Source organism: Pyrgilauda ruficollis, unplaced genomic scaffold, assembly GCF_017590135.1.
Source record: "Pyrgilauda ruficollis isolate IOZ18807 unplaced genomic scaffold, ASM1759013v1 scaffold93, whole genome shotgun sequence".
In the NCBI taxonomy this organism is placed as follows: Eukaryota; Metazoa; Chordata; class Aves; order Passeriformes; family Passeridae; genus Pyrgilauda; species Pyrgilauda ruficollis.
The window spans coordinates 2,436,898-2,501,918 of NW_024531377.1; the positions used below are offsets into that span (position 1 = coordinate 2,436,898).

Consider the following 65,021-nt stretch of genomic DNA (forward strand, 5'->3'; position numbering starts at 1 on the left):
TGAGCAAGATTGTCCTGAGAACAGGTCACCACCACCGAGAGCGGTGCAGTGTCAAACAGGGATGCTCCAGGCCCTGCGAGTTCTGCCTGGTGCACAATGGCAGGATGCACTGTATGAAAGCAGGGCCCCTCTTGGAATTCTGGATACTGAGAATTTTACATTTTCTGTACAGACAGACTCCGACTCCCAGGAGAGCACTTGCATTTGACCTGAGGCCGTGGAACAAGCTTCCAAAATTGATTGATAGCACTGGGATTACAGGCGTGTAGTTGGTTAGAAGTGTGTAATATCACAGGGTGGAAAACTTAGAGTTTGGGGTTTCAGAATATAGTAATAAATATGAAGCAAGATGGAGGTTTTAGGGTGGAGGCAGGTTGTTCTTCTTTACCTTCTTCTTCATGGATTTGGGTGGTATTTTGTAATTGGACAGAAAAGTCCGCAGTGCGGACTTTGAGGGAAGTTATTGGGTTAAAAGTGAAAATAATTTAGGTGTCATCTTAATTGGATCATTTAGCCTTAAAAGACCTTGTAACAAGAGCTAGTTAGCCATTCTGTGCCTTGCTAATGAAAGACTGCAGAAGTCACTGCTGTGAGACTGTAACATTGATAAGAAATAATAAACACCTGAGTCTGAACACGAACTATCATCTCAAGTGTCTTCAATCCCGACCTCGACAGAGGTAGAAAAAAGAAACCAAAAACCAGCAGGCCCCCTGCCTGGCCTGGCACTGCCGTGCTCAGGTGGGGAACCTTCCCTTGCCCCCCATCAGTCTCACAGCCACCTGCTGTGCCTGCAGCGGCTCTGCCATGCTCCCCTGCTCCTTCTCCAGCTGCTTCAGCTCCTCCTTCCCAGCCCAGGAGATCATTCACTTCCACCCGCAGCCATTCCCATCTTTGTTCTCAATACCTTCCCTTGAAGGCACTTCTCTGCATAGATTACCCCGCACTTTCTTGTTTCAGTCCCTTTCCTTGGTAAACTTTTCAACTTGACTTAGAGAGGCATAGTTCTCCTTAGAGACAGCTCAGTGCAAACACGCTCTGTTTGCTGCCCTCTCCTGCCAGCTCCCGGCTCGCTCCCTGCTTCCTCTCTCTTACCCCCACTGCTGGTCACTCCTCACACAGCTCTTCTATTCCCAGCACATCCCTTCTTCCGACCTTTTCCCCTTGGACTTTTGTTGCTGGGAAAGGAAGTGCAAGTTATTCTCAATTAAACCAAAAAGGCCATCACAGTGCAAAGTAATACTAGATTGTACCCACTCACAACCAGAAATACCGAATCACACTGGGATTTGGGATGGCAAAGCAGAATGTTGAGCCAATGCTTTTATTTTTATTAGTGAGGCTTCAGCAGGGAGCATGAGCACCGCTTACAACATGTTATGCTTGTTATTGTAAAAAATTACTGGTTGCTTTTGCTAAGGAAAGAATAGTCCTATAAAATAGCACATACAAGGCATTGCAAATACTAGGAAGCTGTCCCAAAATAAATGTTTTCATGTTTTTACTTATATTCTAGCAATTTCCCATCTCATTCTTTCATGTCCCTGAATCATGTTGTTCGCTGATATTTTTAAACATTGCACAATGTTTAAGCTCTTTAAGGGAACCATACTTTTGCTAGATAGCTCCTTTCCATTTGCAGGTGCTCACTGAAGGATAGCACACCACTGAAGTGAAAATGGATGTTAACTCTGTTTCCCAGTGCTTCCCAGAATAGCTGATTGCTTTGCTACAGACACCGCAGCATAGGACAAGTGGCACGGTTATTTTATTCTTTAATCCCATTCTTTGAATGCTGCTTCATAAACCTCTTGCCTCATTCCCATATTTCCCCACAGAGGTCTCACTGTTTCCCTAGTAACAGAACAGACTTTGAAATTTGTGAAAGTCTTAAACAGTTGTCGCTACATTATATTCAAATACGACAGAGAGACCAGAAGGAGCACTCAACAGGAAAAACCACGGCATTCTTTGGGTTAGTACTGCTAGGAAATAAGGCAGAAAAGGGTCTGCCATAAATCATTGTGAGAACCCCCCAGAGTGCTGCATCCAGCTCTGGGACCCCCAACACAAGAGAGACACGGACCTGCTGGAGCGAGTTCAGAGTGTGGCCACGGAGATGCTCAGAGGGCTGGAGCAGCTCTCCTGTCAGGACAGGCAGAGAGAGCCGGGGCTGTTCCCCCTGGAGAGGAGAAAGGCTCGAGGGAGACCTTACAGCACCTAAAGGGGGCCACAAAAAGCTGTGACAAGAGCAATTAGTGCTAGGACAAGGAAGAATGGCTTTAAATTGAAAGAGGGCAGGTTTGGATTAGATGTAAGGAAGAAATTCTTTACTGGGAGGGTGGTGAGGCACTGGCACAGGTTGCCCAGAGAAGCTGTGGATGCCCCATCCCTGGAAGTGTTCATGGCTCGCTGGGACATTGCACAACCTGGTGTAGGGAAAACTGTCTCTGTGCATGGCAGGGGGATTGGAACTGGATGATCTTCAAGGTCCCTTCCACCCCAAAAGTTCTATGATAAATGTAATGTAGTGCATCGCTGAGCTTTCTGCTACCAGCTTTATCTGAGTGATATTCCCCACTCACAGACGAGAACTGTTCTTTCTTATGAGCTGCTATACCTGATGATCAAGATCAACCAGTTAATTATAGTAAATTCAAAACTAGCTTGATACATTTCTACTAAGGGCACAAGAAACTGCTGGTTTGAAATACAACTTTATTTTTTTAATCAATATGCAATCTACAAAATGTTATTACAAGATTATCAGCATGATCTCTTTGCACTTATACTGACAAAAGACCCAAATAAAATTATAGTTTCCATTAGGAGTAACAGCACTGCTTCAGAGTTATCAAAATTATTGCTAAGAACTACTAACTGCAGCAGTTAGTTACTGTGTTAAGTAACAAAAAGACAAATAAATGGAAAATATAAGTGTGGATACCAACACCGCAGCAAAGAAGTCTGCCAGGTAAAATAAACACAACCAAATGTAACATGTGAAAATGTGTTCAGATGTAAAATACTTTTGGACAATTAATACAGAATCTGGAGGAAAACAAAGCAAGGAGCATAAGGATGACAGTGGCTTGGTATCAAGCTCAATGGAGTGCATCATCATCCTAATTTCTTGAGAGTTTCTACCCAGGGGCAACAGAACCATTGTCCCCAATCTCTGCAAAGCTACAGCTGTGGCATCCAGTAACACCTCTTTTTGTATACTTTGTGCTCTCTTCTGGTTGGAATAAGTGAGCATTGTAGGTTTCTTACTTACTGACATAAAAATTCATCTACAGACCATTACCTCCATTCCTTTTTTCTTCTTTTTTTTGCCTCTTCTTTTTTTTTTTTTTGCCTCTCTTTTATTCTTAGAGACTTTGATGCAGATCCCATTTTATCAGTTAAAAGACTTCCACTGACTTCAATGGGTGTTTGAATCCAAAATTACATCAAGTACCATTTACCTGGAGTAATACAATTAGTACGAGAAAGATGAATGCAAAGATAAAGTTTGTCGTTTTCAGCAAATATGACACTTTGTAAGTAAGGCAACTATAAAAATAGTTGTTCTCATTGATTTCTGTTTTAAATATAAAATCTCCCAAACCCTGCTGGTCCTTTTGTGAAGGAAACACAGATAACATCTAAACACTGCCCTGAAGTAAATGTTAGTGAAATGTCAGCATCTTAAGTGACCCAGGCAGTTGGAAGCATTTCAGCGACTGCGGGCGCTCGCTGCGGGAAGCAGAGATCAGACACGTGTGAAACCTGGTTCCTCACATGATGCCAATACCTCATGGGTTATTTAAAGCTCCAGTCCTTCTGCTAGCTGGACACTGCTTATGCATCACAACAGCTTATAGCAACTGTTCCTCATCTCCATTCCCCTTCCCAAAATTACAATTAGATTACTTGTAGCCGAGATTTCTAAAGAATTCAGAGCCCGTATGTTTATTCAGTATCAGCTGCTGATACTAACAGTAGTAAGGCTAATTTTAAGAAAAATGCAGCTAACATTCATGGAAAATGTTATCAATGAGTTTTAAAGTTAATATTTGGTCAGTAAGTTATGGTAAACACAACACAGAAGAAAGGAGAAGCCTGGTTATTTCTGGTGTGGCATGTTGCAATATAATGGGAAGTTAGAATTTGATGGCGGGGAAAAAAGTCAGACAACCCAAATTTTCTTTCATTAAACTGCAGCCTATTTTTAAATATTCTGACATCGAGGCATATGAACATCAGTGTGAGACTGAACAGGGCAATTATTCAATCTTAGGCTTCACTAATTGTCAAGTTTAAACTGAAAGCCATGTATTAAACAGAGTAACTTTCTTTCAGTGTAGCAGTATTTCTGTGGAGTTAATTCCCTGTTATCCTGATCCAATTCTGATTAAAGTTAATCATGAGTCTTGCAAGCCTCAAATAAAAATCCAGAGGTTTGCAACACAGATAAAGCTGTAGCTTGACCTTTTTATGTTATTGAGTTCGGTAAGTCTGAATGACCATTTGCACCATAACACCTTAATACAACTGGAGTTAATACAACTCTCTAGCAGGAATGGTGACTTGTAAGGTGGTCATTCATTATTTATGCCACTCACTGCAAACAGTAGCTTGTATCTTGAAGGGTCAACACTGCACAGGCTCCTTAAACACATCCTGAGACAGAGCAGACACCTGAGAGCACAACAGCAGCCACAGCTTCTGCAGGACCTGTAACACCACCAGGTACCCAGTGCCCAGGAGGTGAGTGCTGTGAATGGAGATCCTAAGACGAAAGAGAGATGGAATGGAGATATTGAGGTTCCTCCTTCGTAAAAACAGAAAAATAGGGAGCAGCTGGGCGAGACAGGCTTTGGAGAGCAACCACTGTTAATAGGTTTACTTAGTTAGCTGTTTAATGCCAATCAAAACAAGTCCACCCCAGGCAAAGGTAACTGCAGGTTATTGCAATGCATATTTTGCTTCCTCTACCTCACTGAGCAAAGAGGTTAATAAATATTGTAGTCGTAGTACAACCATGGACTTCAGCAAACTGCAGAGCTTGCCATGTCGCCAAGTATAAACACTTTGCCCTGGTGGCAACGCTGTGCCCCTTAGTTCAGCTGGGAATAATATAAACCAAAATTAAATATTAATAAAACACCAAACATGACTTGAAGGTGCTAATGGCTTCTCAAGTCAAAACACAGACAGAGGAGGCAACAGCTGAGACATATTTGGATCACTACTATAGTCCAACGCTTGCTTAGATTTATAACAATATAATCTGCTAATAAAAAGGGATATATAGAGAAGCCCAAATACCATAATAGTCTGTTTGGGGCTTTGGCAATGCAATACCCATAAAAATCCTGCCCTCAGGACTTACTATAGAATCTATTACCATTTCATTCTCAGCTTCTGGATGGGGGGAAAAGTTTATTGTGATGAACTAGGTTCATATTATGGTCTTCTATTTCTTCAGACTGGTAATTTTCTCTGTGTATATCCCACATATTTCTACTTTTGGGGAATACCATTTATCTGTATTTTTACACAGTGTTCATATAAACAGTTACAAACTGTACAAAATATAAAGTGAGACAGTGCATTCCTATATTTTTGTTCTCCACTAATTTTAGTTTGAAGTAAGGCTAATTTTAAGAAAACTGCAGCCAAAAAAAAAAAAAAAGGTATCATGAGCATTTTTTAAATTTATCATGTTGTTTCAGAACTGGAATTACAGCTTGCAAAAAATGGCAAAGGGGATAATGGTTGAAGGGAAGTATTAGAACCTTTCCCTAAAGGCCAATTGTTTGTTGAAAACACAATTAACACATTGACATTAGTGATTAGTAGCTCAGGCTGCCTGATGAAGCATCACAGCTTCATGTCTCTTGTGACAGTCCATTCCTGCATTACTTCCTCACGGAAAATGCCTTTAGAGCCTGGAGCATGAAAACGTCTCCCTTTCCATGCATGTCTTAAAAGTTAGTCAAAGCCACAGCTCCTGCAGTTTCCATACCAACATCTGGAACTTGCATCCTAAAGGAGTCACAGAGCGAACAGCAGCCACCAGTCTTTTCTCCAGCTCGTGGGAGGAAGCCTCCTCTGGTGTAAATTCTCCAAGCCTCATCAGATGAATGGCCCTGGACTGATTTACACTCACTGAGAATCCACCCCTTCTCTCACTTGCTGCAGCAGTGAAAAGGAACTGTCTAATGCTGGCACAGAGACTTCAATCACATCTGCCATATGGGGTTTTTTGCCCAAGAGATTACTTTGAGTGAACCTAAAAAGTGCTGAGGAGAGAACAGCTGCAGCCACAGAAGAATAAAGAGTATTATTGCAGAGAACCCTTTTTCCCAATGAAATCACCCAATTTCCAACTCATTAATGAAGGCTCTTGTTGAGAATATTATTTGGACTTGTTCTACTCACATACATCAAGGGGAGCCAAAACATGAGGGACTTGAGTTTTCAAACAGCACTAAAAAATGTAATTGGTCCTTCTGGACCTTACACAGGTGCTGATAGATCATAAGCACTCTGGAAGTTTTTATTACTAAATATTACATGTCCAAGTGACAGGAACCTTTTGAGTAGTGCCATTAGGTTTCAGTAAGGAGTATGAGATCATTCCCCAGTCACAGATACACAACAGGAAAACAATACATTAGAATCAGTCAGTGAAGTGCTCACATCCTGCTGCTCTGACAAGGAGACCTTACTCATACCAGGACTCCCATGACAGGAAGTTTACTTGAATGCAGGCCAGTCCAATCAGTACTGATTTGCAGACTCAAACCCATAAGCACTAAAAAAAAATTCAATGACAGTGTTTACCCTAATCTAGGTCACTGCGCTTCTTCTAACAATAGAATTTCCTATGTAAATTGATCCCTACTAATATCCTATGACGGTGCCTCCTGTCCTCTTTCATTGCATTAGGCAGTTGCCAGCCTTATCTGGGTCTTCTCCATCAAGCCTAATCCACTTCTTTTCAATTTCAACCTGCAGGTAGAAAATAAAAAACAGCAGGCAGAATTAGCAAATAATTGGACACGGAAAGTGTGAATTGCAGCAACAGCATGAAAAAGAGCTTTGACACAAAATCAAAATATTTCCAGACCCAACAGATTTCAAAAACAGTACTCCCAAAAATAGCTCAAATGAGGGAAAAAAAAAAAAAAGCTGCATTCACAGTCCAAGTTTTCAGTCTCATCTTTGATCAGACAATGAATTATTATTTAATGATTCTTTTGCTCAAAGTCATTATCAAAAGTACGTGCAAGATATGTTTCGAATACAAAGCACATTTGCTTTTCAAATACTGTATGGGGGAGCAGGGAGGGAGAAGAGGAAGAAAACATGGAAAGCATAGCTCTGAGAATACCTGGCAATTGTAAAAAGCTTTCTGAACCACGTGTTTCTGGGGCTGCAGGTCGCTCTCTATGCCCAGGGACTTCACTTCTGTTCCTGAGGCACAGGTGTCATGAACAACAAACTGGACAGTAGCAAATGGGTACCAGTCAGAGGGTATCTCCTGGTCTGATCCCAGTTCCAGTTTGTAAGACAGGCTGTGTGGATGATCCAAACCTTGGGAAAAAATAGAAAACCACCACACCATTAGTGAATTATCTATTCTTTGTTTAGGTTCGTCTCCTAGCAAGAGAGCAGAGCTTTACCTTTTATAAACACAGAGCTGTTGTTTGATACAAGGTTATTCTATCTATAATCTTTTGCTATTTGGGCATAAGGTGGCCCCTTGTCCATTTTCTGTCTGCTTCAGCACACTAGTCACAGTCATTGCAATTTTACAAATTAATTTGCACAAGATTTACCAGATCCTTGCAGCTTCTCATTGAGAGGATATTACAAATGTAGAGCTTTGTTGCTAAATTCAAACTATTTGATGGAATATCAGTTTTCCCTTAAAAATGCATTTCTTACTCTGACAGAAAAATGAAAACTGGAAGGTCCCAGTGTAGTCAAGGCAGAGATGCTGCCCTGTGTCCAATAACCCCCTTTCCAGAGCTCTGTGCTGTAGAAATTTTACTGCAGTACTTATTTCAAGTACTACAGCCATCTAGTGTACCATCATTTATTACACTGTGTCCACAGCAGGAAGATAAAGGTGCAGCTCAGAGTGCTGCTCAAAAAAGATACCCTCAAAAAAGGATAAAGGCTACCTGGAGTCCCTGTCTAGTCTGGAAAAGAACATACCCCATTTCTTCAAAAAAAAAAAAAACAACAAAAAAAGTACTGCTAAAATAACTGTGATGTTATAAAGCAGAGTCATTAGGGATTTGTGCAGCATATTCTGAATTACTTTAATCATCCTAGGGATGATCCTAAGGATCACTTGTTTCAGCATTTCTTACATGTGGCAATGATAAGGGCAAGCCCTTCTCCTGGCACACAGGAACACAGGGTGAAAGCTTGCTTCCCAAAGCAACTGGAGTCAGCAGACTGACTGTGTGTGTGAAAGCAGAATCATACAATTTAATACAATGAAAAGAATCCTCTCCAAATTCTTTAGGGCAAAACGTAGCAATTCTGCATTTCTCCTTCTCTCCAGGATTTTAATCATCAGCATAGACAACTAACTGTGCTTTGGCTGCAGGCAGGGAAAAAAAAATAAAAAGAAGAAGAGAAAGGATTGCCTGTATTTTGTCAAAGGCAAGCCTGGCAGTGTATATTTGGTTTTCATCCATTACACTGAATGGAATCTCGAAGTTCAGGAAAAAATGTCCCATTCTTTATGCACTGATTTCCTCCAGTGACAGGAATCAATTCCGTATCAAAATGAAGGAAACACTGAAGATGGAGTTAACATTAACTGAGCTTTATCCATCCCCTGGGGAAAATATGCTAACATTCCACATCCACAGGCCCACAGGCATTTTGTAAGGCAAAAATAAATAAAAAAGCTGCATCTCCATTGCTCCTAGGAGCCTTGGGCTGGGTGCCTGTCTGTGCTGCAGGTTTGCCCTGTAACATTACACAGACCTCTGGGCACACCTCAGGACAGGGTCCTGCAAGGCACTGGAGCACAAATATTCCCAGTTTGCAAGCAGTGCCATGCCAGGGGCATGCAGCATATGGCTGAAGTCTGAGGACAATAACACAAAACACAGAGACAAGTAAAACTGTAACATCAGGGACTTTATTATGGAAATAGAGGAGGGAACAAAGTCAGAAATAAGGATTACAGCCACGTGCCAATGTCTTCAGAATGAAACTGGAGCACAGAACAAGTGTGAGGAGGAGATGGTGTTTCATCACTCATGTACCCAGGGACAGGCAGATCTCTGCACCTCTGTGATGTCAGCCTTGTCCATGATCTGCTGCTGGTCACCTCTTGCTGTGTCCAAGGTAATTTCTGCTGCACGAACACTCTCTTGGTCCTCAGTCCCTCTTCCAGACTGTCTGGATATGGTGGAATGAGCCTCTGTTAACATGGACCTCTCCATCCTTGAGTCCTCCACCATCCCAGCAACAGGACACCACGAGGAACATCCTGTTCCAGAGCCACACTGCAAGATGTCATCCCATCTGAACTGTGCTCTTTTTGGCTCCCAGGACCTGCTCCCCTTTCCCATGGTGGGGCCAGGATGCAGCTTGGCAACACACTTACTTGACCTGCTCTTTGTGCTGTTTCCTGGGTTGGGCTGCACAGTGCCAGCCACAAGTGAAGCATCCTGGGGAGGACAGCAAGAATTGCAGCACCAAGATGGCATGGCATGTCTTTGCCAGGGAAAAGGCCAATCCCTCTGGGGCTGTGGTTAATCAAGGATCTGAGGAAAAAGGGTTTGCTGCTTGTAGTTAATTTGTGGTAGAAGGTAACCAGCATACATCCAAGGGCTTTTGGAGATCAAATTCAGAATCTTCTTGAGTTTTTTGGGGGAGACGCCTATGAAGGAACAAATAGCAATAGGAATTGTCTAACAAATTATTGTCTTCTGAAAAATTTAATCCAGAAAAAAAATCACTGCTTGGAATTTTCCTGGGCAGATATCGGATGGTAAATGTTGGATATCAGATGTCCACTTGAGTCCAGGCACAGATGAGCCATACCTCTTGGGTTGTTGCTGTAGGTTTTCCTGTTAGACATGGCATAGTTGTGATTCAGGGCCATCCAAAGAAACATCTGGGTTTATATTCCAGCGGACTGACAGCCATGAGGTGGTCTTGGTGTTGGGATGCAGTGAATTCTGGGGTGCTTCCTTTTCCTTAGATGGTAACCTGAAAAGCCAGAGACGACAGGTTTGGGATTTGGATAAGGATAATGCCTTGGGTCCTCTGGAGCAGATTCCATTGGACCTTTTTGCCTATTCCTAAAACACAGGGTTCCCCCAGCCCATCTGTCCCTTGTACCAACACCAATGTCAAAGGGAAGTACTCACCTCTTCACTTGTGGAGAAGTTCTGCCACTGCTGGGCTGTGCTAGGAGCGTAGAGCAACTTCTTGCCATCAGCTGTCAGACAACAAAGTGACTGACAAAGCATTTTGGAAGACTCTGAACATCCCCCCAGTTTTCACCTAAAACTGAGAAGTTCTTTTCATCTCTGCTCCATGAAACCACTGCTTCCCAGGCCTCGTGTTACACTGGAGTTAGAAGAAGAAAGAGAGGCTATGTGTTGAAGATCCTTTTGCAAAAGAAGCTGTAATGCTGAAAAAGCCAGGTGTTGGCCAGAAGGAGAGAACACATGGTGCTGTAGAAAGACAGGTAGGTTGGAGCAGGCACAGTGTGCTAAGGTGACATATTCAGAGCCCTGAGATATTCAAGATGACATATTCAAGCCCAGCTATCCAAAATGTGGCCCATCAGGCACTGTCAACACATGACCACCTGGACTGATGAAATCAAACCACTCCTGAGAGGCAACCAGAAAAATCTGGGGAGATTACTGAGCTTTTACTATCTAACTTATGAGACAGAAACCCTGCAATTTAGATGTCTATGCAACTTGTTAAGACTTCTGTGAATTGAGAAATTTTAGTCTGCCCTAATCTGAAAATCTGGCTCTTGTTTCCTAAAAGTATTCCAAACTCTTGCTCTGTCTCCAAGGAATACCAATGAAAAAGCCAAAACAAACAAACAAAACATCAGTAAAACTATGAAACCAAATTCCAAATATAATTTAGAATTCAAAAAGCATTTCAAAAGCAATTAATAATCTAACTTTGCATTTATTAACACAGTTTGGCCTTTTTTTACCTGTATAAGTAGCATTCAAGCAAGCTTGATCTGAGAAAGGCTCATGAAACAAAGCAATTTAAGCCAAAATAATGTACTGGTTATCTTAGTCATGTAATAATTCTAGTTTTGCCAAAATAGGTCCAGTTCTCTTACTTTGAACATGAAAACATAAACAATTACTAAGAACAGATTTACATACATTAGGGTTGTTAGAAGTTAGTAACTCCTGCAGCTATGTCTAAATGGGTACATTTCTCCAGCCTGCTGGGAGAAGTGCATAGGGAATAGAGGAGTGGGACAGTAGCACCACCAAGCACCAGCTCACTGTGGTGCCAGTGCCAGAAGGAGGTGGCTGGGCAGGGATGGAGCCCACCTGACAAAGCCATGGCTTTGAGTTTCACCTTGGCAGTTTAGAGAATAAGAAAAGCAGCACCTGGTGGTTCCTGGGAACCACATCACCTCCCACAGCAGAGTCCGTGCACAGGTGCTGTAACAAGGCTGCCAGCAGCCACAATCTCCTCAAGCTCCAGTTTGCTGTCTTGTTTAGTCACTGCTTCCTCAGTGGCTCCATGATGCAGAATGAAATAAAAAATAATCAGCTGAAGAACTGTTGCTTTACACAACAGCTCAAGGATGGAGGTGTCCTAGCAGGAAAAATCACAGGGCTCAAATTTACACAGTGAGTGATTAAAGCACAGTGCTTTGCAGTTTAGTCTCTCCCTTGCTCCCTGGGAACTCCCTGGGAAGCAGCTGACACAGCTTCTCCACTGCAAAGTCTGGCCCCAGTACTGTGCTAAAATCATAACATGTTCCGCAGTTCCTTACACTAAGCCCCAGTTTCACAAACAGAGACTCAATTTGCAGAAATTTCACTGGATCAGCCCTTCAGAGCTTTTTGCCTTTCTTTTATTTTTTTAAAAATAATGCTAAAATTCTGACTCCAAATACAGTATCTATATATATGAATAGGCACAGGCAGCTTTTAAAAGTCTGGTGTTTCTTGCAGCTCCTACTGACTTTACTTTGCCAGCACTTTTCCAAGAAAACACTTCAGCAGAATCCAGTAGATATTAACATATTTCAATGTCTATAAATGGAGCCACAATATAACTGTAAGCAACCTTTCATTTTCCCTTCCTTTTTTTTTTAATTTTAAGAAGACTTGGACAAAGGCTTTTTGAAAGCAAAATCCTCAGCGTATTTTTCTGCCTGCAGTAAACACATTATGAAAGTTTACATATTTCTATTAGTTTGACTGTCTCCAGACTCTTGGCACGCCTTGGGACAACTCTATTTTTAAACTCTTAACTGTGTACAGAGCACTTGATGTAGAGGTTTAAAATTTGACTGGGCAGTATTACTACCAAAATGTTTTTTTCAAACGCACGAACATTTAACAGAGACAAATGATTCTGCAGATCTCAGCTAGAGGAATTATTCAAATGTCAGAAGTTTAAGCTACTGGTAGAAAATAATGTAGAGCTGTAGAATGCCTAAAAAAAAACCCCAGTTCTTCCTTTCCAATAACTTAAATCTGGAGTTAATTGTGCACATCAAATCTTCAGGTGAAAGAACTGCAGGAAATTCATAAGAGTTAGAATCTTCTTTAAAACTGCCTAAACTGCTGACTTGATTTTGCAAAAGCAAACCTACATTAAATAGCAAAGAATACTAAAAGCTACCCAAACAGTCCTGCAAGCCTTGGGAAAACCCAGGGGTCATAGCAACATGGTGCAAATCTCTGAAACCTGGAGCACAGGAGAGGGGTTTTAAAGACCTGAAGAATCTTCTTCTGCCTTCTCATTCTCCCACATCTCTCCACCACTCCTCTGCCCTCCCTGTCCACTTTTCAGTCTCCCCAGCCCATGCCCTTCACTTCCCTCTCTCTGTCATTGCTCTTCCCCCACCATTAGTCCTGGCTTAGTAGTAGAATGCCTGAACCTGGGACTTAAGAAGGTAAAATCTTTTCTGGACATTTTAAAGAGGCAGTTAGCCCAGACAGGTAATACAAGACTAGGACAATCCATATGTTAGTAACATACACTTACCCCCTTTTTCAAAAGTACAGATTTTACAGATATTTTACATTAAATGCTTTAACAGGTGCCCTTGTCTTACACAGATCCCCAAAGCCTCAGGTACACATAATGCAAAGGATCAAGCAAAGGAGCAAATGCCTTCACTCTACAGAACTTGAAGCCAGATACTGTATTCCTCAAGAATTTTTATGCCTTTAAAAAAGTACTATATGTCTTTAGAAAGATACTGGTCATATGACTAAAAATTGGAATTTTAAACCCAAGTATTTATATTTTTCTTCTTCAAAAAGTCATATTTTCGGCTTTAAAGTAAAGTAAATTAACTACTTCCACGTGTGCAATTAAAAACGCAGCTGTTTGCACTGTTACAAGTTTTCAGTGAGGTACCACCACCAGAAAGAAATGGAAATAAAGTGGGAGGAATTTTTTGTCAGTGAAGTTATTGCCATGAATGTACAATCTCAATGCAGAAACCCATGAAAGAGGTAATAGAAACCAGCCTTTGCAAAAGCACAGCACTTCCTACAGCAAATTCAACCACAGCACCTTCTAGTTCTGTATCATACCTACCATTTCTTAAATGATGCTCAAAAGCCAAGACCCAGCAGTGACAATACCACATTTTCGATTAGCTGTGTGATATTTGGTTAATAAATCATTTTACCAATTTCTGCTTCCCATCCCACCCATTGCCCAGCTGGTACACAGGAAGCATAAACCCTTCCCTCAGCCTTACCACTACAGACTTGAGGATTACACAGAATGATCAGCTCTGCTTCCACGATACCACACACTTGAAGTGACTGACAGTACACCTGCCTCCATCAAATTAATTATGAAAACATGTTTAAAGAAATTTATAAGTCTGTATTCTTTTCTTCCTGAAAGATTATTCTCGCTTCTACCAACAGCATCCCACAGATAAAAACCCAAACCACGACAGCTGATGGAGGTACGCAAGCACAAACCCAGTGAAGACACACACCCAAGCCCATAGCACAAATTATTTACTTGAATTTTTATCTGGAAGCCTGTCAATCTTCCACACCACGGCCCTGTAGGCACTCTCGTATTTTGCTGTTCCAACTGAGACTTGGATGACAGGATCAGATTCAACTTCATGCAGAGCCCCAAGGCATGCTCTCCTATTCATTTTCGCTTTTAGGGACTTCTGCCTTTGGAGGTTCATAGTCCAAAGTGCTTTGATCCACTGTGTGGGAACGGGAAAGCGTATCATAACATTTTCACAGTATTTCACAGAGGGTAAACGTGTCGGGATCTGAGCAGTTGAGGACATGTTTATGAAAGCCTGAAGTTCAATGTATGCCCCCTGAACTACCACTGCAGCCTTCACAGAAAAGGGAAGGTCTTGCCCATTGTAGCGTGTCCTGAAACGCATCAGTTCCAGCCTGCAGGCGTCCAGGGGTGTAAACTTAATAATCCGTGACTGCTCAAATTCCTGTGCTTTGACACAGTTATGGAAATGGCAGTCGAGAATATCGATCCACTTCTTCTCCTGCTCCTTCTCAAAGTAACGCTCGTCCCTCTTCTGGAGCTCCAGGTCGTTCAGGGTTAGAAAACACTCAGCACCGCTGTTCACAAAACACAGGCAGTAAATGTGTGTGATGACCGCACTTTCTACGAGTTTTCCTTCTGCCTTAGTGACTTTCCCCCAAAAGTTATCCACTATTTCCAGAGTCATTTCTTGCTCTTCATAATTCCTCTTTTGTCTGGAAACAGTAGGAAGTTTCATGAGCTCCTCCTCGACCGTCACGAGGAAATCGGTGAAGTCGTTATAGTCGGTGGTGCCCAGCTTCAACATCTGCTCCACCTCTGGCTCATGGATCACCTCTGCTTTGGGGTGGTACCTCCTCTTCTCCATGTAAGACACGCACTCGATTTTCACAGTGTGGATTTTTCCTGAGACATTGTAGCTCTCCAGTTTGGGTTCGGACAGCTTGCACTGCGGTTGCAGCTGGAATTCCTTGAAAGGTTTCTCCAGGCCCTTTTCATAATACATCTGCAACACCCCTCCAGCCAGGACGCTCAGGTAAATGGGGCCCCACTGCCGAGACGACATCATGTTCTTCTTCTCAGGAATCCTCAGCATGAATGGCCACCCATCTGATTTCTGGCTCCTGAAAAGGCTGCGTGGGATGGTGGGGGAGAGCTTGTGCCACGCGTGGGTGCTGGAGATGGGTGGGTTTTCCACAGCCCCACAGCTGTCAGCTTGTAGGTGTTCAAGCCTCTCACAGATGTAACTGAAGGAGCCCTGGTTAAGGCTTTTCTGATCATGACATGTTTCTTTGTCTCTAGGATGACACCCACTCCTGTCAAGCACTTTGTCCTTCCTGTGCATGCTAGCATTAGCTGGTGACATGCTGAGGGAGCACCCTTCCTTCCAAAAAGGACTGGAAAAAGCACAGTCACTGTGGAAGTATGGGAATTGTCCTGGAGCCAGCTCCTTGCAGCTTTCTGGTGGGTTAGGACTTCCTTCATCTGCTGATTTGGAGACCAAAGTCTTACCTGGATGGTCATTAGGTGAGGGGCTCAAAGGAAGGCTGCTTGGTTTCTGCAAGGCTAGGGATGAGCAAATCCCAGGGGATGGACAAGGGTTAACATTTGATGGCCATTCAGGGATGGGGTAAAGCATGTGAATCCCAGACTTTGAAATGCAGGGGTTTCCCGGGTAGTCTCTGGTAGGTGTAGTAAGTGGAGAGTTGCTGGGGGGTCCAGGACTTAGGTAGAAATCAACTACAGGAGATGAGAGCGGAGTGCTGCCTGTAGAGGACGACCTACTTGAAGACTCATGAACACTGCACAGGTTGAGCTTAAGGCCATTCGGTTTGGTGCTACTCTGATTGTCAACCAGTTTCTGAGGTGACTGGAAGAGAGGCTCATCATCAAAGGTGACCCAGTTTGCTGGATTTGGGGAACACATCTTGTAGGAAAACTTGAGGCACTTGCACAATGCATCACCCGCAAGCCATCTATGAAGAAACAACAAACATGATTCAAATCAAACTCAAATCACACAAAGCTCAAATTTGCAAGCAGTTCACAAATCCAGTCTATTTTGTTTTACACGTATAATCTGAGAAAGCTGTGTAGAAACTGATAAACTGCTCATGAATCCCCACTGCTCTCCCAGGCTAGGAATTGAAGGGAATTCTAAGCTCTACGAGCTGTTCAGAGCATCTGATGTACAGAGCCTCTCAATCAGAGAGAGCAGAATGCCCCACAGCAGTACAGGACTGCTTGAATAATACTTTCAGCTTCATTATATACAACATAATACTATGCAGCTTATGCATAATTTCAAATATGGACAGAGATTTTTCCATACCGGGCATCTGCTCTGGGTAAGGTTTCCCCTCCTTCCCAGCATTTTACTAAGAATGGTGTAGCTGTTTCCAAAAATAGAGTCAGGAGGGAGAGAAGGGATTATTTTTTTGATGAAAAGCTGTAGCAACTCAGTGCTGATGGCAAAGGTACACATGCTGCTGTCATCAGGGAAAAAACCTGGATGCCTGCCAGACCTGGGCAGGAATCCCTTTACATCGGCTCCTTCAACCCAGGCTTACACTCTTGGAAACTGGACATGTTATAAGGAAGCATTGGAAAGGCATTAAACTTTTAAACAAGAAATTAGCCCTAAGGATGAGCAGTACATTCCTGCTGAGGAGCAGACTGCAAGACTCCACCGCAGACAAAACGCTGATGAAACACAAGTCAAGGCCAAGTAACAACACTCACATCTGCCAAGCACTGAATTGGCTGGTGGCCTGGAAAAAAGGACAGGTCTTTAAACCAATTAATAAACTACACTTCATCAAACAAAATGTCTTTGGTAAAGGGCTCAGCTGGGTGTCCTCTGAGCAGGACTGCAACCAGTAAATCATTAATCTTGCCTTCGCGGTTCTAAATTGTGCGCTGAAATTTAAATGCTCGTTGCATCCTCATGCAGGGCATGTTGTCCCCAAAGTTCTTCCTCCCCACTGCTCCTGCCTGATGAGGGAGCAAGCAAAAAATTGCCAATGCCTGAGGAGGAATGGAGTACAATGAAACACCAGGGGGGCACATATAAACATCGCTCATTTGATAGAAAGTTACTCTTGTTCTGTCAGAACACATCCGCGTTTGCCTGAAAGCACAAGGAAGGCGGAGCTCGCGCAGACAAAAACCACCTGCATGTGCATTACTCTGTTAATTAAGGTCAGCTAATGATCACTTAGGGCTATTGCCCTTCATGCACAGAGAGCCACAGTCGGGCTGTTTAATTGCACGGCACTACAGAATCACATAACCATAAAAGCCATTCTTTATCTGTAACACATAGAGAACAGTGCACTTCTAGACATGCTACAGTTCAGCCAAGTGAAACTTGTGCTACAAGTCTTTATTTTTATCATTTCTCCATTATTTCTGGGGCAGTTTGTAGCCAGTAAGAAAGTGCCATAAATCTGCTTACTCTGAGGCTGACCAACAGGGAGCTCTCAACAGAGGGGGACTCTGCTCCTTCATTAGTTTTTGAACTCTCGACCTTTTTGTTCAGAAAAATATTTGCACTATGCTAGTTATTTTATAAGCACTCTAATCACCGCTTACAGAAAGAGAGAGAGAAAAGGACCAAACAAATACAAATTACTGTCATAGCTCAGACACACACATACCAGTGTATCCTTCGCCCACACAATCACTTCATCATAAAGCACAGCAATGGAAAGAAAAATCACAGCTATTTGCTCTCTGACTTGGTCATCATTTTTTCCTCCCATATCACACCCTTCTCCTCCTCTCCCTCTGGTTGCCACCATGGCTCTTTCAGCATTAATTATTTCTAGAGCTGAAGTTTCAAAGTTTTCAGCCCTTTTCTCAAAGCCTCATTTGTTAAGAGCAGCTAACGTGATGTTGACTCGGGATGTGGCTTTTTCCTGGAACAGTTGGGACACTGGGCAGCCTGGCGGACAAGAGAACATAAGGAAACAGCCTCAAAGGCTGCCATTAAAAACTCCTCTGGCATTTACAAGAGATAAGGGATGGCCAGAGAGAGGAAAAAAAACACAATGTGGATGGGAGAGAAGCCTTTCTGTGCAGAGGGGCTCTGGGGATGCTGCCACAACCCTCCAGTGTGACCACAGCCACGCTCAAGGGGCAAATCACACAACACTGAGATGCACCAATGGAAAAGAAATCATAAAATCAGGTGTTCACAATAAAGAACACATTTGCAGAGTATTTCCCTTTCTTGTTAGAAATGGAATTTTTCAGTGTCCTTTATTATTCCCAGATGTTCGGGGGGGTTTCCTCCGGGGTCTGTTACTACTCCCATTTTAAAATGTGACATTTCAGATTATTTGGCAGGGGTTTTTTTTCCCATTACAAAACAAAAAGATGTTTGAACTCCACCTGCCAAACATTTAACTTCAGTCAGTAAGTGTCAATGAAGAAAACCACTTTCCCAGATGGAAAAAAGTGGAAAAAAACCACTTTCCTCTGCAGTCACAATGCCCTCAGTGTACCTGTCAGAGGCTGCAGCTTTCACATCTTGTTGCTGTTGCAGTTACGTGGGAGTTTTTTAAAAGAAAAAAAGATGCTGATGATAATAAAAAACACAAATGCAACAAGTGTTGAAATAGATAGTGGTTCTCCTACTGTTGCTCACTGATCCCCAGAAACGACTACTAGGAATGGAGGAAAAAAGCCCAAATGGATTTTTACAAGCTGATTGGATAATGTCATGCTAATAAAAGGAAATGCAACTCTTGTGTGTTAAGGATAGCACGACTCATTTAGTATTTAAAAAAAAAAATAAAATCAGTCTTATGCTGCTTTACATCACTTGTTCTCTGATTCTTTTACATCTGCACAAAGCAATAAAGTAATGCTTTCAATTTCTATTTTGTCCTAAACCAAGCTCCAAATTCCTTCCTATGAACTGGGACATTTTTCCTTGAAATCAAAATAAAATTCAGGCTTCAGGATAGATGTATTTTGCCTCCAAAAAGCAAAGGTCCCCCATGGGACCCACATAAATGTAACCCAAATGCTTTGGGTTAAAGGAAAATGATACAAGATACCATTGATCACACATGTTATGTGGCCTGTGACATTTAAATTACAAGCACATGTGGTATCTTTTTCAGATAGGAGGCAGGAAATACCATTTTTAGAATATTGAAACTGCCAGTAAAAAAAAAGCTGGCTGAAGTAACAGTTGATCCTAGGTGCATTAATTGCAGTGAACCCAAAATCTGCAATTCATTTCAATTCGTCCTCTTCTGCCTGAAAACAATCTTCCCATTTATCAGATTAACACACTCCCTCAGCATTTAATGAGCAGTCATTGCAGCTTAATTTCTTCATTTTAATACCTTGAGGACGGAAAGAAGAGAAACCCTATCCTATTATTGAGAGATTTCATAGGCTGTAGCTATCACTGGGTCCTTTGTTGCTTCAGAAATCCCAGATCAAATCTGCAGCAAAAACACGGCTCAACTTCCAAGCCTTGCTGGGGGATATCATTACCTCTTCCTACACTGAGCACTGATAATAACTCCCTACTCACTCTAAGGTGCATCCCAAGGCTTTGGCACTTTTAATCCAGAGGCACCTGGGTCCTCAGCGAGCTGAGGCTGCTGACGTGCCACCAGCAATGTCCCCACCACGCTGTGACAGCACGGCCTTCTGTCACCCCTTCACAGCAGCAGCACCGAACCTGCACAGGGCACGACTGGACCCCCTGCACATCTCCCTCTCAGGGGTCTTCCCTAAAATTTAGCACCAATTAAAACCCTCAAGCACGTCCCCTTATGTTCAAACATAAAGGTCCTCTTTTAAAATATTGGAGGAGCATGGGGTCAGCTAAAGAGGAAGGTCAAGGAAACACCTCCCTTCTGCAAAGCATAAAGCAAGTAAAGGCAGTGTTTCACAGACAGCACTCACACTCCCAACACACAGAAAAGCATAATTTTATAAATACATTCCTTATTGCCTCTCTAGCTCCAGAGGCCATTGCAGCTCCAGAGCTGTTAAGCTACACATCCTGTAAACAAATTCCCTTTGTAACACCCAAGCACGTACCTTATGTGTGCCACTTGTTCAGCTGGGTAAACACCAGCCTCGTTACTTGCTCCAAGCTCAAAAAAACCCCCCAGATTCATCTACATACAGTGTGACAAAAGAGTTAAATAATCCCTTCTAAATAAACTGGGCTCTTCACATGAGCTGCTCTGTTTGTAGACAGTGCCTGGCCATTTTTATTTCCACCCTTCCAGAAAAACTCTGGACCCCATACACTACTACAAGCCAATTTTATTTCCAGGAGCAAGGTTGTCTGTTGCATACAGGCCATATAGAAATTTAATGCAAAGCTCTGCAGCCTGTGCATGCTGTGGTGAAGCTGTCCCACAACCACACCATGAGTTGTTGCTGTTCTTTCTACAAACACCCAGACAATTCTTCAAGCATTTTGCCACAAAGTGCAATAGTCTCGCAGGGAAGTACAAATTCTCTGCAGTTTAAGCAATAAAGCACATATGGTATATAAAACGTTCTAAATGTTTCTAAGCCCTTGTGATATCCAAGTAAAACATGGCAGATTTATCTCTGTGTTTTACAGCCATATTCTTTGTGTCACTGTTTTGGTTATTACTTAACTCTGCAAAAAAAAAAATAAAAAAACCCACAAAAAAAAAAACTTGAAGCACAACTTCTGCATAAAGTACTGCTTGATTTATGATGATTTGCCTCAAATTTTACTTTGATACTACATGTGGCTGCACTTCTATTTAACTCTGTTTTTTCTATCCTAGATACACATAAAAAAAAATGTATCCAGTCTATAGGTCTGAAATAAACATAAACAAAAGCCACAACTGATGGGAAATAGGAATTTTTTGGCATTTTCTTATATTTGGGATATGGATTAAGCCTCCCACTGCATTACTCATTTTAGAAAATAAGGAACTGGTGTAATAGTCAAAAATACACTGACTTCAAAGTGCAGTGTGACCTTTTATTTACATTGCTCACTCTCTGGGGCATAGGCACAGCTGGGAGAAGTTCAGAGCTTGCAGCTAATCTGTTTAATTTGGAATTCCTTACTCTTGGCCCCGAGAGCTGGAGGAATTAAAGCTTTCAGCTTTTGACAGTGTGCACGTCCCCAGAGCAAAGGCAGGCCCAGCTCTTGCACTCACCTCTCGCTGTTGCCTGAAGGCACAAGCTTGGGAAAATCGACATTTTTAAGGGTATCAACACAACCCATCCCAATTCCCAAGCAGAGACAACACTCACTTTCTTTGAGAGAGAAAAGGGTTGGGCAGAGGCTCTCTAGTGAGGATGATGTCACAGGGTTTGGGGTGCAGGGGACTCCCCACCACGCGGTCAGGGACGATGGTGACAGCACTGCCGGTCCCTGCACACCCGGAGAGCATCCGGGATGAAGCAGCCAGGGAGGGATCTCACAGGCACTGCACGATGGAGGCCTGAGGAAATTCCAACTGCTCTGCCTCTTCAAGCTTTAAAAGGCTGTGAGCTGATATGAGATTCACACCAGAGGGAAAACCTATGGGATGCTCCCAAATGGAGAATGAAAGAAAAGCAGCCAGTCACATCTCTGGTAACCGTTCAAGCCTGCTCAGCTGTGCCTGAAGTGGATCCTCCCCAAAGCAGCTCTCCTTGCTGACAAGAGGAGGAGGTTGGATGGTGAGGATCTTCCACTGGATATGAAAATTTAGCACAGCTACCCACAACAATTCCCACCTTTGCCGCGGATAATCGCTCAAACCTCAGCTGTTAGGCACTGTCAAAAAACTCCTTTTCATGTGCAGATCCATTCTGGGAGTCCTTCCCTAACACTCAGATGTGAAGTCATTCCAAAGCTGCCTCGAAAAGACAACAAAACCTCATGCATGACTGGTCTTGTGTGTAACACCATCAGCTCCAACCACCCTTCCCACACAGGAGCCGTGATTCCCACACCCTCCCTCGCCCCGCTCCAGCAGTCACATCACCACGGGTGAGTCACATCAGCTTTGTCCTTCCCTGTTTTCTTAGTGGGGAACAGGAATCAAGGCAGAAAAGCCTAGAGACATTTTACTGGAAGTGTCTGTATGACTTTATGGTGACAAACCAAAGGTATTTCCTCAAGAGATCGAGAGATTTTTACAAATCACGGCGCCTGGGATCTGCACCCTCATTCCTCTCAAGGAGTTTTTTGCAGAGCTTGTTATCAGGAACATAACTTTCAGAATGAGATAACATAAGCAAAATAGAATAAACTAAAAACAATAATTAAAAAGTATTTTAAAAAAAGGAAACTAAAATAGAGACCCAATGTAAGAGCCATCGGGAGAGATACTGGAATGCAGACCTGGAGCTGCAAAGAGCAGCAGAGCTCCTCGTACCCCGCAGGCCGCCTCTCTCACCTGAGGGGAGCTGCAAGGTTTCTTTCAGCAGGTCCTGCCCTACCTGCTGTGGCTCAGCCCATGTGCAGACACCTCACAGAACACACCAGCCAGTGAATATAACAGCGTGGAGAAAGAAGTCAGGCAAAAATCAGCCTCCAGCTACGAAACATCCAAGGCTCACAGGCTTGCAACAAGCACTTTCTAACATAAAAAACAGTTTTCCCAAGCCACAGCTACATGTAACTATTTTGTTTCAGGGAAATGAAATAACATCTTACATCACACCACAAACTGCATAATTCTGGTACATAAAGAAGAGCCACGGGTACACTTAGAACCTGTTTGTTTTTCCTTTTAATGTAACCAAAGTGATAAAAACCACATTTGTGTCTGGCATATCTGTAAGAATAGCAAACAGCAGTACTCCACACGAGTCTGAGCATCTTTCTTGAGTACATCAGTTCTAACTTCTCAGTCAGCTCATGCAGATGACACCCAGCACATCTGCTTGTGCAGATGACACCCAGAGTTCCATCCCAGCATTTTCCTGTTTTCTGGGCAGGTTCCCCAGCTCAGGAGGTGACAGACTGTCCCAGGTGTCACTAACACAGGTCTAGTGGCCCGTGGTTCTGTGCATCTTTGGGCTCCAGGCTGGGAACAGAGAAGGCAGGACAGGGTGAGCCTCTGCTCATGCCCCGTTTGCTGGCAAATGGGATGGCCAGGAAAACCCTCAGGAAGACACAGTCTGCTATCAAAGACAGTGGGAACAGTTTTACTAGCTCAAATTAGAACTGGATTAAATCCTGAGAACCACAAAATGGTTCTCTGTCTTTCAGTGAACGTCTTTAACAGAAAAATCTTGTTTTTCATAGAAGAAATAACAAAAAGCCTGATGAAATCAATATTAACTACTCAGAGTTTTTATTCTCTTCCTTTCTGGATACCACAGTGCCTTCTAAAACACATCACTTGTGTGCAAGAGGTGACTGCAAGATGTGATGCAAGACATGATTGCATCTTCTCAAAGCAAAGCAGTTACACATAGCAGCGTATTGTGAAAACTCCTTTGTTTGGTTTTTTTTTTTTATGTTAGAAAGTGCTCACTGCAAACCTGTGACCCTTAAAAAGTTTTTTAGCTGGAGGTTGGCTTTTGATCTGTGCTGTTGCACCTAATTTCTTCCCATTATCTGCAGAGACAAGATAAGTAAATGATATTTAATTCACTGTGCTCCTGTCACGTGTACAACACACCTCCCACAGGGCCCACTCACATTTAGCTCCCTGGGATAGTCCTGCTTCATCCTCTGAATCACACTCCTCTTCAGCATCACCACAGTGATGGCACAGCTTACACTCCATAGGCACATTTTGGTGAGCCAAGGGAGAGCAGGGATTCATGTAAACTGTTTATTGACACCAGATGCCATTTTACTGTACAGAAGATTTGTTGGGTTCTTTTAATAATAATAAAAAAAAAGCTCTGGCATAGAAGAGACAGGAAAATAAATCTATTTTTATTTGCAGTACTTTTGCAGGTCACTAAGTTAATGGAATGTTACTGCATCTACTGAAGCAATTTTTTTAACTGTGTTTAGGAAACATGTTATTATTAGGAAAGCACGCACATCCCACAGAAGTGCTCTGGTCTCAGCAGCTCTGCACAGGGCTCTGGCAAGTACTTCAACATCCCAAACCTCTCCCTCTCTTCTCCCCCTGGGCAGAAGAGAGTTATAATGGACTAAGAAGCAGCAGAAATGTAGTTATGGGTGGCTGTCCCACTTCTGTAACAGCAACAATCTCTTTTGTTGTTTTTTTTTGTTTTTTTTTTTAGGATTACCCGCCTCCTTGGAAAAAAAAAAAAAAAAAAAAAAAAAAGCGCCTGAGTACTTTGGCACACAGATCACATATCAAAATATTAAACTGGCTGTGGACAGAAAGAAGTTTAAGTCTGGTCCTCTGCTAGTGTTTGCAGTGTCCAAGGGAAAGGAGGGATGAAATGCCACAAAGAATACACAGCACAGAAGAACACTTCAAAACTCTTGCCACTAATCTCAGAGTGAGTAATAAAAGGTAGGGAAGCTGACAGAAGTACTGTATTTAGGAAAATCACTGAACAGCATAATAGCCCCCTTTTTTTTTTTACTTTAGTTTTAGTTCTGAGTCAGTTTTTGTATCTGCCCTTAAAACTGCCTCATGCTTTAGTGCCCAACAAACACATGGCAATACCTTCCTGGGGTATAACCCATGACATAAGATTTGCAGGGGTCTTCTAAACATGAAAGGTACTGTCTGACAGCTGTCAGGAACATTTTCTGACAGAACAGCTCTCACCTGATCTGTGGGATACTCCCCTTCTCCCTGCTTTAAGGCCTTACAGGAATGCTAGCACTAAGGAGAAGATGTACTGATTAAATCCTTGTTTATTTGGATACAAGTACTGTTAATAGCAACTGGTGACAGTCGTGTCAGAAAGTGAAAATCATAACACAGACACCAAAAAAAGCCTCATTTGGGTTCCTCTCCAAAAGCCTTTTAAGACAGACACGTGGGCAGCCTGCTTTTCTGAAGCAGAAGACGTCAGCTTATATTTATACCAATCAAAACCAGAAGAAAAGGAGTGGTGGACTAGAGGGATCTTGTTTACCCAAACACAAAGTCAAACACTGTCCAGGGCAGTGCATCTCTGTTTTCATGCTGGACTTAATGTCCACACACAGATAACTTATAAACCTACATTAACTTGCTGTTCAGAGATCATCAACAAGCTGGGCCATGAAGTTTACAAACCCCAATAACTTTTGAAGTGATGGAAAATAACACTTACTGCATATTCATGAGGGAGAAGGAAAACATTCAAAGCCGAGCATGAAGCAAGCACTTGATACCTGCCTTGGGGCAGGTTTTCCCAGAGGTGTAATTTACAACTCCAGCATCAGGTAAATACAGTCCCTGGCCACACTCCCTGTTGTACAAATTGCTCTTAAGCTCAGCCACAGCTGGTTACAGAGCACAGTGCTCAGTTCTCCACTCACACACAGAGGCAGGGAGGCAGCTAATCTTTCCTCGCTGCATTTTCTCCCATTGCACAAATCAGACAACTTAAAGTGTTCTCTTCAGCTACTGCTTTTTCTTCTTTCATAGCTACAGAAGAGCCTCAGTCCCCAGACAGGGCAAAGCGAGTTAACACCGACATGAACAGTTCGTGTTTAAAAGCCTCAGGCTCCAAAACTTTTGTTCCCTCCTCCCCAGTCAGTCATTACCACTCTCCCAAAAAAAAAGCTAAGTCCTGTTTGCAGAGGAATCAGTCAGGGTTTCTCCACCTCACAGAAAAAACACTGGAGAAGCATAGAATTGTGTAACTTTCACTTGGGTCCGGAGAACAGCTTAGTCAGCAGTTTTCTCAGCACACTTGTTTCCCAAAAATATCAGAAAAGCTACACCTTAAAAAAAAAAAAAAAAAAAAAAAAACCTTACTGCAAAGCTTCCCTTCGGTGACCACTTATCTAAAGCCAGGAAGGGGATATTTTCTACTTTTTTTTTTCTCATTAACACTATCCTGGAAACTCCATCCGCGGGGTCTGCACTAGGGGGATGTACGGTCACTGCAATTCAAACATCCCAGCCCCGAGCAGCACATCCTCTGCATCCGCTCCGGGGCTTTTCCCAAAGCCCTGCGCCCCGGCTGGATTTATGGGAGAGATTTCTGCAGCCACGCTTTCAAACACCGTGACCCTGCGTGCATACTTTAAACATCATCAGCCGAACCACTAAGAAAACATGAGAAAGGCTCCAGGAATTCAATTCACTTCGAGTATTAAAGAAAAACACTCCTCGCTTGCCCCAGTCTCCTCCCTAACAGGGCAGAAGTCATGGGAATGCGATCCCTTAGGATGCCCGGCACCCGAAGCCTCCCGATTTCCGCCGTGATTCAAAGCCCCGGGGCAAAATCATCCCCTTTTCACCACTTCTACTTGAAAAGAAGAGGAAAGGAAGAGGGGAAAAGGGAAGGAAAGGGAAGGAAAGGAAGGGAAGGGAAGGAAAATGGAGGAAAAAAGAAATTTAAAAAGAAAAAGGAGCGAAATATTTTTGTTAAATGCATCATGTTCTTACACCAAAACAAAAGAGCCCCATCCGCCGGCCCGTTCCAAGGCAGAACTTCGTGGCTGCGCCTCAACCACCGGGAAAATTCCACTTCGGACGGAGTCCCCCCCGTGTCCCGCTCCTCCGGCCCGGCTGCCCCGGGGCAGAGCCGCTCCTTACCCGCTCCTTGCCCGCTCCGTGCCCGCTCCGGTCCCGCCAGGCCCGCCCGCCGCCGGGAGCGCAGCAGCGGCCGCGCCGGGCCGGGGGCGGCGGCCAGGACAGGCCCCGCCCGGCGCATCCCGCCGGAGCATCCCCCGGGAAAGGCAGGGCATCCCCCGGCCAGCCAGCGCCGGCAAAGCTGCTCCGGGGACAGGAGATCCTCCGAGGCTCGGGAAATGTCTGAATAAGCAACAGGGCTGTGCAGTTGTGTTGTTGCCGTGAAAGTCCCTCTCAGCCATTCCTCTCTGTGTGCACACAGCAGAGGCGCACAAAGGCTGCTCCCGAAGGGCCAGGGCACACGGATAGAATGAGGAGGATGAAGAAGGGGAAACCACCTACAAAACCCTCCAGAGCATTCCCAGGGACATGGAGCAGAGCTGTCAGGGACTGCAGACACCCAGATTACCCATCTGAAAGGCTTTCAAGCAGTAGGGACAGCTCACTTAGAGCAGCGAGCTCCAGTTTCTTGTGTCATCCGCCCAAAATTCTTTGTGAAGCATTATACATCCATTTCAGCTCCACTGCTTTCCAGTGGTTGAAATTTCCCTTGTATTTTAATAAGGAAGGAACCTCTTTCTGCAGACTGGTTTCTTTTATCCCATTTATCTTCTTTGTAAAGTTTTCTTGTTTTCTGTGAAAATGAAGCAATCCTACCTCTTTGTTTTATGCATGGGAAGCACTATTCAGGCTCTGTCTACATTTGCAATAGAAGTGTTCCGTACAATTTTCCCTACAAATAAATTCTTCTGTAAGCTTAAAACCACTACACAAATTGCACGAGGATGAATGTTGGCCATTCGTGGCTTTAAAAGTTCTGCACTTGCTTTCTTAATTTCTTTACAGTGCCAAATTTAGTGCAGAATTTTTTCACCATTAACTTAGCATTGCATTAACTTTCAAGCCAGTGAATTGTTACATTCTTCTCTCCTTGAAGGCCTTTTCTGAGCACTGCCAGACTGAGGTCTCCAGGCTGAGGACAGGGCTAGGCAGCTCCACCTGCCTCCCTCATCCCAGCACGGCAGCCCTGGAAGTACCAGAACCTCATCCCAGCCTCTTCCCTCGGGAATTCCGTCCCTGTAAGTCTTCTGCCCTTGAAATCCAGGCCTGGTGTCAAAATTGTATTTCCATAAAAACTGTATTTTACATAAACAATTCAGTCTTCTGCCTTCTCCCAGGACACACTCAGCCTCTTAGCAGAGGGAGCCAGTGGATCAATACCTCCTGTTCTGCCAAAATTCCAGGAAACTGGAAATAATTTCTAACATTTTCTACGTACTCCAAAATGAGTCCTTCAAACTCTCATGTACTCCTGCACAACATTCAATTAAGCCTTTTTTCCTGTTTAGCTTCCACATTAGCTCTTCCTAATGGTTTTCAGGTGGGAAGAGTATTAATTTCTCATATCTCCTTATCAAAGCATACATATCTAAAAATAGATCAGATTTTCCTTTGCTGAGGCAAGTGTATATATTTTCAAGACAGATCTGTTCTTCTCCAGTAAATTCTGCTATCATTTTCTCTTCCAAAATAATTCAGTGCAATATAAACTCAAGCATCAAAGGAAAAAAAACCCTGATACTGAGATTTAAAGTTCCTTAAAATAATTTGACTGTGACGAATAGTATATGCAGAACAAATTACAACTATTAAAAGTTATTTCTACTGTAAATACAATTTGAAGAGCATTTCACATAAAGATACAGTACTATATGTTGCTAGAGGCAGTTATAAAATTCATTCAACATTTTACAATGCTAACAAATTCCATTTACATTGCTGATTATATTTAAATTGATTTTAACATGATTTGTAGTGTATTGCCTGTTTATAAAATGTTTACTGTCTACGACTATTTTATCAAAAGTGAAACCTGTCAGTTCATATCTGGCTAGAACCAAATATTTGTAAACAGAGATAGAAAACCACTTGTTTCTAGACATTTTAACTCTTTCCTCACTGCTTTGCTTTTATTTTAGCAAGAAATTTCTGCAAAATCTAAGATGTATTTTGTTTTGAACAGTCAAATTCTCCTCAGGTTAAATGAATCCACCTTTCACTGAATACAATTGCTATTAAAAACTTACAAGTTTAGTATATTCACTATTTAAATTATGTATATTTATTACATAAAAATTGGTTATAGAAATTTAGCATATTGATGTCATTTTTGTGAGAAATTGGCTTCAAATATTCCTGACCTCATGGGCTAGATCAATTATCTAAGAGAAACTTGTTCTTGCCTGTTTGGACTAAAAATAAACCAGTCTTTCCAGACTTCAGAAGCAACTTTTGGTCATGTTGATTGTCCCCTCTCCAGGTTCATACTTTCTGTCCAGCCCTGCACATGACAATTTGAAAGTCACTAAGTACCAAGCACAGAAGAGGAGCAGCAGTTCCAGGATTACAGCTGTTCCCTGTGCCAAGGGCTGCAGTTAATGCAACTGCACTGAAAATCTCAGTTCAGACCTTTTCAATCTCGTAACTTCATTAAAATTATCTTTCTTGGATACAGCGTTCTGCGTTCGCTATTCAAACCCAAACTGAAGACTTTTAAATCCAAGAGAGAAGAAAGTTGAAGCTTTAAGGGAGAGCAGGCAAGGATGAGGGGCAGAAAGGGGAGTGTGTGGCAGTGTAAGGTGTTCTCACGCTCATTTCAGAAGCAAAGAACTTGATACAGACAGAGCCTGCAGCGAGCTACATGCCACCATTGACTAGATGCCAAGAAAATTAGTGAAAGAATCCCTAGTGCCTAAAATAACTAGAAACGACCTGGACTCCTAAGCTTTGTGGGTTTAACTCTTCTCAGGACAAAGCTGTGTTGCTTAGGGGAGACTGTAACTACAGCTTTAACACCAGGCCTAGGGTTCAAAGGCTTCTGCATTACTTAAGACATCATCAGCTTAGAAAGTTTTGGACTCACAGGATTAATCAGTGCCAAAACAGATGAATTGTGCTTTCTACTGCTATCTCTGCAATTTCCATGTAAGAGGTTTACAACCAGAATTCTTTTAGGACTCTTAGTGGGGTGTCTTGCCCTGCAAATTAAGCCCAAGGAGAATCACAGACTTGGTGGTTTTTTTTGCAGCTCAGCATTGCAGCAATTCGAGTATTTGCCTCTGTAAGGAGCTGGGTGACTCCGAATGAGCAGTGATGTCTCAAGCTGCCTGCACAGCCAGCAGAGGCAGACAATGAGAGCTGCCCCAGGCCAGTTTCCATGAGCTGCAGCTCACAGCCCGGCCCTGCCCCACAAAGGTCCCCCAAAGCTCTTCTCTGACCCCTCTGTAACCACGCTGGCAGCGCTGCAGGCACAACTGCACTTAAAGTTTTTAACTCTGTGATTAAAACAAATATTCAGGAATTTGGGCAAAAATGCCCTCTCTAAACAAACGTGGATTGAATTCACAGATGAGCAATCCTGCAGATAGTGACAGAGGCAGAAAAGGCAGAGTAAGACACAACAAGCATTCTTAGAGCAGCATCCGGCCTTCGTGGGAGGAAGTAATCAGACCTCTGGCAGCAATTACAAATTTTTTACTGCACTAAGCTTTGTTTTTATTATGACCCTACTGTTGCTAAGATAGTGCTCTCAAATTACCTTACATACAGACTGTATTAAACAACAGGTTTGCCCAATTTACAGGGCCAGATGGTTCTCCAAAGTTTAATCTATCATTGGATTTACACTATTAAAAAAACCCACAGCCTTGACATTGCTCAGCCAAGCCAGTAAATAACTTCTCCCTTCTCCTGATAGGCACTATGTGGATACAAAGTTTATTTCCTTTCCTGTTTGCAGCTGATGCCTTGCACATCGGAGTAAATCTGGTTTTTGGAGCGTAGGAAGCACTGTTGAACAGTGAAGTCAGCACCCAGGAAACATGCTGGGCCAAAAAACTTCACACCAAAACTTCATCTGCCAGCAAGGGAAGGGAGGACAGGTAGAGCAGCAGGATTACAAATACACATTAGAAATTAAGCTGGCTTGGGAAAAAAAGGAAAATAACCATATAAAAATAACCATATAAAATAACCTGGCCAAAGGTAGGAAAACAAACTGCTCCAGCCTGGATATTTCACATGCATCGAGAAGATCTGGCACATTTCATATGCCATGAAATGTTGAACTGGTTCAGAATGAAGCTGAAGGGAATAACAAGAGACAGGACAAACACCACCAACTTACAACCAACACTTCAGCTGATTGCTGTTTAAATCAGAGATGTAGCAACTCAAAATAATCATTGCTCAAACAGCAATGAGATGCACCCTTGCACAGTTTATGACACCAGCCTAAGATTCTGTTTTAGAAGTTAAGCCTTCAGGCAGGGAAACCTCTGACCTCCAGGAGCTTAAGGCCTTGTAAAACAGACAATGGCTTTGGTGCTTCTCGGGCATTTCAAACTGATGAAGCAGTGGTTCTTAAGAGAGGGCAATCTTGAGGTTAAATTAATCCCTGATTACAGCAAGTATTTATTTTCAACACCAAGAATAGTTATTGGGATGTGCTTTCAGAAATCTAGAACAGCTGAACATTTTGAAAGCCTTGAACATGTTAGTATAGCTTTAAACAAAGCTCAAAGATTTTTTGAAAATCCAATTAAAACCATTAAAATATGGTTTTTCCGAATTAGCCACTTAAGCCTGAGAATGAGAGATTACTCATGAGGCACTCAACATTATGGAGAAATTAAGTACTCAAAAAATGCTTTAAAACTTGTGTGTCATAGTGAACTGTCCTTAAAAAAAGATAACTGATATTCAGGCTTTTCTTTAATCCTGGTTTTACACTGTATTGTGCTGAAGGGTTTTACACTTTACAAAACTTTCTCACTGGTTTCCCCAATTAACCGCCTTGAAGGCATTCACACTGCACATTTCTGAAGATTAATTCTATTAGTAAAATTTCCTTGCCCAGACTTTGCACATTCCATGATACTCTGTATTTGCCATTGCAAATAAAGTAGTTGCAAATTTTTTTTCTGGAAAACTTTGCCTCAAAGACCAGTTTTTGGCTGCAATGTTGAAACAAGTCTTCAGCTTTTTAATAGCAAAGCCTTGTGCAGTAGCTATTTTGGTATTTAACAGCATTTGAGATATTGAGGAAGATTGAGCATCACCTGGTTAGCAGATAATAAGCACAAGGAGTTGGTATTTCCACTTGATCCAGTTTCTAATGCCACTGAGTTCAGTGTAATATCCTGTGGCCCCTTACAACACTACTACAGCAGTACCCAAAACACTGGTTTAAGTTTCTTTTGCCAGATTTTACTTTTGGGTATTGATAGTTTACAGCTGTCTAGAACTTACTCAAAACATTTCCTTGGAAAACTGAAGGCAGCTTAAGGATCAGAACTGTCTCTTCTTGAGCATGGTTATTGCTTGGTGAGGGGGACACCCAAATACATTCCCAAACAACACTGCAAAGAAAAAATGCTGATAAACTGACATTGGAATTGTACCTAAGTGCCTGTACATGAATTCCAGCTTGGATATTGGGGTATATACTCTGAGCAAGCATTTGATTTTTTAATGCAAATTGTAAACACTATTTTTATTCAGCCATGGAAAAAATGGCCTAAGCAAAATCTTTCTCTAAAGGCAGCAACCTATGAAAAATACTATCTGCAAAAGTAGTGTCAGTTCAGTCATTTGATTCAGAGAATTAAAATAACTGTATTAGTACCTTAAGTGCAAGATGAAAGTTCCCAGAAAAGGCAGCTTCAAAAGAATTGGAAGAAAGCAATTAGCTTCCCAAACCTAAATGAAACAGTTGAAGCTGTATCTGCTTCCATAAACTGGCTGGAGAGAAAGCCAACATTTCCCAACCCTCATTAGCACCAGCACATAGCTCTTAATTCAACATCAATAAGAAACCCTGCAGGCTCTCCCCATCTCCTCTCCCCTTCACAACCACTTCCATTTTGCATTCCTGAAAGGAAAAACTATCAGAACAAAAAGAAGCACTGAGAGCACCTAGACTGGTGGAACCATCCCACCAGCAACAGCTGGAACACCCCACCACAAGGTCACACTCTGCAGCCTGGGCACTGCCAGAAGGAAGGGAAAAGTCAAGCTGGTTTCATGTGGTTGATTTTATTATTACATACTGATAATACATTTCAGCACATCTGATATCAGAGTAAACCCCTGTGGGACAAATAAGTGCCATAATGGAAATTATGGAACAGAAGACTGGTGTAAAAAGTATGGAGCAGCACAGCATCTGATTAAAAAAAAAAAACCAACAAAAAAATCCCCAAATAAACAACCAATCAAAATTCAACCCAACAAACCCCACCCCCAAGAACAAATCAGTGCTGTGAAAACTTGTGATATTAAACTTCACTTGAAAAAAAAATTAAAAAACCAAAATTTAGGAGCGGCCTAAAGTTCACAAACTTCTGAAAACACAGGAAAAGCATGTGCATCCCCCAGTGAATCCATCACAACTCAATTCCATGAAGACCTTTTGCAAATTCAGTGCTTAAATCTTCTACACATTTCATATTCTTCTTTACTGTAAGAGAGCACAGTAAGCTGATCTATTCTACACACACTGTTTCACTCTTTTAGGGCAAATGACAATCACAGTTTCCTCTAGCCTTAAACAGCTATTTCAAACAATATATATTTACATACATGTGTAAACAAAAGGTTACAGAAATGGCTTAAAGCAATTTCACTGAAGTAACCCAATTCAGCCATTTGTGCTCCTTACCTCAAAATCCAAAGTGCCAAATACAAGCAGGAAAGGTTTCCACTGTTGCAGTCTAACAATGATCCCATGTATTTGGTGAATTTGTAAAAATCATTTCAAGCCACAGTTCCAATTAATTCTAGAGGGTTGAGAACAGGAGTAGTACATTTACAGTAACTGCACAGCTTGCATGGCCAAAAAAAGTCTCCAAACTCATTTTTAAACTGTTATTAACAAGTAATGGAATGTCCATGTGCTGACCATTAAACGCAGAACTCAAAAATAGACACCTACTGCACTGATCCAAATCTGTTAATGCAGAAACATATTTGAAAATATACAAAATCTGAAGTTGTTACATGAAATCAAAACCTGGTTTTAAAAAGTGCACAGTAAAAACTGAAGGTAATTACTATATAAATTATCCACAGAGTGTGTATTTCCTCGTTTAGAGCCAACATTAAGTTGTTTTATCTGTTACAAGTTCTAAATATTTTTAAGCCATTTACAGTACCAATTCAGTTTTTACTAGACCCAAAACCAGCCTCAGCTTCCTGGAACAAACAGGAACTGGATAAAGAATGGTCACTATCTGCATCCTGTGCAGCAGCAGCTTCCCAAGACTCAGCTGTAAACTATCGATTTTTGTTCTTTTTAGAATTCCCCTGCAACAAGAAACAAGTAAAGAGAACGTTATCATTCAGGTAAGGAAATCCAGACAGGTAACATACAAAATCTGATGTCTAATAATTTATGCCTACAGCAAACAAGGTACAGTCAGACTAAAAATAAACACTCCATGGGCTTCTAAGTTTGACAGATTGTAACCATTTGCTCTGAAAATGCTTCTATTTCTATAACCACAACAGAGGTAAGTACCAGATATCTCAAATAAGCACAGTACCAGATACCTCAAATAAGCACAATAATACCTTACTACCACTGAAACCTGTGAAAGACACTTGAGGGACATCTCCAATACATTCTATTGTATTAATACCACTAATATTTTAAGGGCAGTGAAGGCAAGTGAAATCATAATACACCTTCATGTGCTACTCCAAACAACTTCTTATAGAATAATTGTATCAAAATAAAAACCAATTCCTCACCATATTGGATTTTTTTTTCCAAAATGAATTTTATTTTAATTCAGGTTGTACAGATTATTCCTAGTTCAGAACAGAGTTTGTTCCTCAGCTAGCCAACTCACCTTTGACCTTCAGTAATTCCAAAAGGAAATGTGGAGCTTAAAATAATGTTTTGTGCAATAGTTACTTGCTGGCAATTCTCAGTCTTCCTATTTCCTGAAGATAACATTTGTTTTGAATCTAACCAACAACTCTCTCCAAGTGTTAAGGCCTTTAACTGCTTCATTTGGATTCCAGCTGAATCCCCTTCTACATTTGGTAACTTGTGAAAACCTGTGTGGCTTCTGTTGTGAGATTCTGAGGTCCTTACACAGAGAGTACCAATTCAAGTCTTAGAAGTGTGGCAAGTGAGACATTCCAGAAAACATTTTATAGAAACATTAAGTGCTATGGTCAGTATGCAGCCAAGAGCTTCCTTTTGGAAACACAATGGTTTTTACACCACAAAGTAATTTTAAAGAATACAATGCCAAGTTAAAACACTCAGAAATCTGAAGAAAAGCAGGAGGAAGAGTTTACTCTAAAAAATAAAAATCATTATCGTGTGTTTTTTAATCAGAACATGGTTTTAAAATTATTTTTACTTTTTTAATCCTTCAGTGACACTTGCTTTCATGCATCCCAGAAATAAGGAGAATAATGATAACTTGTTTCACAGTCGGTCAAACAAAGGACAAAGGCCTTCACAACATCTGTTCCTCCCTAGAACCATCAGAAAAGGATATACCATGGTTTAATCACTGGCTGCTCAAAAAAGCAGACTTCTGTATTTTTCATCATTAGGTAAGTAAGAAAATCTGTTTCTGACAAGTGGGTAGACTCCTTGCCTGGTAAAGAATTTAAGTGTGCATTTCAAGCTCACAGAAGAAAAGTGACAACTTTTTCATTCCTACACAAGGGACAGATGAGCCAGAATACGGAAATAAAAGAGACCAGCTGCCAAGGACAGAGTATGCTGCAACCAAAAGGAGTGCAGAAGGGACACTCCTACCCAGAACTACATCATAACCACACAGTCTCAACAGCTGGATTTACAAATAGCTCCATTTTCACCACATTTACACCAAAAAAATAGTGTGATCTACCATCAGAGGGTACACTTCGAGAACCTGATGTGAAGCAGTGACATGAAGAGCTTGTTCTTTCCCACATGTATGCTTAGCAAGAATTTTTTTCTTCACTGAAACTTGAAGGAGCAAGTTTGGAGTTTTCTTTTCAACTGGCTTGGAGCAAGAATTACAGCTTGTGAGCTGGTTTGTCCAAGGGCAGAGCTTCAGGAACACCAAATGTAACCCTGCCACCCCCAGCTGCAGCCAGGGCCCCGTGCCAGCACTGCCAGCTCACCTTACTGGTCATCTTTAGTGTATCAATCTCTTCCCTTTGCTTTGTCAAGGTTTCATTCATGCTGCACAGGTGGTCACTCATCATGCTTAACTGGTCCTCGTAGCTCCTCTTTGTCGTCATCAATTCGTCCTAAGGGAAAAATTAAACAACCAGAGGCCGTGGCTCAGTATTAGTGATAGCTGGCAAAGCAGCACACTTCCACCTCCAATTAGTAAGCTCCACGTTTGATGCTGAGTGGGTGCAATTCAGCTAAAAAAATCCTGTTTTATGAAAGGAAGTCAGCAGCTACTTTTCTTTTACCTGAAGTCCCATGCATGGCTTGTTCCTTTTATTTTTGTGTTGTTTCCTTTAGATTTCCCCCCCACTTTTTATGGCTTACATAAAAGAGTAACAGCTAAGTTTTCCACCACTGCTTCCAGCCAGGAAACAAGTAAAGTTTATGGGGTTAAAGCATGGCCTGCACAAGAACACATAAGGCATCCAAAGCTGAAGGAACCACCACTCCATGTGCAGCTAGAAAGAGCTATGATCTCTCTTTACAGAGACACGAGGGGATAGTGTGCATGACTAGAACACAGCAATGAAGGGATAAACACACTTTAGGAAGGACAGAAATCATGCTCTGTGTGAAGAAGTTGCTTGAAGACTAATAAATCTCATCAGCATGTGAACAACAGGGTGATATGACAGGCATCTGCTGCAAGCAGATAAAAATCTCCCACCCACAGAACCTGATCCTCATTAGGGATTTTAACTACTCTCACATGTCCTGGGAAAGGCAGCAAGGTGGAAGACAAGCAACTAAAGGAGCTGTCTTGAGTGTGGCATAGAACTTCTTGATACTAGTGATCAGTGGGACCAAGAGATGCTCTCTGCTGGACCTGTTACTCACAAATAAGGAAAAGCTGGTCAGGGATGGGAAAGCCAAAGGCAGCCTTGGCTGCAGCTACCATGAGTTAGCGGCATTCAGGATCCTGAGGGAAGCAAGATGAATGGCAGAATTACAGCAACCTTAGACTCAAGGGGAGTAGATTCTGGCTTCTTTCAAGGTCTGCTTGGAAAGGTCCCAGGTAAAATTGCCCTGGAAGTTACAGGGGCCCAGGAAAGCTGAATGACCAAGGACAGAACAAGGAACAATCCAGTGCCTAAGTCACGGAGTGACTGGCAGAAGACTAGCATGGCTGTATAGGAAATATCCAGTTCCACAGCTTGATCTGAGCTCTCTGCTCTGACCAAAGGAGGGGGACAAATCACTTTTTTGGTCAGAGCTCTCTGCTCTGACCAAAGGAAGGGGACTCTTACAACCTAAACAAGTCTATTATTCAGTACTATGCAGACTGCTAAACATACAAATGGTGTGTGCCTGCTATCTTTTCCTATGAAGTTAAATATGCAGTTGGAAATTAACATCTCATGCTGCATTCAACATCTATTGTGGAATTTCTTAAAGGAACAAATCAAGAAAGTGTTTAAAACAGATTGTTCATGGGCACAACAGCTCAAAGCTTCTAACATTATATTCACAGCCTGTATGGAGCAATTTTGGTACTGACCATCACAGACAGATGAGCAATAATGATATGAACTAAGTGCAAAGAAAACACGAAGGAATTGATGAATTGTGTATTTATTTATACTTTATTGTACTACTGGCATCTTTCTCAGCTGTGTGGAGGAGAAGGACAAAGGGACAGAACACTCACAGGATGCCGTAAGAGTTGATTTTTGTTAGCAACAGTTTCTTAAAGATTACCCCAAAACTATCTTTGCTTAATATTAAGGTATCTATATGAAAAAAATCCAAATCAACCTGGCATTTTTTAAAGCTTTCAGACCCAGGTGCAAGAAAGGATTAAGAACTCCTTGTTTCATCTGAAATCAGTCAAACTAGCACCCCTTGAAGCATTACAACTCTCTCATTTTCATGAAAATCCTTGACATCAAATGGGCTAAAACACACAGATTTGGCCAATATAACCTTCTCTTGGAAGCCTGTTCCACTTCAACTTTATACCTGGGATTTCAAGTGTAATATTTAAGTCTCTTCTCCACATACCACTAGAGTTTTCATATTCCACAACACAGGACCTAGTAATGGCATGGCCAGGCTAGATGGTTGTCATTTTTCTGTTCCAACTTCCCCTTACACATGATTACAAAATGCATCCCTTACATTACAGAACAATTTACTTGCCTGCAATCTGGTGATGTTTTGACTGGCGAGCTTCAACTCTTCCGTGAGCGATTCCTTGGACTTCTCTGCCAGAGAAAGTCTTTTGGCAAGTGCTCGACACTACCAGGAACAGGACAGGGAGGGCACAAGGAACAAAAGTCACTTCCACAGTATTGCCTTGTGGCATCCTTAAGTGCTTGCTTTGGACTTTTCCATCTGTGATACTTGGATTTCAAGAAACTCAGGGCTTGTGCACATTTTTAAATGCAGAGGTAATGGAATAGTTAACATTAAATGTTTCATTTTATAGAGCTACTATACTGCCAATCCTCTAAATATCATATTTTTCATGTAACTGCCACAAAACTTCTCATAAGTAAAAACCAATACAAAGAACTCACTTCATACAAGGCTCAAACATCACAGAAAAGATGGTTCCTCCATACTATGTCATTTTCCATTAAAAAAAAATATTTAAGAGGATTTGCTCTGTTAACCTGGAGCTTTAGTGTATTCCACATCATTTATTACACAAATCAAAACAGCCACTACTTTCAAAAAAAGTTCCCTCATGACTTGAAATGAAGAGGAAACCATAGATACAATGAATCATCTTATTCATTCTTGTAGTATAACTTATGCCTAAGAGCCAATTTTCTCAGGAGAGCTGTTTCCATCACTTCATAATACACTCAAATATTTTTGAATGACATCAGCTTCACTATAAAATTAAGTCAAAACTTCCTTGGTAACTAAAGCCAGCTGCTTCAGCTTATGTGAACAAACCCATACATGACACACATTATACTTCTTAATACAGCCAAGACAAGGCTACCAAAGGATTTATTAAACATAAAAAGCTCTTTTACAGTATCTGTTTTTATGCATGCTAGACCACAATCAAAATTATTCCAGGAACAGATTTTTATAAAACATTATGCTCCATACATTGAAATTCACTATCATAGCACTTGCCTGCGGGAAGTTCACAAAGAGGACTTACAGTCCTTGCCTGCATGCTCACCTCAGCATGGAAGTGCACTGATTTGCTGTCGGCAAGCTGCAGGTGAGAGGTCAGCTCTGCTATCCTGGCCATGTAGTGAGTTTTTATCAGGTCTTCACGAGACTCAGCATCTGGAGCCTGGCAAAGAAAAGTTTAAGCAGACAACATTTATGTTTAGTAGACTGAATACCTGAATCACAACATTGCCTCTATACTGACTTTTTTTCTTCTTACCTTCTGAGCCCTGGCTGCTCTATCAAAAAGTATCAAATTCTGCAAACAGAACAGATCAATTACAGCAAGCCACACTGCAATTCGTCACTCTGATGAGGACTCAATGTCAGATTTGCTTACAGGACAAAGAGCTGACTGAAGAGGTAAGAATTTAACTTGCTTTAATATATCAAGTGTCTGATGAAGAAGAAAACCCACTGCAGAAGTGAACAGCTTTCACCTACATGAAAACTTACTGTCTCTTCCCAACAAGGAAGAATTCCATCACGTAACTGTATTTCAGAAGCGTACAAAAGTCATAACCATTACTAATGTTGCACGTTCCAGAAGTTTCTTTATACATTTGAAATTAAAAAAGAAAATAGAAAATAAAAACCCCAACAACTCAATAGTTTCCAGACTAACCCACTGGACTCAGCTTTCATGTGATTTGTCATTACCTTCAAGTTCAGCACTGTGCAGAAGCATTTGAGGACTTGTATGAGTTATTATCTAGCCCCCTACCCCTTTTTAATCACACTTTCAGAAGACAAGGAGGAGTGAACTAAACTTCACATCCACACAGTTCCCTGCAGTATCAGAGAAGGGAAAGCAGTGAACCTTACTCTCAGAAGCTCCTGAAGGATCAAGTGTTACATTATAGCAGGGCTAAATGAAGAGTTAACATTTATTCTGAGGGCTGGTTCAAGGTTTGTTTCAGTGTGACCCGTGCTTTGTACCCCAGGCATTGCAGCCGGGGTTTTTTATGCAGCTTGAGCCCTTCCTCCAGGGTTAAGAATGGAGGCTTGGGATACAGTTTGGGCTGCTGAGGCACAGACAGACCAGTGTCTTCCTCAAATTACAGAGAGCAGACTCTGACTCCAGTTCACATTGCTCCAAAAGGCTTACATGGGCCAAATACAGTTCACTAACAGAAGAAGAAAATTAAAGAACACATGCATTTCAGAAATTTGACCATTTAATATATAAAGACGACATGGTCAACTTGTGCCATTATAGAGGAGTATTCTTGGTAATTAGACCTGTGGAATAAGTTTGGCAGAATCAAAATTGAAGTATTTAACAGATGGACTTTAATAATGTTTAAAACAGATTACCTTTTCATTATCAGTAGTTACAGTCAACATTCCAATCTAGAACAAGGAAGAAAATACACTTAATGAGAACTGCAAAAAAATAGATACCATAGCTTCAATTCGGTTTCAGTCATAGAAGGACTTGGAATTTAAACAATCTTGCAACCATTCAAACTGAAATCAAATTTAAGTACTTCCACCTGTAACATAAACAAGAGTGGTTACATGAGTGCCTTGAACAGAATTAAACCTGACACCAACTCTCAAAAATACATCTCTTGTCTTAGGAGCCACACAGGGAAAAGGCAATAAAAGCAACAAGATGCAGCTGGGCTCCTATGGTTATGCAACTGCTTGGTCATATGAAACTAATTCAGAGCCACGTTAGCACACTGAAACATTACTTGTCATGTTTAAGAGGAAGGAAAAGTCAACCTGGATTTGTTGAATACCTTCCAAATTCCTTCCTTCCCCCTCTGACTACTAAGCACTGACAAAACTCTACAAGAGCAGTGCGAGCCAATACCTGGTTTCATGAAAGGATATCTTCCCAGAGAATCCAAGGGGCTTTTTCCCCTTGATCTCAACAGAACTAGAGATTCATGTTTATGGGAAACATTCATACAATATGTTGACCTGTGAGTAACATTCTCATCAAACTCCTAAAGAATCAAATAGAGGATCAAAAACTTAAGATGCCAGTGTACTTCATAACTGGAGATTTCAAAACAGTCCACTGGTTACTTTTATCTTGGAGCAGGAAAGTGGGGAGGACAAAAAAAAAAAAAACAACTCTATTGAATGCTGAGCAGATTTATTATTTCTTACAGATGACATTCCTGTTAATACCACTATGCCACTTCAGAAGTGGAATTCAGGGGAAAGGCCAATTCATTTTAAATATGTTAGTAAACAGGAAAAAGCCATTTACCAGCACAGAAGAGCAAGGAAAGAATGCATGCTACATCCAAAAGCAATTGCTGAATCCAAATTGACCCCAATAAGTCTTCAAACCCATTTACAAACACTACCTACCTACTTCCATTTGCTTTAACATACCTAGAGATGAATAAAAGTATTGGAAACACAGGCCCAACCCGAGATACACAACACTTGCAAAGTCTCCTAACTACAGACAAATCAGGAGGTTAAGCACCTATTATTTCCCCCTCAGTTACAAAAGGACAATACTACAAAAATATCGTCACAATACTAAAGACAGCAAACAAAGTCTCAACATCCAAGAAGTGCCCAACTCTGCAGAAAGAATTTGCAAGCAGCTTTGCAATTACAAGGACCCCAAGAGTGAATGCTTTTCAATACAGTCAAAAGGCTTTCATTTTTAGTGTTCCACTGATCAAACAGCACGGCTACTAAAGAAAGTGGATTTTTCTCTATTGAAGGGAAAGGTCACTTACCAGACTGGTGCTCTTAATAGGTTCCCTCAGACTCTTTTCTGTGGTTTCCTTCTTTTGTTCTGCTATATTTGGCAGAACTGAATGCTCCTGGATAGTTTCAGTTAAATGTCCACTAAGAGAGTTCTTCAGTTTTTGGTTTTCTTTCTCCAGCTTAATTTTAGCCAGCTGAGCCTCCAACATCCAGTGTTCTTTTTCTTGTTCAAGTTTTGCAATTTTCTCCAAACTCTGCTGGACCTTTAGGAGGGAAAGTTTACAGTCCAGGTTATTGAACTCAGGGAGGAAAAAACCCACACACAGGAAATGTTTGAGGACAGTATTATTTTAAACCATTACATAAGTGAGCTAACAAAGCGCAGCAGGTAAACAACCACTGTTTTGAGCTGCGTGTTCAGCTGTGGTTCTTTGTCAAAAATGGCCACATAATTAAATTTAGTTTGAAACATGCACCGCTCGTAAAACTGGCAACATTGTACTAGGTGAAAAACCAAAGCAGGGAAGAATTTTATAAAATCTTGAAAGATGTGTACCTGGCAACATCACTACCTTTTTCTATGCTAGAGAGACACACTGTCCCCTCCCAGCTGTCCCAGCTCACACAGCCAGAACCAGCCACTTTGTCCAGGTAAGAAAACAACTACGGAACAGAACATATCTAATCACTGCACATTTCTGCTGAAATTCATTTCACTCCTACTAATACACTTAGAATATTGGTAACTACAAAAAAAAAATCACCGAAATATTTGTTTCTGTAACAGTTCAATAACAATGAGTCAAACATAGGCTGAGTATACAAGCTAATAAAGAAGTGGCAGTATTAATTAGTTATTCTCATTCATATGAAGCAATGGACAAACAGTGTAGGCCTTTTAAATATAATGTTACCCATCCTGCTTCACCTTCCAGGAAAAAAAATAATATATATATGCATACTGGAAGATAGAAACCCTGATCTATTACCCTAATGGAAAAGAAAAATCAGTGCTCTTAACCAGTGCAAATATTTCCTGCATACTCCAAAAGAGGACTCAAATCAGTACACAACATTAAAAATTAATCCTTTAGTATGCCTTATTCCTTTATTTTGCATTTATTTTAATTATTAAAGATTACCTGTATTTCCAAATGAAGGTATCAATGGCATAATCCTGGCTCCTCTATCTACCTATATGTACCTTCTGCAGATAAGGCAGCCTGACAAGGGTTTTACTTTCAAAACTCTACAAGACATCTACAGTCTCATTTTAAGGTTCAGCATATTCATATATACCTACAAATGACCACAGACAAATGTGGAGACTTTGAAACAAGTTTACCTTTACAAAATACACTGCCATACATGTTAGTACAGTACCTGTTGTGCAAGACCTTCCCTGCTTTCTGTAGAACTCAGTAGAACTCTGCGATTGGCTAAAGCCTCTTCATAAGGCACTGAATCTGCACAAGGCTGCAGAAGAATCAAAAAACCCCTCTCAAAATATGTTACACGCTAGATCAGAACATGTATTCTGCTTGTGTTTTCTTATTAGTTTCCTTACTTTAGTAAAGGGGAAAAAAACCATGTTCCAAGTGCTTACCAGGCAGTAGGAAAAAATGGTTTGACCTTTCAAGAAATACTTCCCCAAAAGGTACAGTTGATTAAAAAGTGCTCAGAAAACTCTGAGTGTTTAATTAATGATCAAAGGCATCTTAAGGTCCTCTTTACAAACATTGCAGTAAAGTGTAGTAACATCTAGTAACATCTGCTAAGCACATGACTTAATTGTTAATTTTAATGGAGGCAACAGGGAGAGAGATCTGACTGCATTCAATCTTTTGTTTCAGCACATTTTCTCCAGGGTACCTCCTTTTTTTTCCCCCTGTGTCTTCAACTGAATGTTGAATATGTTTTCATTCACTCCATATTCCTGGTGAATACAGGAGGAAATTTACATAAGCAGACACCCTCTTCTCCTTAGACACTTGGCACAGAAATAATTAGTGGAAATGGGTAAGGCAGAAGTGGCACATACCCTCAGTTGTGAGAGCAACCACACTCTCTGAAGTTTTCAGTAGCATTATTGCCTTGAGGGTTCCACTTCCTCAGCCAAAACCTGTCATTCAGACAATCTCTTCCATTCCAAACCCTGCAAACCCTTAGTTTGTGTTCTGCTTGGCATAACCATCAACAGAACTGTGCTCCCTCTGTGCAAGCACACTGGCTGAACAAACCTTCTTCAAGGACTTCACATAAGCAGCTGCCTTCTTCTTGTACTGCAGCATGCACTCAGCTGAGAGAGGGCTGATGAACTCTGCTCCTCCCTTGGGGCCATAGCTCAACGAGGCGCTGAAGTGATCCAAGTTGTTGCTGAAGAACGAGGCCATCTAGACACATCAAGAGAAGTGGCTCTTTGAATTAAGTTGACCAGAAGGAGTCATTGGAGCAATTAATCTTTGAAAAGACAACTATTTAGTGAAGCTGGACTTCTTAACAAGACTTTGAAACAAGCTGCAGGCTCTTCCATGAAACTTAGACCTTCCTAACACAAAGCATCCTCTTCACAGGATCTACTTTTATCACTCAGCTGTTTTTAACTCATAGCCTGAGAATAACTCCAGAATCAACATGACACTACAGATGATTAATATCAGAGGCACACAGAGATTTTCTAAATCACTCAGCTAAGTTTATTTTTGTTTCTTAAAAATCTGCACAAGTTAAATCACTGTTTAAAACAAAAATATCCATTACCTTGCCTGCTCCATTTGTTAAAGCAGCAACAGAGGATAAAATACAGTCATTTGTAGTTATGAGTTTCTGTGTGGCAGTTGGAACTTCCTGTTCTAAAGCAGCTTTCTGACTATAGTGCTTGGAAATATCTGGAAAATGAAAAGCACATTTATGCCAAATTAAGAATAAAAAACTTTTTGAAAGTCATTCACAAACGCATCTTAAGCTAAATATATTAATTTCAACAACACCAAAATTTAAAAAGAATCAAGTATTTATCATGTAATAACATTCTCAATGTGGCCTAATTGAAAAAAAATAATTGACAAGTGAACAATGTGCACCTATTTTAAAACTGAGTACTATTGCTACAGAATAGAGAAATCCCAGCTCATCACCACCACAAATTGTAATCTAAAGTAATCTTAAGAAGTTCAAAATCAATTGGGATTGAGGAAGAGGAGAGAAATTAAACATTCTGGAGTATTCGAGTATGAGATATTAAGAAGAACATTTCTGCTGATAGATAATGAATTCTATTGACAGTTTTCTTCACTACTTCTATTTTCTGTATTTCCTTTAAAGTATAAGTTGGATTGACTTTACAGTATAGCGACCATATTAAGAGGTAGAAAGTACTTTAAACTTATCTATGCTACAAAATTCTAGGTTTAGGGTCTCATTTTATGTGAGGTACAATCTCCTTTTTTTCTTTAAAACAAGGACTCTGCAAAATGGGGCCATACTACTCATGCTATTAGGAAAAAACCCCCAATTTTGCTTAAAATTATGAAAGCTTAATGTTTAAACAGTTGACTAGTAAAAATCCAGCTCATCTCTATGGATTATTTCCTCCCCAGAAACAGGTCCTTGGTACTGAAATTCTAGGACATGCAGGAACACCAGTTTTAAAATGTTGAGTTTTAACCAAATACCCCTTTCATATGTTATGAAAACATAACATATCAATGTTGTTCTGATAAAAGCAAGGTAAACCATTTTCGAGAAGAAGCCAAGTTTCAAAAAGAACTCAGACTTCTTTGTAAACTTTGCTTATATATTCATGTTAAAAACAGTCATCACCCTAAAAACAGGATGGAAAAATTCCACTTTGAAGGCAGGTACTAAGCCAATGCTACATATGCTGGGGAAAATATGTACATTTCAGCATTCCATTCTGTGTGCTAGTTTCAGGAGAGCAATGAAGCTCAGAAAGTAAAGTGATACTGGTCAGAAAAATCTGGAGAGCCACAATTAAATAATCCAGCAACTCTGAGGAACAAAGCTAAGAGAATGGAGAAATGAAAACCATGCATGAATGTCTGCAACAATTGGTTAGTAGGTTTAGTTTCTTAGCATGTAAAGGTAAAACAAAGTAGATTTATCACATACAATACATTCAGCAGTGTTATAGAGTGAGTGCATGTGTGCTATGCTAAACAAGAAAGCAGCAAAGCTGAAACAAGACCATATTCCCAACTCTCACCTTTTAAAATGTCATGGAATCCATGAAGACTTGCAGCGATGTTTGTAAACACAAAGTTGTAATTTGTCCTAAGGAGTCCTTCTGGTCTTGTACCTAGGAGTAACACATAAGAAGGAAAACCACAAAACTAAGATTTGAGCATGAATGAAGAAAGTTAGCTTTGAAAAGAATTCAGTTTCCACCTACTAGAACCATTTGCATGGAGTATGAGTCACAACAGATTAATTTACTTAAATTTCCCCTTCAATATCAAATATACATATATCCAACTCTGACAGAGCAGGCAGGTGAAAGACTTTCAAGTCGCCCAGTTTTTATTCAGATTTCATAAATATCAATTGTGTTGGTCTCAAAAACCACACACACAAAGACATGCTCTCAGCTGTAGGAAAGACAATCTGGGCCTTTCTAAAGAGTCAAGACTGAAATAACCTGAAGCTACACAATAACCATTTCCTACTGCTATGTACAGGATGCATTTGGAGATAGCTTCCCCACACACAGACACACAAAGGCTTTATCTCATTTTATTAATTTTATTATTTATTAGCATGACAGTTGTAATAACCTTACAGAAACGAGGGGCTGGAAGTGATGATTAGTAAGACAACATAGTTTATTAACCATTTCATAATTAAGAGGTGACACAAGGCACACTGTCAATCATGCTATAACAACCCACAGAAAACCAGTCACAGGGTAGCCAGCCAAGGCAGAACTGACACTTACTTGGTAAGGCCAGAAGACTGACGTACGTGTGGAGCTTCTCAAAGACTGCAGTCAACCTTTTCATGTCTCTGTGCAGCTCCATATTTCTAGCTCTTAAAGCAGCTGTGCAAAGAGAAGACTCACACTCTTCTTCCAAACTAGGAATATATGAATTATTTTTTTTAAAAAGCAAGCAATTGCCTTAAAAATAACAAGCTCACGAGTTTTAGAGCACATAGGTGATCTCTACCTCCCCAGTCCAAAGTAATAGCAGACCAGGAATTGATTTTAGAAAGGCTAACACAGCAGAGGAACTTAGCAATACATGAAAATTACTGTGTGCATGGCCACTCCCAGGTGTTTCTGTCACAATCCAGGAATGACTTACTCTCACAGCAAGGAACTGATTGCAGCAATTTAAGTTTGAAGACTTTTCCCTCTAGTACATAAATTCTCTTTTACTTCCTAAGGAGCACGAGAACAGGTCTAAAGGAGGCATAAATCAAGGGATTTCTTCTTCCTTAGTCCAAATCCTCTCCTAAAGCAGTTCTTTGCACCTGTAATTCACCTCCCTTCAATAACCTCAGGAACAAAGATTTTCCCAGCAGAAGGGATGTACACCTAGCCAAGTTTTACTACATTGCCACATTTATTGATTGATGAATAACTCTCAGAGAAGCTCAAGGCATTTAGAGTTTCAGTGTATCAGACCTGAATAGTATCCATGCTATTGAATAACACTAAGAAACATTAATGAAAGCTTCATTATTTTCAAAGTCTCATCTGTGAGGGAGGGTGTGTGTGGAGGGGCTTTAAAATACATGGTTTTAGTCCTAATGCCTCAAAAAGGCTGTGCCTAACCTCAAGGTTTAGAAAACAACATGCAAAAAAACTAAGAAGAAAAAAAAAACAAAAAAAAATAGTTCAGCCTTTTAAGACAGTAGAGGCCACAGTATTTTAAGGTTTGACCTAATATTTTTGAGTTGTAGGTGCTGACAGTGCTGCATGCCTGACACAGTGCCTTGAAATTTCATCTATCAAATGAAAGGTACCTTTTTAACTGATAAGGGAGAATCTTTCTTAAAAAGCCTAAGTAGGAACCTAAATGTTCTGAGAAGGCCTTCAATTTCACCGTTGTTTCCTGTAAGGAAAAAACAACAGCTAAGTGGTTTTGCTCTGTAAAAATCTTTCTGGGTACTAAAAGGAGGATATCTTACCAGGACTGTCACAGTATCCTCCGTGATGCTCTCAAACAAGTGCAGCATTCCTTCCTCCAGAGGGCGAACATAGGAAGCGTTTTCATGGAGATACTGTGAGAACTGAGGACACAGAGGTTTTAAAATGGTGCTTGCCGACAGCTCCTGTGAACTCTGCCAAGGTAACAACTGAACGGGACATTTTGGCAAAGCCCCTGTCCCCATTAACGATGCCTAAGATGTCACTAACGAGATACAACAGTCCAGTGATGTACAGCAACCTCTTCTACAGTCAAAACACACCTTGAGGGAAAGGGAGAAGCACTGAAGTCCAGGCAAAACCACACCTAGGGCTTTGCCAGGGCATCCAGTCTCATTTCAACTGCCATGCACAGCACACCAAACCCTTGCTTTTTAGTTTTAAACATTCCTGCATTCCTTCCTCAACTCCATCCAATTAAGGTTAGATCCATGCACCATTTAGGCACAGAATAAACTATCCCACTTTCCTCCCAAAAGTAGTTTTCCTCCCAGCCTTGTCCACCAGCACAAACATTTGCAAAGCTGTGCTGTACAAAGTACTAAAGAACTAAACCCAAGTCAAACTGAGAGCAAGAGATGTATCTTTTTTGTCTTTTCATCTGTGTCCAGTCCAGTTTTCAACACAAGTCAAAGCATGCTTATGCTAAAGCAAAGCATGGAGCTCCAACTGATCACAGGAGAATTCTTATTTCTAAAACTCTGACTTTGGCCTCATGGACCTGCCTGACTTTGCTAAAAATTGCTTAATTCAATCCTACAGTTAATTTTGCCTTCAAAAAAGCAGACCTGAGAACGTAAGATGTACTCTTACACACAATCAAATGTAACGACACCATCAGCTTTCCATTTTGGTACCTCAGTACCACAAAAAGCTTCTTCCACAAATTAATACAGGTAGTCAAAAGCAATCCTGGCTTTTATTATACCCCACAGAAAGATACCTTCACCTTTGATTATTTACACCACAAGAGCAGCTAAAGATCCCAGGCAAACAGAGTACAAGAGATTTTAATTGTTCCTTGTATTATTACAGTGTGGTAACACAATGTTAACAAGAAGAGTGAGATGCTAAGCTCTGATCCATGCATGCACAAACCTGGGTGGAATTAGGGAAAATTCCTAAATCTAAGGAGGAAGAAATAAAACATGCAGAATGCTCCTGGCTTGTGTTGCAAGAGAGAAGACTTGAATTATCCAGCATGATGCTGTAGACCCAGCAGAACCCAGCAATCCAACCCTTAAAGAGAAAAGGAATACTTGAACCTGGCAGGGAATTGTCCACATCTACTTTGAGTGTTTGGTGGGGAAAATAGCTTGAAAGCACCAGACAAGACCTGGAGTTGGGGAAAAATAAATCAGTGCAAGTCTGCTAAGCCACTACCTGACACTTGTTTCATCTTCTCTACCATATTAAGGGGACTTTTTGACCAACTTGGTAGAGTAGCTAAAAATTAAAAAAAAAAAAAAGAAAAAAAAACACACTGAGAACATTTGCCAAGCAAACAGATAAACTAATCAAAAATACAGGAGCAACTACAGCTTCAGAGAGCAATAAAAGATGCTTCAGTACTGGAAAGTCACAGCAAAAGCCCTGAGAAGTAGCATGCATTGAGGGAATTAGGTCATGAATACACAGTGGGGCAGATTACAAGAGACATAATTATGAAAACAAAGCCTGAACTACTGAATCAGACTCAATTATAAGAAAAGGAAAATGAAATTATGGTTCTGATTAAGTTGCCTGTTTCAGCTGTGCTGAAAAACAATAAAGAAGTGTTAACTAGGAGGCCAGGGGGAAAAAAAAAAACTGAGAAGAGATGTCTAGGAAATCTGAATTTATGGCTTTAGTGTAAACTGCAGTAGTATCTGAGAATGCAGTCACCACACTGGGCTACATAAAAAAAAAAAAAGACACCACTCCTGCCCCAAAAAAAATCTTAAAGCTGACTAAACCACATAATTTTCACAAGAAGGACATGCCATTCTGAGAGCATTTGGTGGCAGGAGCAAGAAAATGTTCTCAAACTCTGCTGAATCTCTGCAGAAGGGTGTTCTTGACTAAAACAGTTGAAACAACTGAGAAGGCAAACAGAAAGGGATTTCTCTAGTGGATAACCACCTTCACAAACATATTTGTTACCTGAAAAGAGGTTATAGGAGGTTTTCCAAAGAACAGAAAGTTTTGTAATAATTAACATTGACACTGCAGCCACTTGATCAACGCAAACCACAATTCACCTCAGTACCTTAAGTCTGAGCCCTAGCAACTACTAAAATGAAATTAAGAGACTGAATCACAAAATACTCCCTGCAACTTAAATACTCACAGATCCCCTTAAACTATGAAGTCAACTCTGATCTTAATGCAATTTGTTCAAAAGTATACATGTATGCATCCCCACACAAATCCTTGTGCACAGTTATTTTCTCTAGTTCACAGCATAGGAAAACAAAGTCAAAACATGCAGCTTAACAGCTCTGGGTGATACTCTCAGAAAATCTTTCCATGGAATTGTGTCAAAAGAGATGAGTCACATTTCTCATACTAATTTCAACAAGTTTAACAAACTTGAAGCTTCAGAACACTTACAGGAAACACCTTCACACAAGCAGCCCAAAATCAGATTATAAAGTTGTTTTTGACAAGGGAACAGAGTCCAGGTTCTCTCCTTCATAGAAGTCTACCTTCTACCCTTTATTTAATATTACAGCTGAGCACTTTAAACACAAGACCAGATTCTGTCTCAACATCTTCTATGCCCCAGTGCATTAACTACAATAAGCTCTATTCAGCAGTGCAATATTTGTGCACTATTATTTTAAAACAAGTCAGCTGAACTTTCAACAGATGCACTTCAATTTAGCAATTAAAAAAGCAAAGCTTTGATTTGATTATCATATTTCTCTTCTAGCAGAGGCACAGGGGAAAAGGATTCTCTGCAACTACACCTCATCCACATTCAGAGAATTCATGGAGCAGAAAAGATGCCTCATGCAGGAGGGGCTGGCTCTCAGGAACACACTCACAGCATTCCAGTAAAGGTGGTGCAATTTTCTCTAACTAAGATCAATCACTCACTGAAGTCTAACTAATTGAATATATTTGTAGGTGAAGTGTGTAAACTTTACCTTCTGATTCAAGGGTGATATTGTGTCTGTTGCAGAATCAATGGGGAAGATCTGTACCTTCTGCTCAGTGTATGTGTGGAAGTTCAGGAGAGCTGTTACAAGTTCTTGGATAAAAGCCACGGCCTGGCCAGCAAGGTCTCGCAGCTTCAGCTGTAAAGACAGTCATAAAATGATTGTGTTTGACATGGATCTATTTAAATATGAAAAAAAAACCCTCTTTGGATACAAAAAATAATTATCAGCAATTTCTTTGTTGTTATTTCAGCCTAAAATACATAACAGCAATTATTTTTTACTTAATTTTGATTCATAAATTTCAATGCCACTCAGAAGGGCACATTATTCTCTAACAACAAAGTATCTTTTTATTTCACACAATTGGTGATGGTTTGCCTGTGCTGCATTTTTCAAACTTGCAAGCCACAAAAACACTGAGAGGTCAGCACAATCACAGAAACCATGTCTGAAATTTCCAAAGAACAACAGACTAATCACTGACAACAGCTCAACACCAGGTTGCAAGGAAACCTCAATTTAATTAGTAAAAAGCAATGATGTTTTCTCCCAGAATTAAAGGTGTCTGCTTCTCTAACCAAGAACACTCAATTTTTATTCTTCTGGACAGAGCTGCTGATCATGAGTAAGGCTGTTCTGTGGCTTTAGTACAGCAGGAAGGTATCAAATAAATTAATCCAGAATGGAACATAAATTCAAGAGAGAAGAAAACTATTCTCTGTTGGGATTTATGGGAAGAGAATAATGTTATAGTGACATTTCAGCCAAGAATAACTTATCCTTCAGAGATGTACTCTTAATGCTTCAGTGGACTGTTAAATCAGGTCAGTCTTGATTATGGATCTGGGATGGTGGCAAGTAATTAAAGCAGTCATTATACTCAGCTCGTGTATGTTAATTAGCCATGCAAGGAAGGGAAACAGACACTATTGCTGTTTTGCTGTCCTTTACACCACAGCCTGTGCTAATACACCAACATTTTGCCTCCACTGGCAAAGCCAGTCATAAAAATCTGTCCTGGAATATTTTCAAGACTGCAGATCTTGAAGCATGAGGCTGCCTGACATAGTGCTGGCAGAAAATAGTAAAAGGAGAGAGTTTCCATGCAGTTACTCAGATGTTTCTTGGAACTCAGCAGCAACAGCCTGAAATTTAAGGTTGTTTCCATCACAAAACTGAACAGCAAATCACCAGTTCTCACAGCAGACATTACTGGGAAAAAGGCCTCTTTATAGGCACTTCTGAAAAATGGAGAAAGCAACTATTTTAAATCTTCCTGCAGTAGCATCTGAATGCTACTTGAAGACTTGAGACACACAAGGAAACAGAAAAACCCTACAGTGCTGTAGAGTCCATCCTCAGTAGTAGCAACACAGGAAAATTTTGACTGCATACAGGTTTCTGATTTGCTATTGTAAAAACCCTTAAAATATTCAGCCATTCACAGAAAACCAATGCTCATTTTTGAATACTGAATAAACAACATTCACGAGGAATCTCATTAAATTATGGCAGTGAACAGAAACTGTTTCCTAAAAATGATTCAATATATAAGAATCATTCTGCTGCAAGTAAGAGGTCCTTTGGCAAGAAGTATCCCACAAAATGTAAATGAACCATGCAGAGATCTCAAAGTGACATGACTTATTTCTAGAAAGGGTTGTGACTGGTGACAAGTAATGTTACCTAATACAGCATTTTAGTGCACACACCAATGTGCAGTATACAAATGCATACATTCTCTAAAGCTCAAGTGATGTGACTGAAGAAGCTCAGTTTGAGGGAAAAGGAATTTAGGATACCAAACCTACATTTTTTCCAACAAAAGAAACTACTGTAGTTTTAATCAACTTTAAAAATGAAATGTTTCAACTTCTAGCTTACTGAAGGTTGACCCAATAAAATAATATTTCATATAACTTTAATGAGACTCCTTGACATAAAGATATACACAACCTCTTGGAAAGCACAGAGGCTCTTGGGCAGAAATGCTCTCAGAATATCATGACAATAGTAAGACAGGCTATCTTCTGCCATTTGAGGTACTAAAATGACTGGTTTTACTTCAGCATCTGTGTAGAAAATTGTGCAGTCACATGAAACCACAAGAAGCACTCACCTGATTCCTTCTGTTGTGCAATGGTACATTCAGAGCATTGTATCGAGCTGATCCTACAGGACAAAAATTGAGTTATATGCACTTGTTAAATTGTGGGGGAGAGACATTTTTTGATAAGTACTGATTTAAAAAAGAAAATTAATTGCAGGGATATTACAGGTTATGTAAGCAATATTAACTAAAGAGATACAAGCAATTGACTCCAATAAAGTAGGCCTAAATATCCTCACTTAAGGGTTTCTGTGATTAAGTGGAAGCAGTTCAATACCTGCCTCAGATTGTAAGTCAAATTTAATCACCTGAAGACCCTGAATTTTAAAAATAAGAGCAGACTCCTCTTGCCCAAGGAACACTATTCATCACAAACAAGAGTGAAAAACTCTTTTGAAAGAAAACACACTTAAAGAATTCAAGATTATCTTTAAATTTCAATTACATGCCAAGGAGGGGCCAAGTAAGACTAATATATTTTTGAATGGTTTCCATGTTTTTTGAAGCTCTTGCATACACTTTATATGTTGACAATTTAGACGAAGATGTACTCTCCATGTATTTCAGCATTCTTCTCTAGTCATGAAGTAACTAGAATGATTATTCAGTTACAAGCAGCCACAATTAGAGGGGCAGAGGGCTATTTGAACCTAGAGAAGAGCTTACAAAGTCTTAGAGATTTAAAAGGGGTCACATCCATTCTCAATTCAGTTGAACAACAACCAGATTAGTTTAAAATTTACTCACAAAGGAAATTTACAGTTTCTTACTCCTTTTGTGTCATCCACATTTGGCTATTAAGACATGGGAAGAGGTAGTTACATTTAGAGGAAAATAGCCCTGTCCAAAATTATTGAATCCTACTTCTAAGTAAATGCTTCAGGAAACTTCTTCTGCTCTGTAAATCATGCATAGCAGTCATTTGATTGTTACTGAAATTAGCTGCTAGTTACACTTGAAGCCAGCTACAGGGTCTATAGGAAGACAGCTGGAATCCACAACAAACAAACACCTCCTGACTTCCACCGATCTATCACTAAAGTAATGTTCTTCTCTATTTGCAGTGCTTTCTACTACACAAGCAAAGGCATTATGCTATGGCAGCTGAGTGAGCAGATAAATTATTTTAGCAAAGTTCTTGCTACAATGATAAGCGCCTAAAAAAATGCAAGCTAAAGAAGCCAGAGAAGTAGAAATAGGCAGCAGAAGCCAGGCAAAGTGAGAGAAGTGAAAAGGATACCAACTCCAGGCACCAACACCTCAGTATGACGTGCTGTATGGGAGTCAACATTTCCTAAAGAGATGATGATCTGGTGTCCCTAAGCCAACACTCACTGGATTGCCAAACCAGTGGAGAGCTTGGCACACTCATCCCTGCAGCACCTGCCAGATCAGCTTTTAGAGAACCTAAGGCCACTTAAAACATTGTCAGCAGGTTTTAAACTGAATGAAAAATGCAAAAAGCCACCAATGAAATATACAAGAAATTCCAAAGCCTGTTTTCACTTCTCTGCTCCTTCTTCAGTACTTTCAGCTTTTTCACTACTCCAGGTCATCCTGGTTTTGAAAGGTCCAGAAGAGCCCAGGCAGTGCCTGCCCACCCTTGTGTTCAGCTGTTCAGGAAAGCACACAGTGCACAGCACTGACCCACCAGCACATACTAACCCATGCTTGTACCAAAGCCATGCATAGGCTGAGCACTCCTAACTCCAGGGGATCCTCTGCACTTCAGCTGATCTAGCAGCAGTTGGAAAGGAAGCAGAAAAACATTGCTTCAGGTAAAAGTCCCCAGGTCCAAAGGGCTTTTTTCCCCATAAAGGGACAAATGAGTCTAAGACAGCCTTCAGGTAAGAACTACTCTGTTTGTTTTCTGATCAATGAGACAGCCTGACAAATTCCCCATGAGTAAAAGTACAGACCATTATTGATGCAATATCTCTGCAGCCACCAGTTTTCCCCCACCTTAACTTACTGCACCTCTTGAATATACCCTGCCAAAAATAATACTCTTTGAGATGAGTAACCAATCTTTATGGAGCAGCCATTAAATTGACAGCATTCCTTCATCGTTTACAATATTCTGTCAACACTAAATATGACAAGTGGCAAATCAGTCAAAAGCCTTCAAAAGTTTCAATTTTCATTATACATATAAAAACTTGGTATTTTAGAATTACTGAAGAAGACCATGACAAGTATCAGGAATACTTACTACAGTTACCTCCAAATGTCTGTTCAGATGTCCAACATTTCTTACAGCTAATACATTTTAATTCATAAGGACTACTCCCTCCAGATGGATACCCAAAAAAAAAAAAATCAAACAAGATACCCAGACCAAGGCAATACGTACTTGTGTCATTAAAAGGTACTTTTTCATTAATTATGCATAGAGATTCTTCCAGTCTACTGCCCAAAGCTGCTTGAAGATTCTTTAGCTGTTGCTGGCTAAATAACAAAGAGACAAACGAAAAACCACACACACACACACACATTGTAAACCTTTAAAATTTCATCTGTATCACCAACACCATATCTCACTATAGGCATCCCTTGAGTGTATAGGTATCTGTCTCCTTCTAGAAGTTAGATAGAAATAATACAGTGGGAGTAATTTGTCCTCCTTTATCTCATATTTAACACAACATTGAATCCTAATCCCTAACAACAGCGGTGAAAGTTACCATAAATTTGAAAATCCTAAATTCTATTCTTGAGAAGCTCCATTTACTTCAGAGTTAAAATACACCTTATTTTCTTATAGTACAACTATTATATAAGCTATATGAAGGCATTTTCTTCTACTAGAATTTGGATGGGAAGGTAAAAGGGCCTCCAAACTAGTTACTATGCATCCAATGCAGTACTCCAATAAGCAGGTAATGAGTTGTCAATAATTCAATTAACTATGCCATATCACTATTTGAGATACCTCAAAGGCTTTTCAAAACCCATATTTAAACAGTGCTATGATACTGCCTGTTCTGACAAGATTTGACAATTATGTTTCTGATGCATTCTCACGTGATTTTTCTCTATATTTTCTTCACTTGCATTTGACTGTCATGTACATGTGAACTTAAGTAATTAAGATTATTAATAGAATGAGAATAAAATGCTGAGATGAACAGTAACATATTCCAGCATTATATACATATAGCTACAAAGAACACTCCATTATTGATTCAGACCAAATTCCACACCTTACCCAACTTAGGCCCCCAAATTCTTCACTGTTTTGCTTCCCGTTTGACATCTAGAACTCCTGCACATATAGTGGAGGGTGGGGGGAAGGTGTCAAAGTGACAGGTTTTTTTTTCCTTTCTTACAATATTTGATACACAGAAACTTAGCAAAAGTCAGCATGGCTAATTAACAAAGCAAAATAATCCAAAATACACAAGGAAGATATGAAGTAACTGCCCAATAAGTAGCTCATGCACATTAACAAGTATTTTTCTTGGAGAGCAGCTCCAGAATTGCATAGAAACTGTACAGCAGGTACTGCAGTAGCAATGAGCATGATAAAAAATGAACTCCAAGACAAACTGCAAATGTACTGATAGTTCCTTTTTAGACTTACAGGAATGACAAACAAGTGTTTTGCCTTACATTCTGCCCTTTAATTTTCAAAGCATGCAGGCTGCCAAGTCCCATATCCTCTGGCTTTTCTGAGTAAAGTGTGGGTGTCAGAGGCAAATGGATCCCTTCCCCTGACAAAGCAGGGGAAACAGAAGGGCAGTATTCTCAGGGACACATCCTGCCGTGTGTTCAACAGTGATTTCAGTGTTTAAAATGAAGTGTCAAGCTTCATTACTTTTAAAAACTTAATACAGTGTAACTTAAAATAGTAGGGATAAGTTCTTACAATGACATCAATTACCCAGTCTCCACAGAACATGATAGACAAAGCCTGAACTGACTAGTAGCAGATTAAAACTACAGCTTTTCAAACACCTCGAAAAAAGCAAACAGCAGCCAAACACAGCTTTCCTCTTCTTTTTCAAGTCATTTTTAGTGAAACCCTGACTTGTATTAGTGGAGTTATTGGATTCAAGTATCTTCACATCCATCAGCATAATAAAAATACACACTTGAGGGTTACCATGTGAAAGAAGGATCTACTCTGCATCTGATCTGCATTCATTACATTAATGATCTATACTGCACATGTATCTTCTAAAAAAATGCAGCTTAATGAACTTCAGAGAAATGCACCCTAATTTGATTTGGATCACAGTTCTCAACTTCTACAACTTGTCTTCAAGACAATGAAAATATTCCAAAACTAACAATATAATTCTCTGATAAAAACTTTCAAATATTCTAGCTGAGAACACTATACCTGAAGCAAAAACGATTGCTCAAGAAGCTTTTGCAGTGAAAGGGGATTTTTGAAACTCTTTTCAGTCAGTTCTCTCAGCATATGTTACTCAAACTTTGTTCTTAGAAGCAGTTTTTACAAACTCACATACCTTTGTTTCATACAAGTTTTTACTTTCTATGGTTTTCAATTACAAATAAATTCTTCAAACTTTAATCAAAGTTACTCCTATTGAAATAGCTTGGAGACAATACTGCTCTTGCTGAAAGCAGAAGTTGTGGAATTGTCTAGTTCCATACACAGAAAAGGAAAAGGGGGCTTGACCTGCACTGCTCACATTTGTTCTCATGATAATACAATTTGAATTTTATCAAAGTCTTTCAATTAAACCCCTTTTTAAAATGGTATTATTCTTAGAAAATAGTCCAGTTAATGTTTCACAACAATTATTTCTTTATATCAATGAAATAAAGACACTTACCATTCTTCAGTTCGAAGCCTACAGTCCTTAGCTTCTCTTTCTAGTGTCTGAGACTTGATCTTTATGCAAGAAGATAATCTCACAATGTAAGTGCTGACACAGCAAGACATTGCATTTCAAAACTTTTCAAACTTGCAAGCAAGAGGAAAAACTCCTTACTTCTAGTTTGGCTTTATCGTTCTGCAGCTTTTCTATGGTCTCCGTGTATTTCTTTGTTAAGCTGTCCACCACAGCTTGGTGCTGGGCAGCATCTGTTTCCAAAACCTCCAGTCTGCTCCTCAGCTCTGCTTCCAAACGTTTGTGCTGCTCATCTGCTTCAAAGAACTACAGGAAGAAAAGAAAAGCTCTTTTAAAAAGCCTCATTTTACTACTGAACTCAGCCCTATAAGTTACTCCAATTTCATTAGGCAGATCAGGTTAACAGCAATTACCAGTTCTCAGACAAATAGAAATTTTATTTTATTTACAGAGAAAAGATTGAGGAACAAAGTACTTAAATGAAAAATAAGCTTTGCAGTACTAAGCATTCTTTAAATATATTGCTGATTAATAGCAGACACATGAAAAACTGAACTTGAGCCAAAAGGTTTTTCTCAAGTTTTCTAAAGTAAAATGCATTCTACTTTGGTAAAATAGCTCCTAATCAAGGCAATTTGCAGAAAATATTTTAAACTTTAAAGCAATTCTGAAACAGTTAATGAACTAATAAGAAATTTCCCTTCAGTACCAGGCTATTTTCAGTAGGGCAGCTGTCACCAGAAGTTAAAAATCTAAATGAAAAAACACATATGTGATTCCACACACTGTCTTAAGAATCTAAAGTCAAAATACTTGATTTGCCTAGGGAACATCTTTATAAAAAATCTGATCTAATCTACTGCTTTGCATACAACTAAGCTTCTAAACCCACCAGTTTTCAGACAGCACTTTACTTTCCATATCTTTGGTTGTAACACCAGTTCTCTGCACCAAAAATAAAGGCAAAACAAAATTTCACTCACAAGTATATGCAGTCGTTCATTTTCTTCTATTTTCTTCTGAAGATCTTCATTGAAGACACTTTTCTGTTCTTGACTCAGCTGAGATGAGGATTCCACACTTTTCTAAAAGAGACAAAATGCACTCATGTTGAGGACTCCCCATGTGTGGAGACACAAGGCTTGACTCCATTTTCTCAGAAGGCTGATTTATTATCTTATTATATATATTAAAATACTACATAAACTATACTAAAAGAACAGAGAGAAAAGAAATTATCAGAAAGCTACAAAGAACAAGAATAGAATGCCTAAAAAAATCTTGTGACTCTCACAGCCTCAGCACAGGTGGCTGTGATTGGTCATCAATGGAAAACAATCCACATGGACCAATGGAAGATGCACCTGTTGCATCCCACAGCAGCAGACAGTTATTGTTTACATTTCTTTCCTGAGGCCCTCAGCTCCTCAAGAGGGGAAAATCCTAGCAAAGGATTTTTCATAAAATATCATGGTGATACACTCATTACCTCCAAGTCCCAGGTTTGTGAGAACAGCTCCCACAGGTAATTCCCAGAAGGGACACACCACCAGATATCCTGCTCACACTGATACATCCGAAGTGTGAATATTGCACTCAGCACCAGCCTCGAGGCAGCACACTTTCCTTTCCTCCACACCCCTGTGACCCTACAGTGGTACAACACTGCCTTGGGAAAGCCTCCACTCAGGGGTCCCATTCACACTCACAGGGAAACACTCACTTGGATGGGCAGCAGCCCATCTGAATTCACTGGAATTCTGCACAATCCCATGCAGTCAGTCATGCAAAACCCTCCATACCCAGGCTCAGTGCTTTGCTAGCTATGTGTAAGGCTCATCTGTGCCCAGCAAGGCTCCAGGTGAAGGCCAGGCTGCAGCACAAGGTGCCATGGAACCACAGCATCTTCCCTGCCCATCAACCACACGTATCCCTCTGCCCGTGTCCTCACTTTCCACTCATTTAATCCGAAAGACTCAGACCACCACTGAATCCCACACACCACACTGCTGAAGAAAGGTATCATCACCAAACACAGGGGAGACTCTATGCATTTAAACTCAACACCAAACTTCAACAACTAGGGACATGTAGGGCAGGTAAGTCACTTCTGCATTTGATGCCAGCCTGTGAACTCCACCTGAGATATGGGCACATGTTCTGCTCCTTCTAAAAGGATTGCACTCTAACACGGATCACGGAACTAAAGCTGTGCATTCTGACAGATGAACAGGAAAGAAACTCAGTGGCAATTGTTTGCAAAGCTACTAAAGACAGGCTGATGTCCTTCAAAATTTGGAAACACAGATAGCAAAACAGTAACTTACACAGTTTGAAATAAAAGAACAGAAGGGTCAAAGTGCATTTGAAAGAACAATCTATTGTGGTGCATGAATAATGTAGTCAGAAGCACTGTGCTTGTCAAGGAATTAGACAGCAGCAAAATGGGCAAGACTTTAGGGGAAAGTAAGGAAGATGATTATATTACTTATCAATTGAATGATTTCTTTAAAGCCAGTCTTGATAACTACAGCACTTTGAGAAAAGACAGCACCAAAAAGAAAAGACAGCAGTAATTAAGAGGGGTTTCTTCATGAGGATAGTAGCAAGAGATGCTTGAGAATTACTGAAGTCCAAGCACACCACGCCTGGAATTGTGATGCTACCTACAGAAGGCACAGTTGGTCTTAGAATATGACATCACTAGGTTTAATCAGCAAGCATTCTGGCAGAAAAAGATCACAGTGTTGAAATCATTCTGAAATAACAGAATAATGTGTCATTTTGAAATAACAAAGAATACAAGCTAAAAATTTAGATTTCAAAGCATTTGACAAGATTCACACAGAAAAGCCATGATCACAGGCTGAAGAGTTAACTACCAACATCAAAAATACAAAGCAAAGAGGTGGGGATGGGAAATGAGGAGTGATCAGCTTTCTGCATAGCAGCTGACTAATCACAGAGCTCCAAAGTATTTCCCACTTTTTTGAACACTTAATAAATATCCATGAAAGAAGACAGCAATTCAGCATCAGTCAGCTGACAGACTAGAAGAGTAGAGAACTACACTGCATGTATTTCATATATATATCTCAATACCTGTTTTATGGGTATTTTCACTAACATCAGATAAAATAACACAAGTTCTGACAAGAACATTCAGCTCAACCCTTGACACAAAATACCTGCTGCTAAAGATCAGGACAAGGCTTTGACAGATGAGGAGCAGACATCTGCTAAGCAAGTTTTTTTTTGCCTTCAGCACATACCTTGTTCTTTTTGCCCCGAGCTTCACTTAATGCAAGTTCATCTTGAAGTAGCTCCACCCGCTTGGCAAGTTGCTGATTTCGAAAGGTCAAGCTGTCCATTTCTTGTTGCAGTTTCCTCAGTGACTGATCCTTCATCTTCAGTTGTTCCTGAATGATTAAAAGAAAAAAAAATTTTAAATCTTCACATTTATTTTTACACACTAAAAACAGGAACAAATTAGAAAATTGCTTCACTTCTGAAATACTGAAGAGACAAAGTATCATTTCTAAACCAAAAAAATGTGTTTCACTTCCTTGAGCTGGTCACAGATCGTACCCAAGTAGCTACTTAATTCTACAATCATCAAGAATCAACCTTCCCCTTTTACAAACTCAGCACTTACAGAGAACAATGGGCTAGCTGCAAAACAGAAATTCTTTTACTAAAATCAAGTTCCCTCTTCATTCTTTTATTGACATTACTTTTCAGTAAAACGTACCCCTATATACTTATTTTGTCACAGCTTAGTCCACCTAACATGAGCAGTTTTTAGAGATTACCTTCAGCGAGGCAGAGTTTGCTTGCTCATCTACAACTCCCTTTTTCAGGACTTGGTTCTGAGCACGAAGCTGAAAAACAAAAGATGCCAGTAACTATGCAAGACAACAGAATGAATAAAAGCCATCCATGAGAAAGTGCAGAAAGCATCACATTCTCTCAGGAGAGTGCCAGGTGTGGCAATGTGGAATGCTTTTTCAAGTATTTTCTTCAGGTAGATAGCAGTGGTATCAGGTTGAAAAGGCATCCAATTCATATCCTGACTTGCCAAAGAACAAGAAGTAACTTTACCACCTGAACATTTTGGTCAAATAGAACAGAATTCTTACTCAATAAATACCCTTGAAGAACAGTTACTTAAGCATAGTTAAGACTTGAAGAACTAGGAACAAATATGGAAAAGTTGCAACCTCTTCCTTGAGGAATGAAGTTCTTGGTCATATTCAGGGCTATTTCTGTCTCTCCCCTCTTCTTCCCAAAACTGTTTATAACCAGTTCTGGAACATGAGCAGGACTCATAAAATCAAAATATCTATCAATTCAAGAGGAGTTTAATTCAATGCAAAATTACTTATTACCCGTGGCAGCAGATGATCTAGAGAGAACAGACTGACAGAAAAAAAGGCATAAAAAGCATAAAAGGGAAAGCCCTCTAAGCCTTACTTATACAGTACCCAAAATCTGAGCTAAAATCACTGCAGTGAAAAGTGATACTCAAGAAACCTATTTCCCAGTCACTCCACAGAGTACCTCTACCCTGCGGCAATGAGGATACTGACAGTTCCATCTTCCCACTCCTTGAAAATTGCTTGAATCCTGGCTTCTTCAAAGGCAGTTTGTATTCATTTGACATGTGTGAGTCCAGCTGTTGCAGATATAAATTAAAAGGGTTTGTACAGGTATCTGGCAGGTGCATAAAAGGCAAGATTCAGTGTAAAACAGCAGAGGCTCATTGTTTCAGTGTGATGACTGAGTGCCTCTGAAAGGTCAGAAGTCGCTGCTAAGCACAGCTGTTTCCCCTGCAGTATTCCCACTGTGCTGCTCAGGCATCACACAGGCAAGACAAAAACCTCCCAGTGCACCACAGAAAAACTTCCAAGCACAGGGTTTCCCCAGCAAGAAGGAGCAGTGCAGGAGTTTTCCACAGCTGTCTTTGTGCCACAGCTACTACTGCAGGTGCAGAGAATGAAGCAGCTCAGTCCTGCTGCACCCACAGACCCAGCTGAAGTGGGACCCACACAGGCTGCCACAAAGCTGCTTTGAATATTCCTTCAGGAGAGAGCCAGCAGCTCCAACTTGTGTGTTTTCAGAGTCTCTTCTTCCGGACTGGTCTGTGAACCATGAGGAAAAGCAATCCTTTGGCAGGGACTTCCCCCAGCACTGCTTGAGTCTGTCAAACTCTTGTCCACCTCTCTGCGTGGCTTTCAGAGCACCTTGAAGTGAGCAGGCTACTCCAGGGCTATTCTCCATTCCCACCTGCACACAACAAGCAGCCAACAACAAAGAGAAGAGGGCTCTGCAAAGGGGAGTCCCACAATGAGCTGCACTGCACGAGAAATGGGATGAAAAAAATAGCTCCAGCAAAGGAGAAATGGCACAGGCTGAGAAGTGCATGATGAAACTCAAAGAAAGCTCCTGAGCACCATGATACTAAAAGAAAGAATCCAGCAGCGGGAACTTTTGGAAGCTATAGTCAGAAGGCCACATTTCCAATGCTCATTCAGGAATCAAGAACCAAAATCCCTTCATTATCTCATCCTCAGCCACTACTGATCTCCAAGGAGCAAAAGAGCTTCTGTATAAAAGAAGACATGTGAATTCTGTGACCTACAAAGCTGCAAAGTAAATGAAATTTTCTTAAAACTATTTTGTGGCAGCATTAAAAGGATATCTATCTGTAAACTATTTAGATGCTACACATGGTGTTTTTGTAACAGTTCCAAGGAGAAGAGTATTTAGAGACATGGTTCTGTAAGCTGGAGAAGTGTAAAATGCAGACAAGTGCCTTGTGCCAGGTGCAGGTGTGGGGCTGCACAAAACCAAAGCGCTGCCTTTCTTCCCCAAGGCTGCTGGAGGACTCTGCCACTCAAGACCAAGAGTCTCCTCTTCCTTTCAGTGAAGAAGAAAGAATAAAAGGCTCAGTACTGAGCAAGGCTCCGCTATTTCAGAACTCATCTCAGGCACTTTGGAAAGGAAAGGCACTCTCCACCACGGGCTGCACATCTTCGCAAACCCTGTGCCAAGCAGCACCAGAAACAGGATGCAAAGTCACCGAGGGCAGAAGAAGGGGGACAGACAGCAGGCAAACGTGGAAGAAAGCGTCCTGCTCGCTTCCAAGGCACTGCCAGCGCCGAGCTCACCGGGTGAGAGCACGACCGACCGACAGCCGGGCAAATGCTCACCGCCGAGCGGATCAACCAAGGCCCGCGCCCGCCTGGCCCGGGCAGAGCACGGGAAAACACCGCCAGTGTCGCCTGCCCGGCACAGCCGAGCCCCGTGTGAGCCCGCCAGCATGTCCCGCAGACGGGGCCCTTCTGCCTCTGCCGCGCCCCCTCGGCTCCTGCAAGCGCGCACCTCCCGCGCCCCCCGAGGCCGCCCCGCCTCACCCCCGGGGGAGGCACCCCGGCACTCCGCGCTCCCGCGGAAAGCGGCGCTGCAGCCCCGGTGCCCGGTACCTTGGAGTACTCCTGGGCCAGCTTCTGGTACTTCCCCTGCAGCTCCGCCGCCGCCATCTCCGCCCCGCCGGCTCGGCTCGGCTCGGCTCGGCCGGACTCGGGCGCTCCCGCCGGCCCCGCACGCCCGCGAATGGCAAGACGCACTTCCGGGTTCAGGGCGGCGGGAACGCGGTGACGTAACCACGCCGAGCGCGAGGCGGCGGGGGCGGAGCTTTAAGCCGCCGGCGCCACCATCTTGACGCAACTTCCAAGATGGCGGCGGGAGGGGGGCGGGGCGGG

At 41.0% G+C, this 65,021-nt stretch overlaps 2 protein-coding genes across 8 annotated transcripts; both read right to left on the minus strand.

Moving 5' to 3' along the window:
- Positions 1 to 2,705: 2,705 nt before the first annotated feature.
- Positions 2,706 to 26,927, minus strand: STON1 (stonin 1). 5 transcript variants are annotated; one of them, XM_041489402.1, is made up of 4 exons: positions 26,904 to 26,927; positions 14,245 to 16,223; positions 7,385 to 7,587; positions 2,706 to 7,002 (listed from the first exon to the last, which is right to left on the minus strand). In XM_041489402.1, the coding sequence occupies exons 2-4, from the start codon at positions 16,172 to 16,174 to the stop codon at positions 6,928 to 6,930; spliced, it is 2,208 nt and encodes a 735-aa protein (XP_041345336.1). In that variant the 5' UTR covers positions 16,175 to 16,223; positions 26,904 to 26,927; the 3' UTR covers positions 2,706 to 6,927. The 5 variants fall into 5 exon arrangements, 3 of the variants coding, with proteins under 3 accessions (XP_041345336.1, XP_041345335.1, XP_041345337.1); XM_041489401.1 differs by lacking the exon at positions 26,904 to 26,927 and adding an exon at positions 26,754 to 26,894; XR_005956983.1 differs by lacking the exons at positions 2,706 to 7,002; positions 7,385 to 7,587; positions 26,904 to 26,927 and adding exons at positions 8,971 to 10,236; positions 10,398 to 10,599; positions 26,754 to 26,894.
- Positions 26,928 to 33,019: 6,092 nt separating this feature from the next.
- Positions 33,020 to 64,872, minus strand: PPP1R21 (protein phosphatase 1 regulatory subunit 21). 3 transcript variants are annotated; one of them, XM_041489358.1, is made up of 23 exons: positions 64,743 to 64,847; positions 62,818 to 62,932; positions 62,070 to 62,138; positions 61,530 to 61,676; positions 59,241 to 59,342; positions 58,399 to 58,563; positions 58,240 to 58,298; positions 55,788 to 55,882; positions 53,444 to 53,496; positions 51,310 to 51,459; positions 48,160 to 48,261; positions 47,995 to 48,083; positions 46,964 to 47,100; positions 46,235 to 46,327; positions 44,770 to 44,897; positions 44,250 to 44,402; positions 43,393 to 43,485; positions 42,039 to 42,272; positions 40,642 to 40,677; positions 39,332 to 39,448; positions 38,329 to 38,427; positions 36,135 to 36,263; positions 33,020 to 34,304 (listed from the first exon to the last, which is right to left on the minus strand). In XM_041489358.1, the coding sequence occupies exons 4-23, from the start codon at positions 61,662 to 61,664 to the stop codon at positions 34,275 to 34,277; spliced, it is 2,199 nt and encodes a 732-aa protein (XP_041345292.1). In that variant the 5' UTR covers positions 61,665 to 61,676; positions 62,070 to 62,138; positions 62,818 to 62,932; positions 64,743 to 64,847; the 3' UTR covers positions 33,020 to 34,274. The 3 variants fall into 3 exon arrangements, with proteins under 3 accessions (XP_041345292.1, XP_041345290.1, XP_041345291.1); XM_041489356.1 differs by lacking the exon at positions 62,818 to 62,932 and having other exon boundaries at positions 64,743 to 64,872; XM_041489357.1 differs by lacking the exons at positions 40,642 to 40,677; positions 62,818 to 62,932 and having other exon boundaries at positions 64,743 to 64,872.
- Between the last annotated feature and the right edge of the window lie 149 nt (positions 64,873 to 65,021).

What these genes read in the sequence shown, in the direction of transcription:
- STON1 (XM_041489402.1), bottom strand. Translation starts at nt 16,174, where the DNA reads ATGTGTTCCCCAAATCCAGCAAACTGGGTCACCTTTGATGATGAGCCT. An exon ending in GCTTCCAGATAAAAATTCAA is followed by an intron (nt 7,588 to 14,244) that starts GTAAATAATTTG and finishes TTTTTTCCCAAG; the next exon opens with GTTTGGATCATCCACACAGC. An exon ending in AAGCTTTTTACAATTGCCAG is followed by an intron (nt 7,003 to 7,384) that starts GTATTCTCAGAG and finishes TTCTACCTGCAG; the next exon opens with GTTGAAATTGAAAAGAAGTG.
- PPP1R21 (XM_041489356.1), bottom strand. Translation starts at nt 64,799, where the DNA reads ATGGCGGCGGCGGAGCTGCAGGGGAAGTACCAGAAGCTGGCCCAGGAG. An exon ending in CTCGGGGCAAAAAGAACAAG is followed by an intron (nt 59,343 to 61,529) that starts GTATGTGCTGAA and finishes TGTCTCTTTTAG; the next exon opens with AAAAGTGTGGAATCCTCATC. An exon ending in CTATTAAGAGCACCAGTCTG is followed by an intron (nt 40,678 to 42,038) that starts GTAAGTGACCTT and finishes TCCTTGTTCTAG; the next exon opens with ATTGGAATGTTGACTGTAAC.